At 36.3% G+C, this 72,089-nt stretch overlaps 1 pseudogene; it reads left to right on the top strand.

Moving 5' to 3' along the window:
• Positions 1-26,381: 26,381 nt before the first annotated feature.
• On the top strand, positions 26,382-58,839 carry LOC131831104 (programmed cell death protein 6-like; annotated as a pseudogene).
• The last annotated feature ends 13,250 nt before the right edge of the window (positions 58,840-72,089 follow it).

The raw sequence follows: 72,089 nt of genomic DNA, 5'->3' as shown, positions 1-72,089 counted from the left end.
TTTGAATGTGAAAAATATTTCCACCTCAGAAGTTAATTTTCCACCCCAGAAAAATATTTCAAGTTCAGGTATCTTGAAATTTATGGATAAAATGCTTTTAGTTTGGAACTGTATGTTTGGTGAATGGAGTTTTACAAAGAGAAAATGAACATCAAAACTTCAGCTTAATCTTCAGTAGTCTTTGTACAAATCCTCCCCTTGTACCCTAACTTGACTTTGAATTTAGTTCTATCTAAGGGAAGACTAGTTAACAACATGTATCATTTTGCCTTTGCATTCTTGGTTTCAAACACTCTCTTGATTTTTTGTTTCTCTGGATTTGAAGACCAATCTGTCTGCACTTTTTACCAAAAAAGGGAAGGAAAAAAGGGAGGGAAGGCAGGAGGAGTGGAAAAGAGGAAGGAAGGAAATCTCTCAAGTTGTATTTTTCATTGTCGTTTGTAGTTTTCCTAAAGACGGTTATGGAGGAGGGGTTAGATTTTGAGCTTGGAGCATTTTCTATCTTCCAGTTCATTCCTTCTTCATTTTCCTGGAGTTGTCAGTAAGTTTTTCCTCTTGTCATACCTAAAGCACATCTATTTCTATTCAGGTGCTGGAAGCATAGCTTCTGCTTGGCGATGGGATTTTAAAATCTTGTCTTCAATACAGGTAGCCCTCTTCTTGCATGTGAATTTTCTATCATCTGCCAAGAAAATTGAAGTTTCTTGATATCCCTAGACTTAAGGATTCCTTAGCTTCTTTTGAAAATCCTTAGAAGTAACCTGGACACCCAACCTTATAAACTTACATTAAAGTAAAAGACACTTGGCCCTTGGTTCCATGAGATATCTTGTGTCCATGTATACCTTCAACATCTGAAGATGAATCATCATAAATATGGCCCTTTGTGGCAGACAAAAAATATGTTGGGAAACTTAGTAACTTTGAGAATGTTGCTTTGTATTTAAAGTATTGTGTATTATTACCATAGCAGTTTACATTTATTAAACCTTTACTTAAGCTATGTACTGGTTTATCTCCATTCCCTACAAAGATCCTGTAAGGTCATTGTATTTGTTTTCTGTTGTAGCAAATTACCACAAACTGGGTGGCTTAAAACTCACCTATACTCTCATGGTTTTAGAGAACAAATAATAGAAACCAAGAGATCTGTAGGACTGTGCTCTCTTCAAAGGCTCTAAGCAGAATATCTTTCCTTGCCTCTTTCAGCTTCCTGTGACTCAAGCATTTCTTGGCTTGTGGAATAATTCTGATCTCTGCCTTCATCTTCACATGGCCTTCTCTTCTTCCTTTGTGTGTCTCCTCTGTGTGTCTCTTATGAGGACACTTGTTATTCGACTCAGAAAATCCTGAATCATGTGTCAAGATCTTTAACTTAATTATGTCTGCAAAGACACCTTTTCCTAAATAAGGTCACATTCACAGGTTCTGGGGATTAGAACATGGACATATGGGGAAAACCATCAACCCACTGCTTTTATTGAAGCTTTTTTTAATAGATGAAGAAACCAAAGTTCAGAAAATTCACATAACTTGGTCAAGATTAGATAAGCAAAATTTAATCTGAATTAATCTCTCACCAAAATCTGTGCTATTTTTTTTTATCACACTGTCTCTTATGTGAAGCTCTGGATCACATGTATATTTGGAGTAGAGTTTAAAATTTATAAATGTGGTGAATCTCATTCTCTTTTCATACTAGGCATGCTATTATCATCTTTGTGCCCCTCTAAGTAAACCCATCTTTATGAGGAGGCATGCCAGTGCAACTCCTTTTGAGAATATGCCTGAAGCATACTTTTCCCAATTATCCCAAGTTAAAACACAAATAAAAACCATCAACTTGTCAGCAAACCAATCACTGCTCTAAGTGGCTTTTATATCATTCTCTTTCATTTCAGCAGAAGAAGCAGATGGCTTAAGTCATACATTTGGGCTATCATGAGAACACAATTTTCTACAAATGAATGTAAACAGCAGTTCTAAAAACATAATTTTTATGGTACTGCCAGGAGTGGCCAGCAATCCCTGTACTGATGGATGAAAGATTAATCCAAAATTTGCTATGAAAAAGAGGAGAAGACAAGAGGGTCAATGCTCAGAGATGAAGACCCCTTGCCCTTCTTTGCTCCTGTCTAATTGGTCCTTCAGGATAATCATAAATTTTTATCACTGTTTCTCAAGCATGTGATCTGTGACAAGGGGTCTTACTTGAACTAGGAGGATCTGTTTAAGGGAAAGATAGGATATACTAATCTGCTGCTAATCTGCCTATTCTACAAATTCTGCTAAACATAGCCTAAGGAACAATGCATGCATCTCTTAGATCACAGGGCAGTTGTTTGGGCTAAGAAAGCTTTGGGAAAGGCAAATCCCAGCAGAGTTCCTACTCCCTAGGGCAGAGTGGTCACTTAGGTCACAGCATTCCAAAGGCCTGCGCCCTTCTCTGAAACCTTCCTTTGCCTCCAGCAGCCTCCATGTTACATTTTAGCAAGCCAGGTACTGTGGATGATTTCATGCTCTACATTCACCCCATCATGCCGTATCTTAACCTTACTGGTTCTTTATCACCAACATTCAGAAGATACCCTTAACTTGGTAATGTGACATGTTACCCAGACCCAGATATTCTGAGCTCACAACCTTTTTGAAGATTTTTATTTTAGCCTCAGCTGCCATTTTGTTCTGACCTCTCAAACTGAGTTATTTCAAAATAGCAGATATTTTGTTTCATTCTTTGATGCTAGAATGGCAAATTTTTATCATTTTTTTCCATGTTATAAGTTTATTATTTTCTAATTCATTTCAGCTCTTTCCCTCAGCACCATTTCATTTTCACAGAGAGATTCATGGTCCTTTTTTTAATGAATTAATTCAGTTTTATATGCTTTTTTTTTTTTTTTAATTTTTAAAAAAATTTTTTTTTTTAAAGATTTTATTTATTTATTTGACAGAGAGAGATCACAAGTAGGCAGAGAGGCAGGCAGAGAGAGAGAGAGAGAGAGAGAGAGAGAGGGAAGCAGGCTCCCTGCTGAGCAGAGAACCCAATGCGGGACTCGATCCCAGGACCCTGAGATCATGACCTGAGCCGAAAGCAGTGGCTTAACCCACTGAGCCACCCAGGCGCCCCTGGTTTTATATGCTTTTGATTGTTACAACTTTAGTCCTATTTTATGGCTGGGGAAGTTGGTTCAGAGACAAATGACTTTTCATAAATTATAAGGCAAGTTCTCATCAGAGACTTGCTGGCTGTTGCACTTAGGACTATGGCTGACTTTTGTCAAATGTAAACCATGTAAAAATAGACTCTGATTTTATAACTTATAGTTGTTCCTGTCCTTGCAGTTTTTACTTTCCTCAGCATCTGCTTAGCCCTTCAGGAGTTCCCCTGCAGTATGTTAATTTTACAATTACTTGTTTCATGATTTTATGTCTTTTTTTTTTTTATTTTTTATAAACATATAATATATTTTTATCCCCAGGGGTACAGATCTGTGAATCGCCAGGTTTATACACTTCACAGCACTCACTAAAGCACATACCCTCCCCAATGTCCATAACCCCACCCCCCTTCTCCCAACACCCCTCCCCCCAGCAACCCTCAGTTTGTTTTGTGAGATTAAGAGTCACTTATGGTTTGTCTCCCTCCCAATCCCATCTTGTTTCATTTATTCTTCTCCTACCCCCTTAAGCCCCCATGTTGCATCACCACTGATTTTATGTCTTTTTGAGATTCTTTATCTAGATTGTAGGCTGAGAATCTTTTCTGCTTTGACTCCCTTTCCTTATCCCCCAAGATGCCTGGGTTATTATTCTATTCCCACAAGAAATCCAGAATGTTTGCTGATATTAGTGTCTAGAAAGGGAAGCACATCCTTTCCAGGCACATGAAGTGAAGATTGCTCATTTCTACTGCTTTAGTCTAGGCTTCTTTACCATGGCATTGTATGTATTAAATATCATGGACCCTGGAGTCAGGCAATCTAAGTTCAACTCCAGCTCTACTATGTACCTTGGTTAAATTACTTATCCTCTGTGTCCTTTGGTTTTCCAATCTATAAAATGGAGATAACAATGATACTTACATGACAAGATTTTTAATGATCAAGTGAGTTAATACTAAAATGAGAATGATGCCTAGAATGTAATAAGCACTGAATATATGTTTATTAAATAAGTAATTTTTCCCCAAGATTTGTACTATTACCATATGTTGTGTTTCTGCCCCTAATCATGTTCCCCACCAATTCACTTGTGACCCTTCTAAAATACAAATAAGATACTCTACTTCTGTGTTTAAATATCTAAATAAAGTCTGTCAGCTTTCAGCTGTCTCGGAGTTAATACTTCTTGCCGTAAACATCTCTAGAACTAGAAAAAAACATGTCAGGCAACTGCTTTTTAGGCAATGCAAAACAGCCAATTTAAGTCTGTGATCCTTGAGGAAGGAAACTCACAAAGTGAGCCTCACAATTGACCAATTCTGAATTACTGAAGCAGTAAGCATGTGGTGGGTGGGTCATCACAGAGAAGGGAGCTGTCCCAGAAATCTGTGTAATGGTCCTGATGTCCGTGACTGAGGGTGAGCTGTATGTATAAGTTCAGGACAAATCACCAAGACTTAATAGCTACCAGCTGCATTAAGTTTGAAAGCTGAGTAGAGATCATGGAGATGAAGCAATACCTGTAGACATTGAAGTTCCAGCCTCGCTAGATTAGGGAGACTCTTCTCTGAAACCTCTTTAACACCGCTGGCACCCAACTGAGACACCAGAAAGGTATTTCGGAGTAAGCACCATACCCTAGAAGAAATAGAATAAATAATATATCTCCTAGGGCATACTATAGAATTGCCCTAAGAAATTCTAATACCAAGCTCTAACAAGATCCATAAAGCAAATGAGTTTGGAGATCGAGTCCCACTAAGTTAGAGGGTTTGGCAAAATACCTGGGCTTTCCACAGTCCCTCACTAAGAAGCCATAAAATCAAGCCCATACAAATTCTGAGGGATTAGCCAGTAATTGAACATGTTGCAAAATACAAAGTGAGGAAGATAGTAGAATCCTAATTCTCTAAAATGAATTATCCAAAATAGTATTCAATCAAAAAAGAAACAGAAATGTAACATACAGTCAAAAAAAAAAGTTAGTAGAAACAGAAAAATTGATTTTCTACAAAGTAATTCAATGGGAAATTCAACTCTTACCTCACACCATACACAAAATTAACTCAAAATGAATTGTATACCTAAATGCAAAGATTAGTGTATCTTGTAGAAGCAAACATAGGAAAACAGAAAGACCAGTAACCATAAAAGGAGATATTGATAAATTGAATTTCCTCAAAAATTCAAATCAATTGCTTTTCAAAGGAGAAACTCAAGAAAGTGAAATGGCAAGGTACCTACTAAAAGAAAGTACTCATAACACATATGACTGATAAAGCACTTGACTATAAAGAACTCTTAAAACTTAATGACAAAACAATAAACATATTTTTTTTAAGACTGGTGGGCTATTTTTTTTAAGATTTTATTTATTTATTTGACAGACAGAGATCACAAGTAGGCAGAGAGGCAGGCAGGGGTGGGGGGGTGCGGAAGCAGTCTCCCTGCTGAGCAGAGAGCCCGATGCAGGACTCGATTCCAGGACCCTGAGATCATGACCTGAGCTGAAGGCAGCAGCTTAACCCACTGAGCCACCCAGGCTCCCAAACACAATTTTTTTCATTTTATTTTATTTTTCAGTGTTCCAGCATTCGTTGTTTATGAACAATTTTTAAAAAGACTTATTTATTATTTTAGAGAGAGAGCCTGCACATGCACGCATGTAAGCACAAGCAGGAGTAGGTGCAGAGGGAGAGGAAAAGAATCTCAAGCAGACTCCCCACTGAGTGAGGAGGAACCCACCCGGGGCTTGATCCCACAACCCTGAGATCATGACCTGAGTGGAAATCAAGAGTGAGAGACTTAACCGATTGAGCCACCCACACACCCCAATCAACCCAATTTTTTTTTAAATGGCAAGTGAAGTAAACAAATTTTATAAAAGACAAAACACAAATGGCCAATAATCGTATAAAAATATATTCAACATTACTGGTCATTGCTGGAAATACAAATTAAAATCATAGTGAAATACCACATCTTCACTATAAAATGACTAAAATTAAAAGAACTGGTAATACAAAATATTGGCAAGCATGGAAAAACAAGAATTTTTGCACATTTATGGTGACATATAAAATGGTATGACCACTTTTAAGAACAATTTGTCAGTTTCTCTGAAGTTGAGCATACTTATAATATGACCTAGCAAAACTTTTCTTAGGTATTTCTGCAAAATAAATGAAAACTTGTATCAAAAAAGACTGGTACATAAATGTTCATAGCCACTTTATTTACAGTGGCCAAACAACCCCCAAAATAATGAATTCTAGTAAATGAGTGGATAAAGAAATTATAATACATCATAAAATCAAATACTATTCAGCAAAAAAAAAAAAAAAGGAGACTATTGTACATACAACATGGAGAAATTTCACAGTTATATGCTGATTAAAAGAAACAGAATTCATATGAAAAATTTTATTTATATGAAATTATAGAGTAAGTAAAATTAAACCATAAAAGTGATTAAAAGCAGAGCAATTTTTACTAGAGTCAGAAGGTGGGGGATCAAGAGAAGAGATAACTACAAAGGGGCACTAGCAAACTTTCCCAGGAGTATAAAAAATGTTCTATATCTTGATTGGAGTATAGGTTGCACATGTATACATTTGTTGGAATTCTTTTGACCTTAAATGTATGCATTTTATTGAATGTAAATTCAATTCATTCATTTCATTAAAAAAAATGGATCTTTTATATCCTGAATTCCACATCCCAGTGGAGCTTAATATCTGTTTCATCTTGAACTTTAAGTTTTCTCCATTTGGAGTACTTCTTGCCTTCAAGTTTCTGCATAAACTGTCCCCATTACTTGATAATCTTTCCACTTCTTCACCTTGAGGAAAGTGTTTCCTTCTAACCTCAGACTGGCTAAGTGCTCTTCCCATCTGTTTCCAAAGCCCTCTAATATAATGCTCAATAGACAATATATTCTCTACCTGTTATTACACGTTATTGTTTTTGCTTAATTGTCTGTCTCCTGTTAAAGTGTAACATCCCTGAATATTAGAATTGTGTCTGCTTTGTTTGCTACCGTACTTATCACAGCCTTGGCTTATAGTTGGCACTTAATATGTATTTGTTGAATGAGTAAGTGAATGAACCAATAAATGAACAAATGAGCTTACATAAACCCCCTGAAATATTTAGGTAGCTTATCAGTGATTTCAAAGTTCTGTTCTCTAAGTAAAATTAATTGAGGGCTTCCCCTTCTAAATCAGTGTTATTTTTGGTATGGCACTACACATTTTATTATAGGTATTTTCTTCTAAATTGTATTTCTCAGAAGCCACCGTTTTTGTAGGAGCAGTGAGTCACAAAAATGCAATTCTTGGCTCTGCTTTTCCCACCATCCCGTCCCCCCAGCTAGCCAGACCAAACATTCCATATTAACCATGTTTTTGATTGTCTACAGGATTTCTGTCTGATTTAGATTGTCTATCAAGATATTTTGTAGTCTTCTTCCACTCTGAAAAGTATAACATATTTTTCCCTTCTTATAATGTTCTCTACCTTTTTACAAATGCTTTTAAAAAATATGTGCACCACATTGCTCTCCTAAAAATAGGGAGGGAAGAAAATTAAGGAGTCAAGAATTAACCACAGTTTTCCAGCTAGGTAAACTGGGTAGCAGGTGGTAGAATTCATGTTCTGAGACCAGGTATGAAGTTATGTGGACAAGCTTGGAGAACATGATATGTGGAGATATTTGAAAATTAGTGTTTGCTGATGTTGAGATAGTGATGCCTGTAGGCCATTAAGTTCAGCTACTGCACGGAATGGAAATGAGACTTTGCAGCACAAGGTATGAGCTTGGGTTGGAGATGAAATTGTGAACACATTAGTACCTATATAGTGGTTGAAACTTTGGGTACATATTGAAGCACCAGGAGGAGTATGCAGACTGAGAAGGGGCTTAAATGTCCATCTTTGATTTATTGGTCTTTAGATTTATCTTGTATATCTTACATAAAAATCTCTGCATGTATCAGGGCTTAATTAAACTTGAACTCATTCATTGAATAAATATTGATAAAATTACTGAGTATCAGGTTTGTGTTCAATAGTGGGTTATGTTCTATAAGGAATAGAAAGAAAGAAGATAAAATTTCCTCTTTCTAGAATCCTGCAGTCTGGCTGACAAGTCAGAGTGCATTATATACCAACTACTAGAAGTCATAATGTACAATCTGGAGTGTGGACAGGACCAGCATGTTTTATGTTTGTAGATATGTTTCAGGGAACCCTTGGGCATCTCATAATAAATCATCATAAAATATCCAAAAGTTGTGATATAAACATCATTGATATAAGCCCCTCCCAGTTTACTACTTCTCTTTCTGCTCTTCTCTTTGGAAGCTATTCATTACTTAACAAATAATCAAACCTCATTTCTTGAACATTTTATTCTTTAAGCCCATTTCTTTAATGCTAAAGAATGCAAGTGGATCTCAGGAAGGCTTAGAATTAGAAACCTGTAGGGAGAGCCAGGGATGACCTCACTCCATTTCCCATCCCTGCTTTTCACTGCAGGTCTGGTTCATCTTCTCTCTGCAGACGCTCTTTCTGCTCCTAAAGCTGCCTGAAAAAAATATGACCACCTAGAGTAGAATATGATTACTAAGCATTTTCTTAGCCTTGAGTTCCTCTTGGTTTTCCTTTCTCAACACTATGCATGTATTATTTTTAATCCTTACAACAATCCTTCAAGACCGAAATTATTCTTTTTACATTATAGATGAGGAGACTGAAGCTGAGAAAGACTGTGGCCTGCCAAGTCAGTCAGCTGCTGGGGATGCAGAAATGCAAATGTAAGGCCTCTGCCTTCATGGACTTCATAGTCCAATGGTGAAGCAGATATTTATCATTACAGGTAGAGACATCAATTAATTATTACAAAATGCTTTGAAAAGTACTGTAATAGATGTGTAAACACTGAATTTTAGTAACACAAAGCATGGTGCCTGGAGGAGCAGAGAGAGCACTGTAGAAATGACATTTGAACCAAACTTGGAAGAATGTGCAGCTCTCCAGATACAAAAAGGCGGGTGACATTTCAGGTTTCAGAGGCACATAGTATTAATTATAAATAGGAAAAGCAGTGATGCCATGTTTCTCTTTGAAACCATGGCTCACCTTCTGAGCTGACAGCCCAGCCTCAGGTGTGCTATATGTGAGGTTGGCTACAGGCTCTGCTGAAATGTTTCAAAGTAAACTGATTTCCAGTAAGCCAGAGAAGGAAACACTTTAGACCGGTATTTGTTATAAAAATTCAGTCTCTCTCTTACTTCTTTAGTTTTCTCTCTCTCTTTTTCTCTTCCCTGTACCCTACCCCAATCACAATATAAATCAGCACAGACAGCAATGTGGGATTCGGCAGTAATTGCTATTAGTTTTGAATGAATACATACCAAGTCTTGGGCATTACAAAAGCTGTTGTGCTGTACATTACACTTTTTTAAGGATATCCTCAGGTATATTTGTGTTTTCTCTGTCTTACAGCCTATATCATACTGCTCTGCATAGAACTTTTGGAATATCCCACCAATAAGAATACTCTGGATCCTGTACACACTTACTTGGCAAGGTATGGGTTATAGTCTTGCATATGTCTCTTCATAAATAAGGGTGAAATGTAGGTGCTGTTTACACACAAAACAGCTGAAGACTATCTCTAACTTGCTATAAGTGATTAAAAGTACTGACAATTTTCCCTACTGATGTGGCATTTTTCTCATAGGTAAGTATACCCTCAGAGATGTTTGAGTACAAAGTTTATCCTTAAGCCATAAGAAATCTTAATAAGCAAAAAAAGGTTTATTACATAAAACATTATATTTAAGTTTCAGTAGAATTGTACCTGAACCTTTATAAACTCATTCTACTCCTTAAGCTCTGAAGAAGATGGATGGGTATTTCTATTGAATGCTCTTTCAGCTTAATATTTGTTGTAGGACAGTTCAACTTAAATGTTTTTTTCCACATGGCATTATTATCAGAAATAGCCCTATCTTTTTTGAACCCCAGGTCTTGCTGGTTCAGGACATAAAAAATATTTCATGTACTAAACCACGTCATTTTATCTATTGTAACTGAAAATCGACTAGTCCGGAGGGATCAGGTGAAAGCGAGCACAAATGTTTTTAAGCATGTCGCCCCACTAGCCTTCAGCGCTAGTGGAGACAGTATACAATGATGGCATATAAATTTTTTAAACCTGGGCGCCTGGGTGGCTCAGTGGGTTAAGCCGCTGCCTTCGGCTCAGGTCATGATCTCAGGGTCCTGGGATCTAGGCCCGCATCGGGCTCTCTGCTCAGCAGGGAGCCTGCTTCCTCCTCTCTCTCTGCCTGCCTCTCTGCCTGCTTGTGATCTCTCTCTGTCAAATAAATAAATAAAATCTTTAATAAATAAATAAATAAATAAATAAATAAAATTTTTTAAACCTTTTTTTATCCAGGTAATTTTATGTATATGTAATTAAACAATGAAAAAATATAAAATATATAGGGTAAGTGAGACAAAGCCTTCTTCCCATTACTCCCAGCCATATAGCATCATCTCCAGAGGCAATACCTTATCCAAATTTTCTCTATCCTACCAGAGCTATTATGCACCTATGTGATTGTATGTACATGCTTTAATTTGACACAAGTGGTGGCAAATAATACACACTCTTTGGCACCCTGCTTTTTCATTTACTGTATCTTGGAGTTGTTGCGTATGAGCTCATGTAGATCTGCCTCATTCCATTTAATTGCTGCTTAGGATCCCATTATTTCACTGGGAATGGGAGTGAAGGCATTTTTGAGCAAAATCTCAGAAATGATCAGATATTTTGTTCCTTAGCTTAGCTCTATGTCTCTCTTTCATAGTTCTGTCTCTTTTCTAGGGATTCCTTCGCTTACACTATACTGCATCTCATTCTACTTTATTTCTAGTACCCTGAATTCTTTTGTCTTTTTATTCGGTCTGTTCCATTAACCATCAAATCTGGATCAACTGAAACATCTGCCTTCTTCACTACTACACCTAGACTACTAACTGTTTGGGTGAGATGCATGTAATTTGGCTATTACGAACTTAGGTTTTCTAAGATCATTTAGAGACTCCATTATACTCAAAAATCATTTTATTTATACCCATCTAATTGTCTGCCTACTTCTAATATTGGCCATTTCACTAGCTGACTATATTTATAATCTTCTCTTTTTTAGCCTCTTAATTTTATTTTTTTTATGTTCCAAGAGTCGTTTATGCACCACACCCAGTGCTCCATGCAATATGTGCCCTCCATAATACCCACCATGAGGCTCACCCATCCCTCCATCTCCCTAGCCTCCAAAACCCTCAGTTTGTTTCTCAGAATCCAGTCTCTCATCTTTTGTCTCCCCCCCCACACAATTTACTCCAATTCACTCTTCCTTTCCTTCTCCTAATGTCCTACATGTTATTCCTTATGCTCCACAAGTAAGTGAAACCATATGATAATTGACTCTCTCTGCTTGACTTATTTCACTCAGCATAATCTCCTCCAGTCCAGTCCATGTTGATACAAAAATTCGGTATTCATCCTTTCTGATGGAGACATAATACTACATTTTATATATGGACCATATCTTCTTTATCCATTCATCTGTTGAAGGACATCTTGGCTCTTTTCCACAGTTTGGTGACCGTGGCCATTGCTGCTATGAACATTTGGATACATATGGCCCTTCTTTTCACTACATCTGTATCTTTGGGGTAAATACACAGTAGTAAAATTGCGGGGTCATAGGGAAGCTCTATTTTTAATTTTTTAAGGAATGTCCACACTGTTTTTCCAAAGTGGCTGAACCAACTTAGATTCTCACCAACAGTGTAAGAGGGTTCCCCTTTCTCCACATCCTCTCCAACACTTATTGTTTCCTGTCCTGTTGATTTTGGCCATTCTAACTGGTGTAAGGTGGTATCTCAATGTGCTTTGATTTAAATTTCCCTGATGACTGGTGATGATGAACACTTTTTCATGTGTTCGTCTTACTTGTACTACCACATGGAAATGGCTTGGTCTCCCACTTCTTAGAGAAACACAGCTCACTAGCTAAGAACCCTCTTACTTCCTCTTTTAACCCTCAAAATTTCTACTTGAAATTCTCATATGATCTCAAAACAAGAGTTTCCCTTTCATTATCCAGTGCTAATCTTACAATATATTCTTTATTCCCTCTCTACAATTTTTAACTCTCTGGTATAAATAAATTCTTAAAAATGAAAATCCACTCTCTCCCCTTTATTCTCCTCCAGTGGTCATATCCCATTTCTTCCCAAATAGCATCCTTAAGAGAACAGGCCAAAGAACCACTATGTGATTTCCAGCCTGCTTGCCCATTCACTAAAGAATAGGTCCTGCCTCTACCACAACACTACTCCTGCTACTCCTGCTTTGATCTCCAGAGAATGTCAAATTTCTAAGACTTTTGAACAGTCTTGGGCATCATCATACTTAAATTTTCTTCCACATTTGACCCTTGATTTGTCCTGAACCCCAACCCCTTCCAATAAAATTTCTGTTATTTTCACTATAATTTTTCTTCTTGTTTTCCTTTCCTTTTAAAAAGTAAACTATTCTGATTTCTTTCTGACATTAGGTCTTTAGGTCTACATTCCCCTAGGATTAAGTTCTCATCAAGCTTTTCTTTTCACTTTTTTCTGTTTTCTCTTATTATGGCATGAAGTCTAAATTCTTTACTTTTTTAATTGAAGTGTACTTGACACACAACGTTACTTAGGTTCAGGTGTACATCAAAGAGGTTTCACGGCTCTATACATTATGCTGTACTCACAAGTATAGCTACCATCTGTCACTGTACAATGCTACAACATTATAATATCATTGACTATATTCCCTATGCTGTACCTTTCATCCCCAAGACTTATTCATTCCATAACTGGAAGCCTGTACCTCCTACTCTCCTCTGCCCATTTTGCCTATCCCTCCAGCTACTCTCATTTGGCAACCATCAGTTTGTTCTCTGTATTAATGGGTCTGTTTCTGATTTTTTAATTTGCTTTGTCTTTTTTTAATCTTTTATTTATTTATTCATTAGAGAGAGAGAGTCTGCACAGGTATAAGCAAGGCAGGGAGAGCAGAAGGAGAAGCAGACTCCCCATTGAGCAGGGACCCCAATACGGGGCTCCATCCCAGGACCCTAAGATCATGACCTGAGTTAAAGGCAGACACTTAACTAACTGAGCCACCTAGGTGTCCCTGCTTTGTCTTTTAGAATTCACATATAAGTGAAATCATATAATACTTGTTTTTCTTTGATTTATTTTACTTAGCATAATGCCCTCTTAAGTTTATCAGTGTTGTCACAAATGAAAATATCTAATTTCTTTTTTATGGGTGAGTAGTATTCCATTGTGTGTGTGTGTGTGTGTGTGTGTGTGTGTGTGTGTAGAATAAAGAAGATGTGGTGTATATATCTTCTTTATTCATTCATCTATGGATGGACACTTCGGTTGCTTCCATATTTTGACTATTGTAAACAATGCTGTGGTAAACATAGGGATGCATACATATTTTCAAATGAGTATTTTCATTCTCTTTGGGTAAATACCAGCGGTGATCCTTTATTTTAAAAACCTTGTTGCTTACCTTTTAGCTTCCTGACTCAATCATCTTCCTCTGCATCAAGCCAATGGCTAAGATGATGATGTGAAGTGAAGTGAAGGAGGAAGAAGATTTAACCTGAGGAATAGCATATTTCAAGGTACAGAGGTTCTTCTTTTCTTTTGTGGATGTTGTCATGAAGAATGTGAATTTTGGAAACACTGAATATATTCGTTAAGTAAAGATAGAGGGAAGTTGTTGCTTCTGTATCCCAAAGTATGAAAGGAACATATGGTCATCAGATGTAACAAGGAGGACTCCAGGTTCTTAGTGTTTTCAACTTTTGAACCTGTCTTTTGTCCCAAACCATCAGGTCCCTTTTGCGTATTACCCACTCCCAGAATACACCCACACCACTTCCAAGACCATGTTTTTAGACTCATAGCTGTATCTTCTTTTTTTTTTTTTTCAGTCTAGTCATTTGAAATAGAACTCCAATTTACAAAAGTTGTGAAGTATTTGGGGGTAATAATAGTGTCTGTTATTATTTGTCTATTCAGCTTTCTCAAACTTGAAGAAAATAAGCAATTTTATAAAAATATGTATTATCTTTACCAGCTACTGCTTGACTTTCCTCTTTAGTCATTCTGGAGCTCCAGACCCAGTTCAAGCTCCTTTCCTGCTGGGCCTGTGTGTATCCCCAGCTTTGGTCTCACATGCTGTAGACCATGTGCCCAGTTCCACTATTCCCTTTGCCAGATGTAGCCAGTTTTACAAATGAAATTATATACTTGAACCATATGAGTTTGGCTTGGTGATTGGCCCTGTGCATAGTCTACAATTTGGGTCAGACTTATGAACAGTTTGGTGAATTTGGCATCATCTTTGAGGAAGTGCGGATTGTCTTAAAACTCCAGAGAGAAAGCTTTAGGATCTCAGACATTCCATCTTTTGTGGGCTTCCAGAAAAGGCCACCCTCTGCTGGCATGGGAAAAAGGGCTTATTTTCAAAATATTCAAGTCATGTTGTGACTAGAAGTTGAAGTCTGGTGCAAAACTATGAAAACTTAAAAGATAATTTGCACAGATCTTGGAATAAGCAGCTTCACTCTACTGTACAGTGACTCTGGGATGTAGCAAGATACTTCTAGTACCACCGAACCATAATTTTATGAGAGAGTTTACTTAAGTTATTTGTATTCCTTAGAATAAATGTCATTTCTCAAATGTGAGAAAAGGGGCACCTGGGTGGCTCAGTGGTTTAAGCCTCTGCCTTCAGTTCAGTTCATGATCTCAGGGTCCTGGGATCAAGCCCGCATCGGGCTCTCTGCTCAGTGGGGAGCCTGCTTCCCCCACTCTCTCTGCCTGCCTCTGCCTACTTGTGATCTCTCTCTCTCTGTCAAATAAATAAATAAATAATCTAATAATAATAATAAAATAAAATAAAAAGTGAGAAAAAATAAGTCCAAGTTAGTTAGTTGAGGGAAGACAATGACCTGGTCCCTTTTATCAGTTGAAAGAGATTTGTAGGTTCCAAGGTATGTGATACCTCTGTGCTGCTGCTTCTTGTTGGCTTCGGGAGGAATGAGACTTCCATTAGGATCTGAGTGCTAAGGCCTGAGAATTTTTTCCATCCCAGATTTTTAAAGAATCATAAAGCAGCTTGAAAGAAAGCCTCACTCACTTACCCTGAACCCTCCACTGAAAAATAAATAATTGAAACCATAACTGAGCATGATTAATGAAGATACATTATAATAATTTATTATACTGTTTTTGGAGGGCTGTTTTTCCTCCATTTTTTCTCATCTGTCTCCTATATTACCTGGAGACTAGGCAAAATGCAGATGTTAAGAACATAAAGATATCAAAAAGTTAGTTTTGGCTGAGTTAGCAGTGACCACATTACAGATCTCAGATTTTCCCTCCTTTCATGTGGCTTTTGGTAGGTTGGACAATAAATTTACTGGTATGAAGTTACTTCATATATGACCTAAACATGCTGCACTGGATAAAAGGGAGTAACTGTGGATAGGTCTGCAGGGAACTTCAAGATCAGACTCAAGTATGATGGAGGGAACTTCAAATTTAGATGATATTTTTCAAATCAGACAAATGCTTTGCTAAAGACATTAGTAAAATTCTTTTTTTTTTTTTTTAAAGATTTTATTTATTTGTCAGAGAGAGGGAAAGAGAGTGAGCACAGGCAGACAGAATGGCAGGCAGAGGCAGAGGGAGAAGCAGGCTCCCTGCCGAGCAAGGAGCCCGATGTGGGACTCGATCCCAGGACGCTGGGATCATGACCTGAGCCGAAGGCAGCTGCTTAACCAACTGAGCCACCCAGGCGTCCCAACATTAGTAAAATTCTTAAAACTAATAAGAGAAAGCCATCCTTGTGCCTAATTAGCACATACATTTTCATACTGAAGTCTTATAAAGCAATTATGTTTCATTAATGCTGGTTCTCTTCACCTGACTATATCTCTACATCTTGGTTGTGATACTGCCTTTTTAACATTAAAGAACCTTCTAACTGCATAACCTACTCCTTGTACTTATAAAGCCTAAAGCCTTAGTGTTTCAAAGTATTTAATTTCATACAGATGATCTAAATTCATCCTAAAACTGTGCTAAAATGGTGTTTCTTATTTAAAATGTTAAATTTCTTGTCTAACAAACAAGAGCTTTTGTAGTTTTATCTCAAAAGAGTGTATTTAGGGGCACTTGGGTGGCTCAGTGGGTTAAAGCCTGACCTCAGCTCAGGTCATAATCCCAGGGTCCTGGGATGGAGCCCCGCATCAGTCTCTCTGCTCAGTAGGGAGCCTGTTTCCTCCTCTCTCTCTCTGCCTGCCTCTCTGCCTACTTGTGATCTCTGTCAAATAAATAAATAAAACCTCTTTAAAAAAAAGAGAGAGAGAGTGTGTTTAGAGCAATGACTCTCAACCTTGGCTTCACATTAGAATCACCTGAGGAGCTTTAAAATATTTTGATGCCCAGGCTGTAGCCCAGACGACTTAAATCAGAATTTTAGGACATGGTACCTGTACTTTCCCTAGATGATTTCAATGTGTAGAAATCATCCTTAGATGATTTTAAGGTTGAGGCTACTGATTAGAAAGGTAGAACACTGTGATGAAAAGAAATCAGCCAGTTCCTTGGTTGGCATTCCATTTCCAGCACTAAATTAATTCATTTGAAAATATTTAAATATCTAGGGGCACCTGGGTGGCTCAGTGGGTTAAGCCTCTGCCTTCAACTCAGGTCATGATCTCGGGGTCCTGGAATTGAGCCCCACATCGCGTTCTCTGCTCAGCAGGGAGCCTGCTTCCCCCTCTCTCTGCCTGCCTCTCTGCCTACTTGTGATCTCTGTCTGTCAAATAATAAATAAAATCTTTAAAAAAAAATTTTGAATATCTAGTGAAAAACCAAAATGCCTAATATACACTGGCACATTCAATATATGGGTGGAATTATTATAGGAATGATAATATCTATTAATAAAAATATTTTATGAGCGGCCTTATACACATGTAGAAAACAGATGTGTTCGTTTAATAAGATTGTGTTTTAAGTGCCTTGCTATGCTTCACAGTTAAATTATGTATGCTGCATTCATAAGGATGATAAAGTCAAATAGACATACCTCTCCCACCTTTGAGTACTTTTAACACCTTGTACTTCCCTTAAACTGACTAATTTTACTTTGGATTATATACAAATTATCTTTAGCAATGCAGGGGAAAATTTCTTCTTTGGTACATACTAAACTCTAAGCTTCTTGAAAACAAAAATGTTTTCTTACTCATGCTGGCATCCTCTTAGCATGGTGCATCACTCTCCATAATGTTAGCAGGTGACCTGTTTTCTGAAACCAAGGTTATAAATAGGTTGTGTTATATTAGTTTGGCAATACTTAGGAGGTGATTAAAGATAGGATATTGGATGAATTATAAATTGCACATCCATTTGGGTGTGTGTGTGTATTTGGAAAGAAAGATTTGCTATTAAAGGAAACTGTGTTTAGCTTAGATTGTTCCTTGGCTCATGGTCTCTTGCAGTAGGCATTTTCCTGAGGGTTGTCAGAAGACTGATCTTGTGGGTGGTCTGCCATACTGAATTTGGGAACTAAGATCTCAGATCCAAGGCCCTCATCCCCCATAATGCCAGCAGACGGTACAGTCCATCAACGCCTAATTACTTCCGAATAGTTTGAACCCACAATCTTTTTTGGTTTGGTACCAGAATCAACTTCAGAAGATGTTGAAGAAAGAATGTCTGGAATTGGAAGCCTAAATATGTAGACTTTCCTTTGGGAGGTGATTGATCAGAAGAACATTTGTTATCCACAGTACTTGCAAATGACAACTTTGAAGATGAAAGGCTTTCTGACTTCAATGCAACCATTGTTGTCCACTAAAATTTCTGCCCTGAGTGCTTTCTGCCTTACCAACTATTTTTAATAAGAATTTGAGATGGAAATCAGTTAATTAAAAAGATATAGTTGTTTTAACTATCAATTGGCTGTACATCTAACCACACTGCCTCAGACTGCACTTGTAGCTAATGCCTCCACAGAACTGAATCTATGACATGTTCTAAAGTAACTTGGAGAAAACCTAAAACAAGGGTAGGAATTGTTTCTGAAAATCGTCTTTTAAAACAGAGAAAATATTTTTTTAAAGAGTTATAAAATACAAGAACATCCATAGGTTTTGCTTTTCTCTAATAAATTTATAGTCATGCAGAACATGATATAAAAATACTAGAAACTATAAATGGCTAAATTATTTTATTCTGCTATTAAAGGGAAATCACTCTCAACAAATTTTACATCCTAATTAATACCACAAACCCCATAACACCCATAAAGGCAAAAGCTATGTAAATCTATTTAGGAGGCAGAAGCAGAAAAATAGTGATAGGTAGATGGCAACTTCCACCTTCTCTCAGTGCCCCTAAGGAAACATATTGGTTTCCTAAAGAGGGACTGACTAAATTTCTTCTAATATGTATTAATTATTTTATTAAAGTTCTACTTAACAGAGTAATATGACTGTGTATAAAATTGCACTGAAATATTTCATCATTGCCAGAGGTGATCTCGGTCCTAATCAGTATCTACCCTAAGTATATATGAGCATTTTCTAATAAAACTATTGGGCTGGCAGAAAGGGCTACTAAAGATGGCGAAAGTTCCCGCCACAAGACCTGAGCTCCGACAGGAGAACAAAGGCCCAAGCAGGAATCTGAGACCCCCGCCCCGGGCTCCTGTGGACCAATGGGATCCCAACGAGCAGGCGGGATATCCAAATAAGGGAAACTTGCCAAAAGACCCCTGAGCTTTCCCCAAGACGCCTTAAAAGCCCCCTCCTCCCTGCCTTGGGCGCGACTTCCGCCACTCTGCTTTCCAGAGTCGCGGAACCTCGTCCGAGGGTGCCCACCTCCTCCTGGCACAACTTTCCCTGCTCCCCCTCTCCTAAGCCCTGAAACTTCGCTGGAGAGTGTTTTTAATAAATCTTGCCTTGCACCCACTTTGCCTGGTGTTGTGTTTATCTCGCTGGAAAAACTTTACAAAAACTAAGTTAATTTTGAAAGGAAAAAGGTGGATTTAATTCTGTTTCTTAAAGTTAATTTAGAGAATAAAAATCCTTTATGTCTGAAAAGTAATACTGATTGTCCTCAAATATTGTTAGTTTGGAGGTGTTACATGGAATAGGAGATACTGAAAAAGGAAGAAGGGAATCTGAAGTTTCCATACCACAAATATCAATCAATATTTAGAATTTGAATGTATCAAAATTCCAAAATAATCCTTCAATCAATATTTTCTGGTATATGTATCTCATATAAAGACAAGAGCCTGTTGAAAGAAGAAAAACTTAATGGTACTTTCTCCCATCCCCACCCAAATACCTCTGTGAAGACCTATCCGTTCTTCACAGTGGTAATCAGACATCTCTTATGTACAAAGACTTTTGCATTCACATAACAAATTTCTCCTGGTTTTCCCCACTATTAATCAGCTACTCCTGATTTGCTGCTGTCAATCAAATATTGCATCATTAATCCATTTACAATTAAAGTGTGATACATTTTGTAGTAAAATTTTGTTAAATCCAAAAGATCCTGTTTATCCCTGTGTGATGGGAAAACACCTGCTATTTAGAGGATCATTCTAACTAAGACTAAGAACACCCCCACTTGATATTGTAATGCAAATATTTTTTGAAAACCATAGTTTGAAAAACAAAACCTAATTAATGCTGTAACTGAGGAGTCACAAAGCAAAATGCAAGCTAATGCAAGCCACATTTTTTTTCTAAAAGAGTTGGAAAATTCAATTAGAAGAATATTTTAAGTGGTGTTTTAAGCTGTTTTAAGATCAGCCTTGGGTCTTCCTCTAGACTTTATAATATATATTTTGTAAACTATTTCATCTTTTCACCCTCAACTTTCCTCACATTTGGCACTGATTTAGACTATTTAGAATGGAATGGTTTCCCTTTCTTTAAACAGATCTTTCTCTTAGGGAAGTTCTACTGACCTCCCTTCCTAATTGGTAATAGATACTATGTAATTCTCAGTATTCTTCACCAAGAACTTTACTAGCATGATTGATCTTTTTAGTATTAATCTTCCCTTTACTCTGCTTTGTGATCTAGCTTATGATGGGGCAGTGCCTGAGAGAGCCATAGCACCGGTTTCTACAATAAAAATTTTCTCTTATAGGGAAGTTTTCAAGTTCAACTTCTTACTGTTTTTATGAAGACAAAATATAGCTGACCCAAAGGTATTCTAATAGCACATCATGGGAAGACCAACTAGCCAAAAACATCATCTGATGTTCATTTGTTCCTTAGTTTAAGGAGAGAAAAGCAAATCACACCTTGTATGTAATGCCATAAATGTGCTTTCTTTGGTCGATTATGAAGAGTGGCACTGGATTTTAACACGTTGATCTTTGACTTTTGGGGGTGAGATTTTATAATTGTCTAATCATCTGATTTTCTTCCAGTGTAATCATTTAATTAAGGTATAAAAACATAATGAAGGCAACATGGAAAGTACTAATATTAATATATAACATTTATTGAATGTCAACATTACGCTAAGAATTATACAAAGCACAAAATCAAAGTGCCTGCTAGTTACCTTAGCATACATCTGCCAAATTTGTTAAGCAATTACAAAATTTCTTAAGACCTAGAAAGTGTCTTTATAACCAAAAAGATTTGGCTAATCCTTTCACCAAAATCTTTATCATTGATCTATTTTAATAGTAACTGCTTAGAAATACTACTTCCATTGTCTTAATACATGTGTCAGAGTGAACTGGAATAACTAAATCTTCCTGTCAAATTAACAAGGTAGTGAGTGGTGGGGGTGGATAAAAAACCCTCACAAAAATTAATTTTAGGGGCTTCTTCGTGGCTCAGTAAGTTGTCTGTCTTCATCTAGGTCATTATCCCAGGGTCCTGGAATCAAGTCCCACATCAAGCTCCCTGCTCAGTGGGGACCCTGCTTCTCTCTCTCCCATTCCCCCTGCTTGTACTCTCTCTCTCTGACAAATAAATAGATAAATCTTAAAAAAAAAAACTAATTTTGATCTTAAAGGAGAGATTTTTGTCTCATCCTAATAAAAGTCACTGTATGCTGATGATGAGGGAGCAGGAAGCTGGCTGAGGACAAAGCAAAAGCTGGCACCTTGCACCCCCTCTCCACCTGCTCCCTCCCTTTGGCTTGGAATGTGTGACATTCCTCAGGCACCCCTGACTGCCATAAGAGAGAAACAAATAGTTAACTTGCAGAGATCACAATCCTGCAAGACAGAGTCTCCCTTGGTTTACAAATGTCCTAGAGATCTGCAGACAAAGATGTTACCTTATCTATAGCACAATTTCCAGAGGCAAATAACTCAGTTCCTCAAGCCCTAAATAAAGTTAAATTTCTTCTAAACCCAAATCTCACTAACAAAGACGCTTGATAGCAGAAATGTGAATGGCTCAATGTGAATGGCTCGGCCAAAAGAACACTGATCAAGTCGCAAGGCCTCCAGTACCCCGGCACCTTGTAGGCCCTCTTTAGCATATGAAAACCCCGTTGATACCTTCCTTCCCCTCACCTTCCACCAACCACAGGGTACATAACCTGCCATCCCTCACAACCCAGGGCAGCATCTCTTCCTGCCCAGGGGTTCTGTCCCCGTGCTTTAATAAATCACCATTTTGCACCAAAGATGTCTCAAGAATTCCTTCTTGGTCATCGGCTCCGGACCTCAGCCCACTGAACCTCACCTACATTCTAGAACTTCATCACTACCATATATTCCCTAGCTGAAACAGACTGTGAGCATTGTGCTGATTTTGAATTCTGTGGTGATTTCACTGGCCACATATTCACAAAAAGGGAAAGCCAATAGCTATTCTTACAAATAATTTATGAGCTTTTAAAGTACAGAAGTCCTATCTCCCTTTTTCCCTTTATGACTAAATTGATCCCCTCCCCCAAAAGAAAAAGAAGGGTGGGGTAGTGGAAGTGGGGAAAGAGACAGAGAAGTCAGTATGCATATGATACCTACTTTTCTTCACCATTCATTCTTCTTACTTCCCAACTTGACATCCACACTTACAGGGAAAACTCAAAAATCTCTTGTAACCTCCAATTACCGAATCAAAAGGCTTTTACATAGTCTTTACTTTCTTACTTTTACTTAGTCCTTGTTTTCAAGGAGAATATGAAACAGTTGACACTGTTGATACTGTTGAACAGCCTCTTTTACTAGTTTTTCTTTCCAAGGCTTTGTGACACTGCTTTCTCCTCAGGTCCCATTGTCATCTTCTTTTAACATCCTTTACTACGTCTTTGACTTTTTCCACCCTCTAAATGGAGGCATTTCTATGACTTCCATTATTGATATCTTAATTACTTTGTCTTCAGTGACTCCTTTTATTCTTGTATTCACCATATGAATTTAATTGTGAGGTCTAGTCCACACCTCTGTGATCTCTCTCTTGTCCCTCTGCTCCAACCACACTGGACTTTTTGGCATATCTTGTATTTGTCAACCCAGCTCTCACCCCAGAGGTTTTGTATTTGATGCTCTCTTTACTGGGACTGTTCTTCCCCCAAGTATCTGAAATCTCCTTCAGCTCTCTGCTGAAATGTTGCCTTATAGGTGAGGCTATCCTATATCATCCCATGAAAATACTAATTCCTACTCTCCACACTCACTTTCCTATTTTATGTTTCTCTATGCTATTCAACACTCCAGACATATACATTTTTTTGTTTGCTTATCAACTGTCTCCACATCCTGTAATATTTACATCATAAAGGCTGGTATTTTGTGTGTTTTGTTCACTGCTATATTCTCAGTGCTTAGAACGGTGCCTGACACACAATGGGCTTCAGTCAATATTTATTGCATGAATGAATGAGTTAGCAGACTTATAAGAAAGTCAAAACTCTTCATAGCTGATGCCATAGGGATGATGGCAGTGGGGCAACTTCGTGGGTCACATTTCAAAGTGTGGTATGAAGATTTGTGTGGAAGTGATTTATGAAGGCACTTCTCTAGAGATAGTCCTGGAGAAGACAGAAATAATTAGCAGGAGATAGCCCTGAAACTGACTCCAGTGCTTTTTCCTGGAAAGCCCCTTACTGGTGAGATAAATTAGTCAAACATCAGTTTTATAACAGTCTTGAGTTCAGCTGAATTAATTACTTTGTATAATCAACAATTTGAATTGTATTAATATGGCCAAACACCGTTTATTGAGAAAATCAGTGATGTATGGAAACCAAGTAAGATTGAAATTTCATGGTCTTGGCAGGTCATTTTTACCAAAAACCAAATGATATTCCACTAAAAATCACAAAGGTTCTTATTTTGAATTTTTACTATATTCATATTGGACCCTTCTAAGACCAGCATTTGGTCTCCCCATTATTTTTTATGTCCATGGGCCCATAAATCCCATTAAACAAAAAAAAAAGTCTTCATAAAAATATTCTGTCAAAAGGCTTTCTGTTAACAAAACTAAGTTTTTTTACACTCCTGAAAATTTGTCGTAAAATTCAGAACTCTCTGAAGTCTAGTTAATTCACAGAACATTAGCTTGCTTTCAAGAAAGCAAATATCAAAGTGAGTTCAAAGTAAAATGTTCGGGCACAAGAGTATATAGCCATGTCAGAAAAGGCTTTATTTTAAAATACTTCCTTTGAGGAACATTTGTCTAGACATGTCTTCTTGCCTCATGTGAAATTAATAGCTTAAAAAGAACTCTGTGAATGGTTCCAAATGCAAACTTTAAAATTGTTGAATAACTTAATAAGGATGCATTTCATTCCTGGTTTACCAAATACGGTTTTGACAATGCTTCCAACAGTCAAGATGGTTTCTAAAATGGAAAATGCCACATTATTTAATAATAATGGCACCCTAAAAGGAGGACTGTAAATGTTCTTTAAGAGATTACCTGCATAGACCATCTATTTGGTATTGAAAAAAAATAAGTTGATTAGAGTGTCCTTTGAGATCATTAAGGAAGTAGAAAAAGGTCTTCTAAATTAGAAAAAGTCCTAAGTCAAAGAGAAAGTCTGAGCCTCTCTTCTATTAGCAAACAGAACCGTGCATCTATGCAAGAATTGGGTAAAATAGCATTGGTCTTTATGAAGTGGGCATCCACTTTGATGGAGAAAGTAGACTCTCTGAGATACTACACACAGTACTTGTGTCTCAGATACTCTTGCATATCCTGTCTTATTCAGTCCTCAAAAACAACCTTGTCAGATAGAGATAATTATGTGTATATTACTGATTTAAAAAAAAAAAAAAACTTACAAGTGATTCAGAGACTTGTGGCCAAACTGGAATATGAACCTAGGTCTTATGACTCCGTAGCCAGTATTCTTCCCCTAAATCACACTATCCCATGAGTCTATCCAGTTACCTGAGGCAGAAACGGTATTCACGATCTCTTGGTCAAAAAGTATCATGAGCACTGTCACAGATTTCAGTACTCCACCCACATTCCTTCAGAAACATCTCACAGAGATGTTTATATTCTCTCTGTCTATTCCAGATCCTATGGCTGTGTAACAAATTACCCCACAGTTAGGTGGCAGGAGACCAGCTACTTATTATGCTCATGGATTCTGCAATTCAAGAGTTTGAACCAAGCATGGCAAGGACAGAATGGCCTCTGCCGATGATGTCTGGGGCATCAGCCAGAGGGCTGAGGGATGGAATCATTAGAAATCCACCTTATTCACATGTCTGTGGTTGGTGCTGGCTACAGGTTTAGATCTTAGATGGAGCTGTCAACCAGACCTCTCCATGTGGCCTGGGCTTCCTTATTACATGGTACATCAGTTCTGAGGGCAAGACTAGCCCAAGAGGAGTCAGAATCAGCCGGGTATAACACCTTTTTAGAGCTAGCCTTGGAATCCATACAGTGTTAGTTCTGATGCATTTTGTTCATTGGAAGTGAGTCATTAGGGCAAGCACACATTTAAAAGAAGAAGAATTTGACTCTCTTTTGTGGGAAGAATGTTGGAGACTTTGTGAAGATTTAAATATTTTAAATTACCACAGTGCTCTTCCACCTGGCTTTGGAGTGCTTTTGCTTGCAAGAGCCTGCCCTGTGACTCTCCCCTGGAAGACTGCCCTCAGGTTCGAGTCACTTTGTTCGCATGCCAGAAGGAACTGAAAGTTGACATGAGGAAACTCTATTTCACAGGGTGGAACATAACTCGCATTCTGATCCTGCAGATTCAAAAGAAGCTACCCTCCACAGAGCTTTGTTTAAAAACACACCCTTGTTTGGTTTCTTTTTTTTTTTCCCCCTTAATACATTTTTGTAAATAAATTTTCAACTCATGGTCCTTTCCCTGGGAACTCAACGTATGACAGGGATGACTAACATATCTGCAAAATGATCCTGACTTTGAAAGGCAAATTCTAATGGTTACCATTTTTGCTGTTCCTATCTGCCCCCAGCATGTAGTACATAGTCATTTATTCTAAAGAGTTTTGCCAAGATTTATTAATTCACGGATTCTGACCATCAGAAAATATTTGGAAATGCTTTATATTTTAAAATCTGAGCCTCTTTTGATTGCTGAGAGGTTATCATTACTTTTATTAAACTTTCTTCTCTAGCTAATTTCTTAAAGACATATTCCCTTTGTAGTAGAGCTTTAGATTTCTCTGAGCAATTAATTGGACATTTTCCCAGTAATTGCTTTTGCATACAATATTTGTGCATTAAAGAAGAGAAAAAACGTGTTCAATAGAATTTCCTTTGAAAGGCAGTCGATATGACATTACATTGTAGATACCATCACTAAAGGCAGAGATGCAGTCATATGTAGTGAATAAATATTTGTGGAAGAAACAGCACAAAGAAGGGTGAGAGAGCAGAAGGAAAAGGGGGAGTGAAAGAGCAAGGAGAGAAAATGGAGGAGAGAGTGAGGAGAGACAAGAAGGAAAAGTGGTAGCAAAGAAAAGGCGGCAGTATATTTTTCAGTGATTTCTTCATGGTGATCTCAGAATTTTTCATGAAATCTACAAATCATAATGTGGTTTATGTGTTTGGGTTTCCTGCAGAAGCAGGAATGGAGAAAAATTTTGTGTTAAGTCTGTGCAAGATGCTGAATCTAATTGATGTTGGAATGAAAACCCAAGATCCACTAGATGTTTGTCAGATACTTGCAGAGGTCACTTGGAGGCCACTGGACATTCCAGGTTCTGAAACTGGGGGTTTGGCACACTCTGTAAGGGTCAGAGCAGTCCCAAGTGGCATCTGGGTTACATTTGTTTTTTTCCCAGTGAAAGGATAAGAGCAAAATGCCTTGTCATCACTGGGAACCATAGAGTAGCCTGGCATACTGGTAGACTTTTTAATCTACTTTATGAAGGTGGTTCAATATGGATGTCTCTCAGGATTGTTGCCTTCAAATTTTTAATTTAATGAAAACCTATGGCAACTCACAATTTCTACTTAAACTAGCACTTGTGATGACTGAGAAGTTTTCCCAAACTAAATTTTCTAGAATCTTCATTATTAAGTGGCAGTTTTTATAGAATAGATTGAGAATATTCCCTATTTTGGGTGCTTTCAGAAATATCTAGAAGGCAGGTTAGATCATGTTGCTTTGCACATTTTTAATGAAATCTAAGTTTTACTTGCCAGTGACTCCAAAACAAACCCCTGAACTACCAATACTTCATATTTCCAACAGCAATGTAGAAGCAGTGTGGAATTAGAAGTGAAATTCAGAGACATTTCATTTTGGTGATATCAGGTCTACCAGTCAGAGTTCCAAAGGAAACAAATGACATGGTCAAAGGGGTTGAATTGAATAAATTAAATAAATTTTGGGAAAGATTATTTGCAGAGGTGTAAGCAGGGCCAGGGCAACCAGAAAGGTGTGATTGAAATACATGGGGACTATTAACAACAAGAAACCATGTCACTATGAGGCCTAAAGAGTCAACAACAGACAGCAGTTCTACCAACAGAGGCTGATGAGAACTGAAACTGTGGGAAAAGGCTACCTGAGAGAAACTGTGGCCTTAGGGGCTCAACAACTACCAGAACTATAGTACAATATGGAGAGTACAAGAGGAATGAATATCCTCTTGTTGAATGAATATGAATATCCTCTTGTTGAATGAGTATCCCAACTTTTCTCCAGTCTTAACACTGGTGCTGCTCATTGGCAAAACCTGAAAGAAAGCCAGAGAATAAAGGATCGTGGTTAACTACTCCATAGAGGTCAACATCCCAAGTACAAAATAAGGCAGAAGAGCTGAGAAATTAGGGTAGGGAGACATTTGCTGGAAAATGGAAAATAACCAACATATCCAGTTTCAAATATCATTAGAATTGCCTGTGTTGCTTTTTTCCAATACAGGAGGAAACTCTCATTTCTTTTAAAGTTACCAACTACTTTTAACCCACCTGAACTTTGCCAGGTTGAAATAAACATGAAACTACAGAACAAAATTGGAGAGAAATATATTGTTAGGGGGAAAAATCCGAAAATAACTTACAGACTTTGAAGCTCCTAACTGACTTGAAGCTTTAGAAGTGGAAATAACATGCAAACAGAAATTGAATGCAGGGTAAAGTTCTAACTCTATCTAGAACCCAAAACCTAAGCCTCCAGTCAGATTTGGGAGGGTCCTCAGAATACATCATCCATCTCCCTTGTTCTCCATGAGACAGAGTGATCTGAGTATGTCACACAACTAGAGCTATTGAATTTTAACAGCTCTTGTGTCAAGCTTAGTAAAGGAATACTCTCACCTCAAAATGCAGACATGGATAAGTTTAAAATTCCTACATGAAGTACTTCGGGCACCTTATACAATAAAATACTGAGATATGTTATTTTAAGAAAATGGACACATTTTTGTTATCAGAAGAATCTCGTTTTTTGTTTTTTTGTGTTTTTTTTTTTTTCAGAAGAATGGTTACATTAGGGGAGAGTTATAAACATTTTTCTCTTTTTTTTAAGCATAATATTTTTAAATTTACTGCTGGTTTCCAAACTTCTTTCTTTTTTGAAAGCCCAAAAACAATCACCCTACCACCTCACTCCCATGTAGTTAAATTATATTGATCATTACTAGAGTGACTATATAAATTTATCTCCTAAGCCAGGACATGCTTGAAAGTAAGAGAGGTTGCTAATATTATTAAGATTCTATAATTTTTGAGATTTTTGTTGACTGAAAAATAAATTTTATACAATTGGTAGAACTACAAAGTGGTTCTAGTCCCAAACTATTTCCAAAATCAAAGTTCTAGTTTCAAAAGGTGAAAATAATATATCCATGCATGTTAAAGCAAAAATTTTTTAGAAACTTTCTATTGTTTGTCAAACATCAAAAATTACATCAACAGAATAATTATACTCAATTCAGTCAATATACTGTTTCTCTATTATTGTGTCTCTGACTTTTTTTGAAGTGTTTGTTTTAATATGGCCTTAATTTTTTTAAGAAAAAAAAAAAGCTCTTTTATAAAATTGTTTGGTCATATCTTCAAAACTACATTGAATTTGAAATTGTTAAACTCATAAATTGACATTTGTCTGTGTAAGAAGCTTACTTAAATGCCAGTATTAATAATAATGCTTCAATAAGAAATTAGAAATCTAAAATGCTAAACCAGAAGTGATGCTGGAACTAAAGGTATAAACTAAGACTTACAGACACCCTGTATTTGCTGGAAGGTATAATTCATCGAACTTAAGATTATCAAAATGACAAATACACAGATATTCCTTGCTCTTTTGACCATATCTACACATTAAATCCATGTGCAAATGGGAGTCCTTTTATTGTTATTATAATGATGATCATTAATATTTGATCAGATATGTTTGAAAAAAATAGAACAGCTCTAAATAGTATGTCATCAGGGAAATACACACTAAAATGATGATGAGATACCACTACATGCCTATTAGAATGGCCAAAATCTGAAACACTGACAAAACTAAATACTAGCGAGGATGTGGAGCAACAGGAACTCTCATACTTTGCTGGTGGGAATGTAAAATGGTATAGCCATTTTCAAAAACAGTTTGGTGGGGTTTTTTTTGTTGTTGTTTTTGTTTTTTACAAAATTTAAAAATCCTTACTATACGATGCAGCAAATGTACTTCTTAGTATTTACCTAAAGGAACTGAAAACTTATATCCACACGAAAACCTACACACAGATGTTTATAGCAGTTTTGTTCATAATTATGAAAGCTTGGAAACAAATAAGATGCTTTTTAGTGGAGGAATGGGTAAACTGTAGTACATCCAGACAAAGAAATATTATTTAGCATTAAAAATAAATGAGCTATCAATCCATGGAAAGACAAAAGGAAACCTTAAATGCACATTACTAAGTGAAATAAACCAATCTGAAAAGGCTATATACTAAATTACATTCTGGAAAAGGCTAAACTATTGAGATAGTAAAAAGATCACTGGTTGCCAGAGCACAGAGGATTTTTGGAGCAGTGAAAATACTCTGTACAATATTATAATGATGCATATATTTCATTATACATTTGTTTAAATCCATAGAATGTACAACATCAAGAGTGAATCCTAATTATGGACTTAAGGTGATTATGAGATGTCTATGTAGAGTCATTCTTGGGGAAAGAAAAGTGCCGTTCTGATGAGTGATAATGGGGAAGCCTATGCATGTGTGTGAGCAGCAAGTATATGAGAAATCTCAGTACCTCCCTTTGAATTGTTGCAAACCTAAAACTGTTCTAAAAAAATTAAGTCTTTTGGGCTCCTGAGTGGCTCAGTCAGTTGAGTGACTGCCTTCAGCTCAGGTCATGATCTTGGAATCCTAGGATCCTATGCCATATTGGGCTCCCTGCTCAGCAGGGAGTCTGCTTCTCCCTCTGACCCTTCCCCCTCTCATGCTCTCTCTCTCATTCTTTCTCCTTCAAATAAATAAATAAAATTAAAAAAAAAAACTTTCATGGAGCTTGAGTATATATTCCCTGCTGAATTCGGTGTCTGAAGGCTCTGTATTCCTAGTCAATAGAACTCTTTGACCTTATATAATTAGGAACTCAGGGGTCAATCACTAACCAGACTGCCACAGACTAATGTACTCTACATTTCTGGTATCTTGTTCAGTAATAATTAAAGATTGTATTTGTCCATATCAGTATTTTCAGAATATAAAATTTCTCAGGTAATCAAAGAAAGAGGTAAGCTGAAAATCAATTAGATATGAAACATGAAAAGTTGGATAGGGAAGATTTGATTTCTGTTGATCTCATGGCTTCTTTAAGCTTTGCCAGTATATAAACCTACCCTCACATGGCTCCCACTACAATAGGAATATTCTCTACAGATGTTTTAGATTTTCTAAGAGCAAGAAAGAGAAAGACATTGCAAGGAAGAGAAAGATGTTAAAAAGTGGAGATGAGAAGGTTTCAAAGATGAAGTAGTCTACCTTCTAAATTTTTCTCAAGGACTCATTGTTGAGCTCTGATGTTATGAACTGCTCATCGTAGTATTAATCCAAACTGGGAAAATAAACCCTCCAGAGACTGACTTGACCTATTTTAGGTGTATTGTTTCAACTTCACATTTTCATACTCTGAGTTTCTGGTGTAGTTGTTTCTGTAGGGAAGCCCATAAGAGATTTTAGCATCTGAACTTTTAGCATCAAAGTTCATATAAATACCTTTTTATGTAAAACAAACAAACAAACAAAAACAAACAGACAAAAAAACTCATATAAATGGTTACATGCTCCAAGATGGAATTCTTAGTATTTCTAAAATATTCTCCTTTAATGATATGATAGTTATGATAGTTACCTTTTTTTTTTTTTTTTTAAGAGGTGGAGAGGCGCAGAGGGAGAGGGGAAAGAGAGAATCCCAAGCAAACTCCACACCCAGCTCAGAGCCTGACATAGGGCTCGGTCTCACAACCCTGAGATCTTGACCTGAGCTGAAATCAAGAGTCAAATGATTAACTGATTGATCCACCCAGGCGCCCCTATAATATTCATCTTTTACTGAGGTACAAATGAGGAAAAATCATTCTCATTGCCTTACCTGTTCCCATTCTCCTAAGTAGTTGTTTTTCTGCTGAAATGAATGGAATTCTACAAATTCCCGAGTCTTTCAAAATAATACATTTGTTTTTTTTTTTAAGTCAACTAGCCAACACATAGTACATCATTAGTTTTTGATGGAGTGTTCAGTGATTAATTAGTTGCATATAACACCCATTTATATGACAGACACATCCTTTCCTTAAACTGACCAAGCATTTTCACTTACTCAATGGGAAAATATAAATATAAGTGTGTAGGGAAATATTACTTGCTTCCAGATTAGGAACATTAGGAATTGCTCAAAACAATTTTAGATCCTCTTGAATTGATTTTATTGTCCTTTCATCTGCCTCACACTTTAGTGGAAATATTTTCTCTAAGAGCCTTACTGACTATGCTGATTCCTCCGAAAAAGCTTTTTCCAAATATCTTTTCATTATTGATTTCTAATTTAATTTTCTTATTGTTGGAGACTATGCTTGGTTTGATCTCAGTCTTTTAAAATTTGTTGAGACTTGTTTTATGGCCCAGAATATGGGCCATAAGAACATAAAATTATTCTTCTTCTATAGAATGTCTAAGTATGAAATAGGTCAATATGGTTGATAGTGTTGTTCACATCTTTATAATCTCACTCATTTCATGTATGTATGTTTGAGTAATTGTTGAGAAAAGAGAGTTGAAACCTGCAACTAACACTGTAGATTTGTCTAATTTCTACTTTCAGGTTTGTCATTTTTTTACTTCATGAATTTTGAAGCTCTGTTATGCGGGATATACACATTTAGAATTACTACCTTTCCTGGCCCATTTTTAATTGACCTATTTATCATTGTGAAAGATATCTCTTATCTCTGATAACATACATTATTAGAAATTTATATTGTCTAATGTTAAAATAGTCATTCCAGCTTTCTTTCTACTAGTTGCTCATGGCATCTATATATCCATCATCTTACTTTAAATTTCTCTGTGACCTTATGTTAGAAGTGGTTTACTTATAGACAGACGTGGCAGAATCTTGCTGTTTTATCCATAATGACAACCACTGCCCTTTACTTGGAGTAGTTAGGCCATATCATGGCAAGTTTGGGGCCCTTATTTTTTAAAATATTTTTTTAGCTCACTTTCCCCCTCCTTTCATAACACATTCTTCAATTATGATAGACCCTTTACGTTATTCCTCAAGACACTGAGGCTCTATTTATCTTATATTTATATATATTTTTATATTTATATTTTTAGTCTTTTTCTCTGTTAGGTATTTTTAATTTTTGTTTATTTCATCATGAATAAAAATAAACACTTTTTTAAATGGTTAAGGATTTTTTATTATAGAGTCTCTGTTTGTATTCTTTATTATTTAATTAAATTGCTTGTCTTTCCTTGTACATTTAAGAAATTAGTCCATTCATTTACATTGAAAATATTTATATTCATTCCTTATTTATTTCACTTGTAGAATATGTATGTATATATCCATACAGAAGTTACAAATTTTTTAACATATGTATTCAAATTGATTATTTTCCTTTATGAATTTTTTGTTTTGCATTCTACCTAGAAAGGCCTATTTCATTTATAAGAAATAAAACAGTCTCATTTACTTTCTCAGATTTGGTTTTTTTTTTTAATTTTGAAGCTTAAAATTTTGATTTATCTGGAATTTAGATTTGAAAAGTGAAGTAGCAAGACTTTTTCCTATATACATAGTGCTTACTGGATTTCTAATACTGCTTACTGGATAATCCATCTTTCTACCCACTGATCACACTTATCACCTGAATCAGGATTAGGTTCACCTGTGAGTTAGATACTAAAAATAAAAGTGACATACACAAGAAAAAGTGTTCTTGTACTTTACAGTGGAGGCCGATAGCTTGGTGTTTATATAGTGGCTCTACTCCATTAAATCCTCAGAGGCACATGCTATCTCATTGACCTCTAAAATATGGGGCTTTAGGGTCCAAATCAAATGTGAGTCTAAATGTGGTGCTGTTTGCTTCACATCGGTTTCATTTGTATGCTGAGCAACAGGATGAAGGATATGATGAAGAAGAAAACAAGGAAAAGCTGTAGAAATAAATTATTTTTAAGTCAGTTTCCCGAAAGCTGTTAGATAACACTTCAGCTTAAATATTGTTGGCCAAAAATTATTCTTAGCTACACATATTGCAAAAGATGCTGGAAAAAGTATTCTTCATTTTGAGCATGGATTTGCCCACCTAAAAATGATAGAACTATGGGAAAAGTCAACAAAAGACTATTAGGGACAAACTGGTAGTCTCTGCCAAACTCCCCATTATGGTTCCATCAGTCCCAATAGATCCTTCATATCTAGATTCTTGCATTTTACTGCCCTCACTATGAGTTTTCCCTGTGCCAGTGCTATTCTGTTCTAATTAACACACACTTACTGCCTTTGTATCAGTTAAGAGTAGGCCCTCTCCCCCCTCCAACCAATTTTTTGGATTTGTATTGAACAATCCATAGTAATTGAAATTTTTATATACAGATTTTTTATTTTAAAAATATTCAGTGCTTTGAAGGAAAATACCTTAATAAATTTCCTAAGAGTTACCCAAGTCACTGCTAAACATCAGAAAAGAAGGTTACCACTGCTTAACAAGAAGATTGTGGACTTTGGAAGGGAAAATTCAATCTGAGAGGGACTGAATAGAAAGGATTTACATTGATGGGATGTAAATCCTTCTTTTGCATGCTGTTCTACTGATTTTAGTTTAAGTCTGCTGAATATACTAATTCTTCAAGAGACAGATTTCAGTTGTGAAAACTAAAGAGGAGCTGAGTATCAAAGTGAGATCAGTGTGCTGTAGGAAAAAAACAAAAACAAAAACAAAAAACAAAAAACCTGCTCAAAGATATAGAGACCCAAAACAAAAACTTCATGGGATATAGATCCCAGAAATTTACAGAAATCTTAGGAAAGGTTTATGACTTTAGATTATGCAATTAACGGGTTGAGGCAATCCTAAAAATATCTCACAGGTTGAGGAAACTCCAACTGATATCTGGGTTTTGAATCATTTTGTCAAATCCCCCCACCCCATGTACTAAATACAATAAAATCCTGAGTCATTTAGTAGTATTTTACTCAGCAGCTATTAAATTTATAATTTATGTCTTAACACCTTCTCAATATCTAGACCTTTCTTAAACAAGACTCATATTTTTACTAATTGAAGAAGAAAACTTAAGCATTTTAATTTTCTTTTTTAAAGATTTATTTATTTTAGAGAAAGCAAAAGCCTACATGAGAGTGGGAGAAGGGACAGAGACTCCATATAAGGACGGAGCCCAACATGGAGCTCAGTCTCATGACCTGAACCAAAATGAAGAATGGGATGCTTAACCAACTGAGCCACCTAGACACCCAATGAAGCATTTTAATTTTCTTCTTACAGAAGAAATTTATTACTGAGTATTTTCCCTCTATAGTTGCAATTTTGAAAGGCATATTTCCATTATATTTTTGTAATGTTTAAATATAGAAGAACTATTGACTTTTAGATCAATTTTACAAATAAAAACTTTTCCTCAATTACAGTTATTAGCTAAATTTTGCCACAGAACAACAAATGGGTTCAAGAATTTCAACTGTATATGATTTGTGAGATACTATTGCAAAGTTAATGGGGCAGGTCTGTATAGGTAGCCAGTTGGGAGTTCTAATGTCCACTTAATGAAATCCAAATTCATTCCAAGTCCTGATGGCAGTTTCTCACTTAAATATCAATGAAGAAAATTCTGAATCTCTTAGCTGGCTGGAATTCACAGCATAGCCAGCAGTGATTCCAAATTTCTTAGTTATTTAGTACCTCTTTTGTTAGCCAGATCTGGGAATATTGGCCCACAAGAATTATGAAAACATAGGAACTCACATTGTGCTTCTCTGTGTCTTTAGACACACAGGGTTTCCTGCCATATACCTACCCGTGCCTCCACTCTATGCCCCACATCCCCACCATAAGATGAGAACTACCCCATGTAAGAGTGAAAATTAGAACCAATTGCCAACCATATGATATCTGAATTTGGGTGATTCTGGGTTAGCTAATGACAGTTTTCTTTGCTGCAATTGGAGCCATTATCTGATTAAATTTATGGTAATTATAAGTTGTCTGTCTTCTTGGAGAATTTACCCCTTGCTTATTTTGTCTCTTGACACTGATGTTTTGTTTTGTTTTTCTTGTCTAGCATAACTTGTGATTTTTGTTGTTGAAAGCTAGATATGATGCATTTCATGTGATATAAACTGAGGTAAATATGTCATTAGTGTGAGGTTTTATACTAATCTGGTTGGGAATTGGGTTGTGTCTAATTTTTGTTCTAGGTGTAGATGCTAGAGCCTTGGATTTCCTCTAGTGTCCTTGCTTTTGTTTCTCCTGTTATCTTTGCATTTCCCTAAGAATCCCTTTTATAGATGGAGTTTGCTATTTGTAGCTCTTTCATCTATAATCCACTGTTAGCATACTGGAGACCTGTCACTGTAGCAATAATCTGGGGGTAAAGTTCTATAATATTGTGATTAAATCTGGCTTTTTGTAGGTTTATATCCCTGGGTTGTGACCTTCACAAGTGTTGCTTGATTTTCTTCCCCTCTTAGGTGAGTCTAGAAGTGCAGAGGGGGCTGAAATTGAGTAATTGCTCTTCCCCCAAATGGAATAAGTCTATGATAATTTTTTTTTGTTATGGAGAATGCTCTGAGTATGTTTCAAAATGGTTACTTTTTACCTCCCAATTGCCAGAAACATGAAGGGACTTTTTATTGTTTTTCACCTGTGAGTTGGTGGGGTTCCTGGAGGTGAAAGCCATGAAAGACAGGTTCTCCCTTAGACTGTGACCTCCAAAGAATTTTTCTTTATTTTTTAATTGTGTTATGTTAGTCACCATGGAGTACATCATTAGTTTTTGATGTAGTGTTCCATTATTCATTGTTTGCATATAACATCCAGTGCTCCTTGCAATCTGTGCCTGCCTTAATACCCATCACCAGGCTCACCTAACCTTCCATTTGTTTCCCAGTGTCCACAGTCTCTCATGGTTTATCTCCCACTCCAATTTCTCTCCCTTCATTTCTCCCTTCCCCTAGTGTCCTCCATGCTATTCTTATGTTCCACAAGTAAACGAAACCATGTGAAAATTGGCTTTCTCTGTTTGACTTATTTCACTTAGCATAATCTCCTCCAGTCCCATTCATGATGATGCAAAAGTTGGGTTTTCATCCCTTCTGATGGCTGAGTAATATTCCATTGTGTATATGGACCACATCTTCTTTAAAACCACATCAGTAGGAACACTTAACTAGAGCTAGTAGTTCATCATACTTACCACTTAAGTGTTCCTACTAAAGTGGTTTTAAGTATAGTTGAGGTTTGGTGGGGTGAGGTCCAGAGCTCACAACCAAGAAAGAATTCTTGAGGGTGCCTGGGTGGCTCAGTGGGTTAAGCCGCTGCCTTCAGCTCAGGTCATGATCTCAGGGTCCTGGGATCGAGTCCCGCATCGGGCTCTCTGCTCGGCAGGGAGCCTGCTTCCTCCTCTCTCTCTGCATGCCTCTCTGCCTACTTGTAATCTCTCTCAGTCAAATAAATAAATAAAATCTTTAAAAAAAAGAGAAAAGAAAGAAAGAATTCTTGAGACATCTTTAGTGCGAAATGGTGGTGTTTTTGTTTTTAAAGATTTTATTTATTTGACAGAGAGAGATCACAAGTAGAGAGAGAGAGGAAGGAGCAGGCTCCTTGCTTAGCAGAGAGCCCGATGTGGGACTCGATCCCAGGACCCTGAGATCATGACCTGAGCTGAAGGCAGAGGCTTAACCCACTGAGCCTCCCAGGCAGCCCCGAAATGGTGGTTTTGTTAAAGCACGGGGACAGGACCCATAGGCAGCAAGAGCTGCTGCCCACAGGTTGTGAGAGGTGGCTGATTATATACTTGGGAGTTGGTGGAGTTGAGGAAAAAGGAAGTTTCAAAAGGATTTTCATATGTTCAGGACTCACAGGATACTGGAGGCCTTGCCATTGTCGAGTTAGGGTTGTTTCTCCCTCTAACAAGGCATTAACCTTAAGATAATTAGAAGTTTCCTAGAGGAATATCATGCATCTCCCACCCAGCTTGTACTTTGTCCTTAGCTAGCCTCCTGTTTCCTCACTACTACCAGTTGTAACATTAACAGTCTCTGTTCCAGGTAAACTGATCTCAGCTGTGGTCCTCTGTATTTGCCTATAACCATAGAGGGCATGGTTAATACTTTGCTCTGTATCTTCCTTCTCTAATAGGCCCAAGGAGAGTCACTGATCTGCAGTTTGCTTAACCTTTTCTTGTAAGGACTTTAAGCTCTCTACTTGTGGAGCTAAAACTAGAAGTTGAATTCTTTCTGTTTAATACTTTAAGTCCAATCTTTTCAGTAGAATATGCCTCAGTAGTGATCATTTTCTGTGAAATTATCCTAGAACAGTATATTGCACTTGCAAATGGCAAATTCAGTTCTTTCATCTTATCTTTGATTTTTTTCCCTATTCCATTATTTCTGTATATTTCAAGGACACAAATTTATCTATATATGATTGTTCTCTATTGTCTATCACCATTATTCCTCTTTGCTTCCTTTTATCATTTTGTCTATTTAAACTGCATTCTGTAACATTTTCTAGAGCTCTTTATCAGCTTTGGTCTTTTGCTGTTCTCATTAATTGCTGTTCATAAATATTTAATTGGTTTTAACATAATTTTGCCTCCAGTTCATTCTCCAGTCTCATTTTTACCTTATTTTTCATCATTATTTCACTATAGGTTTCTTCTTTCAAAATTTTCATCTTTTCTGAAAAAATTTTAAAAAAAATTTTTTTCATCTTTAATTTTATTAATTCATAAAGATTTTCTTGATTACTGGTGTCCATCAAGAATGAATTATTTATCTGGGTTGAATATATGTGCTTACATTTTATTTATTTATTTATTTTTAAATTTTGTTTTGTTCTCCTGTTTTGTTTTGGTATAATGGCTCTTTTATTTTTTCCATCTCTTTTCCCAAATACATGGATTGTTTCTCCTTGACAACTTTCTACGTTATCTGGTTTTTATTTTTTTTTTTTTTGCAATTTCCCTCACCTTTGACTCAATTCTATATTTGCCTCCTCATTTACTTAGAGGAGGAGAGTGGTAGAATGGAGGTGAGAGAGGAGAGTAGGAGGTGTGCCCTGCTTCCATTCACGTACTTTCTCTTTAATCTCTTTCTTTGGAAGTTTGTTAACATCTTTTGCCAGATTTTACCCTTGTTTCTTTTGGGGGGCACCTCCAGATCCATGATGGTATTGGACTATTACCCCATTATTAGAGTGAATCCTTCAGTTAGCTTTATTAAGTCTTTGGCTGTCTGAAAACACCACTATTTAACTCACCATTCTCTAGCCATCTTTTGCTCCCTGACCACAGTTGTGGTTATGTTAGGGAAAAACTCAAAATCCAGAAATTTTTCCAACAATCAGTGTGATGCTTTTTATCTACAATGAAAAAGTATTCAGTGGTTTGAGGAGTGGTATTCTCCTTTTATTCTCATCTTCTATTTTGCCAAACTTGTGTTTATCATAGAGAACTAGTTCTGGATAATTCTTCCTGAAGTATTTCTCTCATGTTGCTCCAAGCCAGAAAAAACAAAACTCTGACTTTTTTTGTTATTTCAGCTTCTCATTCACCTACCTTTCAGTCCTCTCCTCTGAGCCTTCAAAAGGCTTTTTAGGAATTTGTCTGTTCACTTTCTTCCCCATGATACAGCTCTGCTTGTTCTCTCTCTTTCTCTGTGTCATATTTGGAGGGAGAGGTAGTAGATAGGGAAATCTTGCATTCTTTTCAAAATCCACATTATGCAAAGATACTCCATAAAATTTAGAATTCATGTTAGAGTACTGTTCTTGTTGGAGGGCTGTTTTTCTTGTTAAAGTACTTTTTCTGTTTTTTTTTGTTCATGTTGCTTATACTCATTAATGGTTTGTGTGGAAGCTTCTGTAATCTTACATTTACTCTGTTGTCTTTCTAATAAGTCCTTTAATATAATTCATCACCACATACTGATCAAGCAACCTGAGTTTCTTCGAGAAGAACTGCTACGAAGATGAGCATAATGAACACATACCTTTATGTAAATTGTGTTCCAGTGCGGTAATTGAATAATTACAGAAAAAAAAAAAAAAGGCTGAGTAATTGAAATCTGCTCCTGTACTGAGGGTACTAAATGGATTTTAGTCATTATTATCAATTTTTTCCATGACTAAATTTCTAGTGGTCTCATTGATTGTGCTGAATTAATTATAAAGACACAAATGAGGATCCTATATGGAATAAAGGGAGGACTGTGTAATTCATGCATCTGATAGGCACCACTCTCCTATTCCCATGTCCAGATAGACAAAAGCTTACCTGGGTCTTTGAAATGACAACTTACCCAAAAAGACATTTCATCTTGGAGATGAGGAATCTTTAAAACAGATGTAGTGATGCTGAATCCAGGAAAAACTATGAGATAGGTGATGTTTGTTGTCTGAGTCTCATAATCCTTTGTTTCCTGGATCACAGGCTTCTCAAAATCCTTATATCATACCACTATTCCTTTGACAAAACCTGTCTCAAATTCTTTTTTTACTCTGAGGAATAAATAACTGGTGAGGGACCTCACCCAGGGAATAGTTACCTTTAAATGGGATTAAATCCTTAAGTAAAAGAGAGATTGTGGAATATAGGACTTCAGGAATCAGCAAGCTTATAGAATGGATTTCTGTTTGTGTTGAGGCCTCTTTTAGGTGTAGAGTTAGGTTGTGTACTCTTGAGCCCATGAAATTATATTATTTGGCTAATGCCTAATTCTATTCTTTGCCTATAGAAAACCCCCAATCATAATTAATTTCTTTCCAGGTTTACCATTCTGCTGAAATTGAACAAAACTTTTTGTATTTATTCAACAAATATCAGCTTATTGATATCTCTTTAACACAGTAGTGGAGAAGTCAGAAGTATTTTTCAACAACTTCATCATTTTATAGGTTTTGGTCTCCGGGTTATGTGAGGCCTTATATACTCTACTATTTTTTAACATCTTATACATTAAAATATTTAAAGTGAGGCTGAGAAGTATAGCCTGGGACTGAACATTTGTCAAGACTAGATAGAACATACTGAATCCTCCGTGGCTTCTGCTATGAAGCCTCTTTCCTTTACTCACAGTTCTTAAACCCTAATCTGTGACAAAAGCTCAGATTTCAGCAAATCGTAGTACATTGTTTGTTCTTGGGATAAGCTCTGGCCCTGAGTGATTTCAGATAATCTAACTGCTAATATTTTTATGAAAGAGGCTTCTCTTTGGTTCTCCCAGCTTCCAGGGAGATCTCTACAATGCCTGTAACTCATTTCTACAGAAAGGGCTCAAATGTTGTCTTGATTTCAAATTTAAACTACTTGTAACTAGGCTACTCCGAATATATTTAAAAACTCTCTGATTCAAATTAGGGATATTTAGATATCTCTGCGCCAAGTACTATCAAGTGATAGCATGATAGATCTTTTATTATAGTGGGGATGGTGGTATAAGCAGAAGAAGACTCAGCTAAATATAAAATGTGTCAGATGGTCATAAGTGCTATGCAGAAAAGTGAAATAGAGAAGTGCGTTGAGAACTCTGGGGTGGGGGGAATTGCATTTTAATATAGGGTCAGGGAAGGCCTTATAATAAGGTGACTTTTGAAAAAAATTTGAAAATTTGGACTGAGCTGTGGAGATATTTGGAGGAAGAGTATACAGGATAAGTAAATACCAAATACAAACACTGTTTAGAAGTGAAAGTGCACCCAGTTTGTTTTAGGCATGGTACAGAGTTGGTGTTAGCAGAATGAATAAAAGAGGAGGAGGTGGGAGGAAATGATACCAGAGAATTAAGAGAGTGGATGGGCAGATCTTGTAAGCCATTTTAAGAATTTTACTTTCTCTAGTTTGAATGAAATAGGAAGCTATTAGACATTCTGAGTAGAAACCCAATATGGTCTAATTTATGTTTTTCCAATGTTCACTTTTGCTTCTGTGTAGAAACTAAAGAGAGTAAGGATGGAAACAGCAAACCCAGGGTCATATTCCAGGCAAATGATGGTTAGGACTCAGACTGTGGTGGTAAAATTAAAACAATGAGAAGTGGTCGGATTCCAGATAGATGCTGAAGGAGGGTCTTAAGATTTGCTGAAGGTCAGAATGCTGGTCATGAAAAGAAGGGAGTTAGGGATATCTCCAAGATTTTTTAACTGCAGCTGGTAGGAAACAAATAGCAGCTGAGATGGAGGAACAGAAATGGTGGCGGGGGGGGGGGGGTGCTCAGGTACTCAGGAGATATCTAGTAAAAACTTGAAATTCAGTTCATTAAGCTTAAAATCTTAAAAATCCAAATAAAAACCTGGCAATCATCAGCATATAAATAGTATATAAAGAGAAGAGATCCAAGCACTCCAGATAGCATCACCCATGCTTCTTGTTGGTTTTACCAATGGGAGTCACTTGCAGGAGATCAGAGATGAAAAAAGCAAGGTCATGGGTTTTGGGAGGTCCCCCAGCTCATGTCCATGTCAGGCATCCCCTCTGCTATCCTAAAAGGTTTCACCAGGCTCTGGTCACTGCTCCTTCCCTGGCCCTCTAGGCCTAGGAATGATGGTCTGACAACTGCTTCTCACTATTACCAGTCCTAAGTGCTTTACCATCTCTCATTGGTTCCCTTGATCCTATCCACTCCGTTTAACTTCCTTCTACTACTGTTTCAGAGTATGCCATCTGTTTTCTGCCAGGACCCTAAAGATATAATGGTAGCTCTAGTAAAAATAGATTGGAGTAATAGCACTTAAACCCTGTGGTCTAATCTATTGCCAATTAGTGATTATTGATAATTATAATTTCTACATAGTCCTTAAAATTATTTTTATCATAATTTTATTTGCTCTATTTTATTCCATCTTGCAATCAAATGGATTAGAAGCATATTACAAAGAAAAAAAAAAACAGCTTTGACTTGTCCTTAGAAAAGTCATGTTACTTTATTCTAAACTTCAGTTTCTAGATGAGTTAAGTAGACATGGTAACTACTGCCTCTGCTTCCCGAAGTCCTTAAATGAGTTTGTACCTCTTTCAGGGTCATGGAATAAAGCAGTTAGAGGAGAACAAAGGTTGGTTGCTTCTTGCTAAATAATTCTACTGGTACGTAAAACTCAGAAATGCTAGCTAGAATTAGAAGAGATGGATAGGGATGGGGGAAAGCTCTCAGTACCTGCAAGGACAAAACGCATGTCATTTCAAGATGTGTTCAGTAACATTTTGTTTATCAGAATAGATTCTTTTGGTAAAGCCATGTGACTAAGAAAGAAAACAATCTAAAGACTTCGGAATGATAGTCTAAATATTGATGGTTACCAGCATGCTTCCTCTAGGTCTCCTTGCTGAAAGCTGCATCCAGGAATGACACACAGTCACGCAGCCCTGGAGTTTGGCTGCCGAGCACCTCTGCATCTCTAGCCTTCAGCACCAGAGTGTAGTTCTTAAATCTACAAACTGTCTCGTGCAGCATTTTCCCCCTCCTCCTCAAATAATATCCAATTACTGAGTGCTGTGCTGGGAGAACCTGGGGAAATGCTAGAAGGAAGCACAGCTGAGAGCCACTGTGGTTTGACAACTCTCCAGCTACTTTGAAAATATTTTGGCAAAAACAAGATTTTAAGTAAAACTGTTTCCTTTGGTAACATAACCAAAACTGCAGGTTTTACATTTTCAGTACTATGATTTGAGCCAAAAGAAAAAGAAAAAAGGGGGGGAAAGAGAGAACACTTTGCATAAGATGCAGGAATGAGGGTGAGGAGGAAACATATGGAGACATATTTAACATTCTCTCTTTATTTCTTTTCTCTACTAAGGAATTTCCCCCTGTCAAAACACAGTGTTCTCTTTTGCCCTCAGATGACCTAGAAGGGATTCTCTGGGGATGACCAGGCTAGGATTTGTGTTACTGCTTATTTTAGGGTGATGGATAGTCAGTTGGGGAAGATAAAACCACATGTGGCCATCCCACATTACAGCAGATACGGGAGGGGATGAAATGGAATGATTTTCATCTGCACCCACTAGTTGGTTTTTAGAAGATAAGGTCACTCTTCTTGCTTCATTTTCTCCCTGGTCACAACCATACATGAAATCCCTCACTACCTGGAAATTCAGGGTCTCTCCTATCTCACAGCTTTTGTAAATGCTATTTTCTCTACCTAGAATGCTCTACCCCCAGTCTCCAGCACTCTTTTTCAGAGAATATTCCCTTCACTCTCCAGATGATGTTAGCTTCTGGTGTTCTCTTTGTGGCTGTGTGTTTACATACTCTGCAATCATCTGTACATTCTATGAGGGCTTGTCCATCGTCATATCCCCAGGCTAGCATACTGTGGATATTTAATTTAATATCCACATATTAATGTAGATGGGTTCAGACAACCAGTTGATACTGGTTGTCTGAACCCATCTACATTACCTCTATTTCTTACTGTACTCATTTCTTAATAACCTATTCTTCCTCTGTGTTTATTTCCCCTTTTATTTCTCCTTCTTTTTTTTCCCCTAATATGCTTTTTCCCCCTCCATAGTTTAGGGCCCAGTATGAAGCATGGAAAGGATAAAATATACCCTAAACTGTAAAATATTAATGTTAGAAGGTGCTTCACATATTATTTAACTCAGTGCCTCCAGTTGTATGATTGTTCTCAGTTGTTCAGGGTCACACAACTTGTTGGGAACAGACTTTTGATTAGCATCTTGTCATCTTGACTATATTTATTCTTCCTTTCATTATTGCCATGCTCTATGAAGTATGAGAGGGGATGCAGGACCCCAGAAATACCAGTCATTTCTCTACAACATCAGTTTCTGATCATCCAACCAGTAAGTCTTATTGGAGAGAGAAAAAAAATGCTTCCTAGATCTTCTTAAATATTTGCTATTCTAAGAATAAAACTGAGGGTCCAACTCTGTCCTCAACTATCCTCAAATTCAACAAGATCCATCAGTCTTGAACACAAAGGTCTAAGATACTCAGAAAGAGACAGAGAGAGAGAGAGAGAGAGAGAGAGATGGTGGTCCTCATCAATAATAAGGACAACAACAGCTAACTGATATTTATTACTCCAACTGGCACTGTTCTAGGAACATCTCCTAAATGGCATGTATTTATTCATTTATTCCCCCAACAATACTGTGAGTTAAGTACTATTATCTCCATTTTATAGATGAGGAATCTTTGGCCTAAAAATGTAGAATAGCATATTAACCAGCTTTAGTTAGTAAATGGAAAGCCGAGATTTGTACCTGAACAGCATACCACAAAGCTAACAGCCTGTGGAACAGAGATAAAGCTTCCAGCCCAAACACAAAGAGTTAAGATTATATTCTGCAGACCAAATTTTAACAACCTCTTTGAAAGATCTCACACAACATAACTGAATTCTACAGGTCCTGAGATAATTTAGAGTCAAAACTTGGGGAATGATGAGTCCTTTCACAATTGTGCGTCTAATTTGCTGGTGTGTTCCTTTGCTAATCCTAAGAATTTTGTTTTGTCTGTCTTTCTTCTTCCAGTAACTTTCACTTATTGCCAGTTCAGTTAGTTCAAACAATAATACTTGAGTTGTACGTTTTCTCACAAGCAGAAGAACGAATCAAGGACATGGTCTTCACAGAAGTGAAGGGAGGAGGCTCCTCAGAAAGGGTTTTGTTTCTGCTTCACGGTGGCATTTAGAATAAAATCTGTGCTATGTAGCCTTGGACAATCAGGACCCCGCCCATTGCCATGGTCTCCAACCATTCTCTCTGTTGCTTTCTGTGCTCCAGCCACTGAAATTCTTCAGCCCCTTGAACTCACCAACTTCGTCCTACTCCAGGGCTGTGTTCTCTCATTCCCTCTCTTATTTAACACACCTTTCCCACATATCTTCCCATGGCTGGATTCCTGCTGCCATTCAGGTCTCGGTTCGCCCATCACTGCTCAGCAAACTATTACCTCTCTACCCACTCTTCGTTCCATTCATCATGACCGTAACGATTTTAAGCTTGAAAAAAGTATTAAAGCATGAGTAATCCCTAAGCAGCAATAACAACAGCAACATCAAAGAAAAGAACATTCGATAGATCCCCCACACGACTTGCTTCAGTAATATTATTTCCTAGTATACCTGACAATGTAAATTATTTATTGATTAAAAGTGGACAAATAAGATTATAGAACATCGGCCCCCAAAAAATTGGGTGATAGTATAGCTAATGTAGGGAATTCTATCTGATGTATTTGATTAATAGGACCAGCTCTTTATTTAGACCACCCATTGTGTCAGATAATAAAATCAAAAAATAAAATAACCTGAAAGATGTATTTTTTTTCCCTATTCCCTGAATGCTAAGGTCTGAATGCCTGTGTGCCCCCCAAACTCACATGTTGGAATCCTAACTCCTAAAGATGATGATATTAGGAGGTTAGGATTCGGAAGATGCTTACTTAGATCATGAGTGTGGAGCCCTCATGAATAAGATTAGTGCATTAGAAAAGAAGTTCTAGGGCCATCTCTTGCCCCTCCACCATGTTAGGACATAGCACAAAGATGCCAACTATGAACCAGGAAGACGACCTTCACCCAACCATTCCAGTACCTTGATCTTGGACTTTCCAGTCCCCAGAACTGTGGAAAATAAATGTCTATTGTTTACGATTAGGTGGTTTTGGTTATAATAACTCAAACAGGTTAAAAAACTGAAGAAGGAGAAATGTATCTGGCTCTTTAAGATAAATATCAGATAACTGAAAAACAAGGTAAAAAAGAGGAGTAGGAGTAGGGATGAAGAGTGGTGATGAGGAAGAGCATCTCCTTTTTAACCTAGCACAGAGCTGAACCTGGAGATCGTTTCTATAAATATTGACTGCTATGGGACCATTACAGTCTAAGCATAAGTGTTAAGGAATATACATCCATCTTGGGCCAATTACCAATTTCTGACCATGCAGTTAAAAGCCACACATGATGTAGAATGTGGTTGCATTTTCCTTGACGTAGTGAAATTTTAGATGGTGATATTTCATGAGATAGCTTTACTTAATATTCTACCTATTGTTCATGTAAACCTTGTTCTGAAAAACTCAGAATTGCTGTTTGTCAAGCAAGTTTTGTTACAAATTTCAGAAAGTAAATTAATACAGCTATAATTTCTAGGCACAAAAAGGTAAACTATTAAGTATGTCCACTTTTAAATATGAAATAAAATATGTATTAGATTTATTCAAAGAGCACCTTGCTAATAGTTAATAAATTTAGCAAGATTTGAAACATATTTCAGGACAGTCATTAATCAAGCTGGAGACTATATTCTGCCTTAAACCCTGTATTCAGATTGACTTTTCACATTAGTTGCACAGTGTGAGACTTTTCTAAGATCTAATCACAAAGCAGCCTGGGATATTTAAAAACCAGCTTAGGTGATCTTGGTTTACGGCAGGGCTTCTCAACCTCAGAACTACTACATTTGAGACTGGTAATTCCTTGTTGTGGGGAACTCTCTGGTGCATTGTTGAATGTTTAACATCTCTGGCCTCTACCCACTAGACATCTGTGGCACCCATTTTCCCAGTTGTGACAAACAAAAAGTTTTCCAGACATTGCCAAATGGTCTCTAGGGGAAAATTTACCCCCTAGAGTAGGTTTATAGAGTAGGTAAAGAAGCTTTCCACATATCCAGGATTTAGGACCACAACCTTGTTCACTAGATCCAAACCTCAGAAAACTGTACCTACAAACCTGGCCTCTTTACTGCTTCCAAAAACAGACTCATGTCCACTGACATGGCTTATTGAAGCTCAGCCGTGATAAGCATATAATATACATATACCATATAGAGTTTAATTTGTATCAAGTCTTTGGTGAGCTTATAACTCCTGATTTTGGCTCTATTAGGTGCTTTGTTATCTCTGTTTATTTCATTCTAAATTTCTTGTCAAAGCGTTTCTAGAAGGTTGAGAACTCGGGTTTACTATCAAATTTTGCAGTTAAAACTACATTAAAGTTATTTGTAATTCTATGACATTAGAGATCTCACTATCAAATTACCTAAAGTATATTAAGTCTCAACAAAGTTGGAAGTCCTTTAGCCAGTCTTACCATTTTCAGTGTTTCAACCCTCCAATCCAATTGTGTGTTCAGAACATACAAGGACAAAAATAGTTAAATGATCATTTTCTAAGCAATTCACATTACCCAGTATTTATTCATTTTAAAAATGGTTAGAAGCACAATAAGGTTAATCTCAAAATACAGTGATAATCTCAGAATAAATTTTTGACTTATCATGCTCATTTATGTGTGTCAAAAATTTCTTCTTTACATTTATAGATTTATCTTTGAAAGTATGTTCCATAGGGTATCAATCCTTTCATTCCTTAGGGATTCCAGACATGGCCCCATCAGACCCATCTGCCAATCTCTGTCACCACAAATAATTAACCCCACCATGAAGTATTTAAAATATGTAAAGGTTAAAAGATCATAAAAATGAGACCATATGTCCAAACTTACCACGTGTGCTTTGGCATGGGAAATGTATGTGTTAAGACAAATCTTAACAAGCCTGCCAGGGAACTAGATCAAAACCAGGACAAAAAGATTCTTTTCATATAAGCTAGGTATTTCCCTAGCACTTACTCTGAGGTTAGCCAAGATGAAGAAAACCACTGTACCCACATATCTGCCTGGCAAATCTATCTTCCTTAGTGGTTGAGAAGATAAAAGGCCTAGAACCCTATGTTTGAGGAAATGAACTGCCCTGGCCCAAATCCTGGCTCCACAATTAATTCTGTCAACATCTTACGATGTTGGTAAAATACTTAACATCTCTGAGCCTCAATTTCCTCATCTATAAAATAAAAATGATTATATCTTTCTTCTGGAATGTTTCAAGGATTAAACAATATAAACTGAAAGTGTTTGGACTTTTTCCTGTCATATAATGAAGGTTGCTGTTCTTTATTAAAAAAACAAATGCACACCTAGTCTTTTCAGGACTGCTAACATTTTGGTGTTCACTCTTAGTTATTTTAGATAATTCTCCAAGGAAACACTGGATCTGTAAAGATACATCTATTTTGTGGACACCTGGGTGGCTCAGTTAGTGAAGCATCCCAACTCTTGATTTCAGCTCAGATCCTGATCTTGAGGTTGTGAGATCAAGCCCCAAGTCAGGCTCATGCACAAGGCGTGGATCCTGCTTGGGATTCTCTCTCTCGCTCCCTCTGCCCCTCCCCAATTTTCTCTCTAAAAAGACAACAACAACAAAAAAATCCAGTTTTGCTAGGTGGCTCTACTACCAAGCCAGATTGAGGGAGCGTATATATTGTCAGAATCTAGTAGCGCACAAGTCTCTGTCCCAGAGTGGGCCATCTGCACTGGTATGGGGTTTATTTCACTGATGGCAAATAGCCAAAGGAGCCTTCTTGAAGATCACTAGAAAGACAGTAAAAAATGAGAATGTTAGATCGATTTCAACCCATGCATTATACATATTCAGTTAGTTAGAATAGCTTGTACCCTGTTTATGCTGGTTGAATGAGCAGACTGTGAAACTGTCAAAACCTAGGAAGAAATTACTTTCAGATAGCCAGTAGTTGGGCTTTTCCATATCATACTCGCCATCCTTTAGAACTGATTATTTAGTGTTGGCTACATCACTATGTGTCAAATTGTTAAATTAAAAATTGTTAAAATAAATTGTAAATTGTTAATTAAAAATTCATTCATTAGATAGCTAAGTAAATGAGAATTAGTGCATACAATCCCTCAAAGTTTCCCATGTTTTTAAGGCCTTTTAGAACTTAAAGAAAATAACGAAATATTCTATACATACAAAAATGTATGAAGAAGAATAAAGCAAATTTTACTGGGGTTCTAGGGCTTCAGGAGCCCCAGCATGAATCTAAAGTCTCGGTTCTTACTTGCTAGATCTCCTCCCCACGTTTAATACCCAAGCCTATGGGCATAGAGATTGCCAAATGGCTAGAGCCCCTAAAGATTTGGTTGTCAGTTTCCCACTCTACTTTCTCTGTGAGCTTCAAAAAGCTATAAATATAAAGAGACATGTAAAGTATTTCATTCAGCATTCTACATGTTTTTAGTGGGAATTTTATTTCAGGATCTCTAACCCTTCATTATTTTTTATCAGAATGTTTTCACCACTATGAGTTTGAAATTTTCATTTTATTTATATATTTGTGTTTGTAAGACATGAATTGTTAAGATTATTAAGGTTTTTTTTAAGATATGAATAATAGTAAAGACAAAATGACCATGAACAGAATTAGTACGCTATAAAAATTGTTGTAAGGACATGGTTTTCCATGGTAGAGAGCAATTTTTGTATTTGAATTTCTTTTCAGTAGTTCCAAAAGAATAACTAAAAGAAAATCAGTCATTTTGTTGTTGTTCAGTAAATGTAAACTCTAAACCCAAACTATCCTATCCCTTTGCAAAGGTCTTCTAGAATATTTTCCCAACTTATAAATTCCCTGTTGTGTAAATTGTCCTTAGAGAATGGAATGTGAGTACTAGCAAGTCTACCTGTCTCCCCCTCACCTAAAATCTGTTGAGTTAATGAAAAAATTCAATCTCTCTCTGTCTTTCTCTTTCTTTCTCTGTGTGTATGTGTTATCAAACCTCAGAATTCCAATACTTTTCTTACCCCAGTGAAATGATTGCGCAGTAAACAAGTGCTGAATTGGTAGTTTTAACTACCCAGGGTTCTGATAAGCCCAGGAATATATCAGGTGATAAATCTTGCATCGGTAACTATTTTCCATAAGAACACTGACTAACATTCCTTTGAGTGTGCTTCCGGCCAACTAAAGCCTGATACTTCCTGCTAGATTTCTCTCTGGAGGACCTAAACCCCAGTTCTAATACCATTGGTGGTCCCATTTAGACCTGTCTTGGCCCCTCTGTGTGGGAAAGGGAGGAAGGAAGGTATTCCTTCCATTTTTAAGATGAGGAAACCGAGCCTCATAGAGGTTTTTATGAATTTAAATAATAAAGAGTGGAACCAAACTGACTCTAGAGCTCATAATATTTCACTATACTGCATTGCAAGTATAAAAATACAGTTTTGTAAGAAGCTGGCAGCCAGTAGTGCCAGTAGTGCAGTAACTGATTTTAGGGATCTTTTAAGTGGTTGGGGTTATGCTGGCTGCTTGTGGGAAGCCTAATTTGTTTGGAACAGGGCCTGGCCCATAGTAACTCTTATATAAGTGTTTGCCATTTGCCGCTGCCACAAGCATGGACTCTGACCAGCTTAGATGTCATAAGTACGTCATAGCTATCATGTATACACTGCTATTTCCTGGATCAAAACTGAAGGGAACAATTCCCTTAAAATAAAAGCAATTTAAAGCCAGTGAAAATTTCCACAAACTGGAATAGTGTTTCTATGATGCTCAGTAAAGTCACAATAATGTCAAAAAGGAAACTTCGTAAACCTAGCTGTATAAAGCAAGATTAGATCTTTGTAGAGCTCATTAACTTTGTTGTTGATCTTCTAGCCCTTGACACAGGCTTCTTTTTCTCTTCATACATAAAGATACCAAGGTATGAGAAGTTTGTGAATTCAGACTAAGACCTATTGATTGAATCTACATCATTTGAATAAAGGCTTGACAAAAGTGACCCTCTAGAATGTCTCATAAGAAGGAATCTTCTTAGGAAAAAAATAATATAAATAGTGTTAAAGGAAAATTACTTAAATTATCCAAGGTAACCCACATTTTTAAATATCTTAAACTTTTCCAGTAACAACACAACGATCATATATAATCGTGAGATCTGTTTCTTAAACCAGATGCACAATAATTTCTACTGGGAAATTCCTCCTATTAACCTGACAAGCTTCTTCCAATTTTTATGTTATTAAGATCCCAGAGACACTAACTTCTCAATATTTTTTCAACCCAACCTAAGATTTTTTTAATAGAATTTAAATTCTCTCTCTTACTAAGCCACAGGTCAGGCCATGTTCTTAAATCTAAACTAGTAATAAAGATGACTTTTGATCAAAAAAATTTTTAAGAAATAAACTCTCTCAAAAAAAAAAAAAGAAAGAAACTCTCTCTCTTACTATCTCTACTTTTCTTTCTCTTTCTGATGTAATGATTTTACAATGATCATTACTGATCTTTAAATATTTTAAGACCCACAATCCCAGAATGTGTCATAGAAACTTATATTTTTAAAATTTTAGTTACAGCTTTTATAAAATTGGTGACTAAATTAATAATTATCTATTTTGATTCTACAATGTACTTATAAATTACTTCTGTTTAGGAAATTCATTTATTAAAGTCTTAGAAAATTAGATGGCTATTTTCTTAGCTGTGCTGAATTTGAATGTTTGCAAATAAATCAATTTCAAATTTCCCTGTTTAAATTTCAAATGTTCCTGTTTAAAAAAAAATATATATATATAAAATACACATATACATATACATATATAATAACATATATATGTATATATATATATATGCACACATAGAGTTTATAAATCACCTGGCAGGTATTGTGATTATAGAAACTGTTATTTCAAAAATCAGTATTCAAAGAAGGTATGATAGAGTTGAGAATGAGAAATCTGGCCCAGCTAGAACAAATAGATGGGATACTGATCCAAAGTAATCCTCTTGAAGAAATTTAGACTGTCTGAGGGTGCTGAAAAAAACCTTAGAATCTTCAATTACTCAAGTTTTATTTTACTTTCATCATCCCTGGTGTATTGTAGCACCCTTGCACCCAACAAATTATATCACACTTAGGGTCTTGAAAGTGACATAAATTTATTATATGCAGGCCTAGAAGAAGTCTAAAATGGGTCAGCAGGACTGTGTTCCTTCTGGAGGTTCTGGGGAAGAATCTGTTTCCTTACCTTTTCCAGTTTGTCTGTCTGTTCGTTCATTTATTTTCTTTCTTTCTTTCTTTCTTTCTTTCTTTCTTGGCCTTTTCTTTGCCTAGAGGCTGCCCACATTCTTTGTCTCATGGCTTCAGTATTATTCCAGTTCTGCTTCCATCATTACGTCTTTTCCTCTGACTGTGACTCTCCAGTTTCCCTCTTATAAGGACCCTTATGGTTATATTGGGTCCACCTATAGTACAACATAATCTCCCACCTTAAAACCCTAAGTGTAATCACATCTGCAAAATCCCCTTTGCCATGTAAGATAGCATAACTGGTTCTAGGCTTCTTTGGGAGGTGTAGGCATCTTTGGGAGGACATTATTAGCCTACCATACCTGATACTGCTTCTTGCAAAAGAGTGCCGAACTATAGAAGTCAGTGCTGCTCAGGAATCAGTGACTTGATATATTATCTCAGACTTGTCTGGAGAAGTCAGTGGCCCTAAAAGGGACACTGTCAGTCTCAATATGGGATTCTTGCGGGGCAGAACTTAGGACATGGTGTACGCAACACATTTTTTGCCTGAGTTGGCTTTGAGCAGATGAGCATTTTAGAAATCCGACAAATGCTGAGAAGATGTCACTGGTGATTGCAGAAGTTTCTCTCCAGGCAGCACGAACAGATCCAACTCAGGAAGCTAGTTGCCAATGCAAGCCTGAAAACAACAACAACAACAAATGGGGAAAAAAAAAAACCCAAAACAAAACAAAAACCACTTGCCATTATACCCACGCTCTTCTACCTCTCCCCAATACAGAATGAGCAGGAAAAGGGCAAGCAAGATTCAACACAATAGCCAACTAAATTTGAGAAATAATTGAGCTAAGCAATAAACAATTGATTTCTGAACTATAGGATTTTTCCGTACGCACTATGATTTTTCACAGAAAGGATATAGTATATAGTTGAAATGGACTCTTTAATGCCATGTTCTGTGCATACATGGTCTTAATCTCTCTATTCAAGGACTATCCTTTGAGAAACTGCATCTTCAGCTATACTAACCCAGGAAAGTAAGACTGATCCTGTGGAAATTGCTCTGAGTTGGCTACAAGAGTAAATTGTCTCTTAATAGACACCATACACTCTCTTTTTGAAAGAAGCAGTGAAGTCCAAGTATAAAAAGAGATAAGAAAATCCCAGTGGCTTTTTCTCTGCTTCCCATAAAGGCCATATTAGAATTTTTTTTTTTTTTTTTACTAATAATTCTTACATCCAAGACCCTGGCAGTCTGGGCTTTGAAGACTCAAACTAGAAACTGAACAGTCAAGAAAAATGAACCCTTTTCCAGGGCACCATTTGGGGGAAATCTAGCTTCTTATGGTCCCTTTACATTTATTTTCAGCTAATATGATCCAGGATGTTTTGCCAAGACTGGTCCACCTGCCAGAAATTCAGCAGGCTGGTAAAGGCCAGACATTCTCAAGTAGTAGAAGAGGTAATGAAAATAAAAGGGCATGCAAAACCTGATGTTTTCCTGCATGCTTCTCTTACCATAGACACTTAGAAAAACAAAAACAAAAATAAAAAGTAATTACTGAAAGCTATCACAACATGATTTGCTGAGTCACTGAATTAAGTTTTTTTAATAGACCTGTTTATTTCTAGAGAACTGTTGATTTTTAATAGAGATGTTGCTATTTGAATCCAAGTGAGGATTTTTGTTCACTATACATCCAAAACTAAGGCTGTGTCAAATAGCAGTTACTATATGTCAGACACAAAGAAATTAGAAGAAGAAAGACACAGTTTAAGGGATCTCTGAGCTTTATCAGAGCTGCTTAGTTAAAGAATCCACGTGTTAAAAATATTACAAGAGTTTTAAACTTGGAATCAAGAGAGATTTCATCCTGGTCCCCCATGAATTAGCTGTGTGATCTGGACAGGTCACTGATTGTTTCTGAAATTCAATTCTCTCATCTCAGAATTAAAGGTGAAAATGCATGCCCTATATTCCTTGGCTCATCATTGGGAGACAAAATGAGATCAGGTCTAGGATAAAATTTCTAATTATCAACTACTTTCCTTAAAAGAGGATGGTCAAAGAAAGATGCACCCTTTCTCTGGAATTATTCCAGTGGCCTTAACATGCTAAGATACATAAAAAATTAAATCAGCCTTCTTCCCTGACCTCAGAGACTTAAGCTTTCTACAAGCAACTCAAAATGAGTGCTTCACTGTAAATGAAATCTGATTTAAGGAATATCAGCACTGAGACATCCCTTGGAGGCCATGGATGTTTTCTCTTTCACAATATTGTGAACAATAATCACGTGGTTTTAGAAATTACTCCAATATGTCACATCTCTAGACTGTAGGTTTTTTCTTCTGATTATCCTAGAAATTTACCTTGACCACATCCCTGCTATGAATATTCTCTTCTGCCTAAGCCACAGTCTTGATAGTAACCAGTTGCTATTCCTTCACATATAATCCTCTAAGCCCTCAGAGTACCAGCATTTCATTAAACAGATCTCCTCTGGTCTTGGAAACATGACAGTGGGTCACACCACAAAGATGGAATTTTTCACATCTGAATCATGTAATAACATCAGAATTAACTTCAGAAATCATCTTCTGTAATGGTTTATGAGATTTTTTTTTAGTAGCACAAAACTTTTATAAAATTAAATCTTGGGTAGAATGCCATATATAAAATAAATTTGACCCAAACTGCCTTGAATAAAGGGGGGACAAAAAAAAGGCAGAGCTCTAACATATTACTCAGTTTCTTTGTTTCACTGAAGATTCTAAGGTTCCATTAAATGATTTGAAAACCATTCTATATAGTCCAATCTCCCCTTCCCTCCAGAGCTTTAGTCTCTTCTACAATAAACACCAGCAGGTTGTTCAACCTTTCAACATTTCCAGTGATGTCCGTCCTACCAAGGAAGGCCATCCTATTTTTAGACAGTTTTGTTTATTTAGAAATAGAATGTTCATTCTTATGTTTTGTTGGTTTCCTTATAATTTATATTTGTTGAAACTGGAACAAAGCTAGATTGTGTTATATTCCATGTATCTGAGTCAATGATCATATTTCTCTGAAACATTTTTTTACAAACTAAACATCCTTTTTCAACTTTCTCATAATGTGAGACTATGTGGTCCTAATTTCTGTTCAAATTACTTTCCTCTGGGTTTCCTTTAGTTTGTCAATGTCAGTTTTAATTTGTGTGCCCAGAAGTATGCACAGTAATTGCAACCGTCAACTCTCTCATTTTAAATATTTTACTTCTGTTAATAGGGCTTACATTTGATTTGGAGAAGACTCATGGAGCTTAGTCAACTAAATCCCTGATATCATTCTTGAATATGCTACTGCAAAACAGTATTTCTCGTATCTTAAACTTGTAAACATGTTTTCATGGCTTCATGTGGTCGTTTTTCTTTGCTGTAGCTTATGAAGCCAACTACACTGTGCTGTTAGAAAAATTCCCAAGTTCTTATCATTTATAGGAGCTATCATTTGTAGGATCTGGTAAATTAGCAACTGTCTATTGTTCACAATTTATTCTGCAATTGCAGAGACAGCATCTTCTTAATTTTCTGTAGATCTTTATTGACATAAATTCTGTTTCAAAACAAGTTGGTCATTATTTTAGATCCAAACTATGTACTCATGGCTACCCATTTGTATATGACTGAAAGAAGTTTTTTGCTATAGAATTTTTGAGGCTTGAAGACTGTTGACCGTAAGCCTGAAAGGCTATGAAACCTGCTAAGTTGATTATGTTATTCTCCAATGGTCCTGAGTCTGTAGCTTCAACAATCTACCCCTGAACCAAGGGTTTTAGATGAATTTTTAAGCAGCAGAAGATCAGTCTGAATTTTCATTTTTCCCTAGGAATTTTTTCAACTTTGTGGGTTCCAGCCAGATACTTTGCCTTCCTTGAACGTATTTTCATGTGGTTTTATAATATTTATTCAACATTATTTTCCATTAGTTCTCTATTTTTAATTGTTGGTAACCATTTCAGTGTGTAGCTATTACATGGTGGAGAACTGATTTATCCACATTAATGTCTGAGGAGACCATGACCCATTTTATTTGCTGCGTGGTCAGCCCCAGTATTCATGGCAGGTTTTCTGAATATATCTGATGAAGTCTTTAAGCACATGTAATTCTGAAAACACATTCCCATTTAGTAAGACTTATACAGGATGGTAAGCCCAACATGGCAAAATGTTTCTAAAAAATTCCATAAACATTAAGCATATTTATGTCATAGCATTAAGTTTGGTCAATTTGAAACTTACTGTATTGTAGTATAAGAGGCATTTTGTTTGCTTGTGTTTACTTTCCCAGGAGTAAATGCGTTTGGGTTAACCACAATGGCAAACTTAGTCAAGACATTTATGTCAACAAATCCTACTGCTTAACAAAGTCACATTCTTAGTTTCTAGGACAGCAGACTGGATTCTAAGTAATAAGGTGTTTATAAGGCATGCTGTAAATCTGGGACTATAAACATGTCTACTTTTCTGTTAAACCTGTTGCTGTACATGAGGTACAATAAGCTCTCTTTTTAGTTTTATGGTGGCCAGTATGTTGGCTTGCCAATCCTGATTGCTGTTGATTCTACTGTTCCCAAAGCCTCCTGCCAAGCTCTTGACCCAAGTCACGCTCCCTGGTGATGTCATAATGCTGCTAAGAATTTGCTCATTCACTGTACCTGCAGGGATGCCCCAAGAGTCACATACTTTCTCTATTAGTCACACACTAATTGGAGAATAACATCATAAAACAAGCAGGGCCTCTCCTTCCCCTGATTGCAAAGGTATCACATTTTTAGGTCTTTCATAATAAGCCTATAGATGATATAATAAAATGACTATTACCTTTATAGAAATTATTAACATGGCTTTTTCTTCAGTTAACTACTACTTTTGTTGTTTTGACAAGAAACAAGATTTTCTCTGCATTTATAAGCAAAATTTATTTCAATTCAACACATATTCATGAAACACAAGTGCCTGGTATTTGAGATTATCATCACAGTTACTGATGCTAAATACCTGTAGGAAAAGAGGACAAACTGGTAGTAGATCTTGGTATTTAAATTACATGATGTCAGATATATCTGTTTGGAAAAATATGATCAATTAAGGCCTTTTCACCCAAATGTTATTATATAGATAAACCGTGCATCTTGCCTTACTTTACACTTGATTCCCTCACCCAAAGTGCTCATAGAATAATGTTTCAAAGATCATGTCAGACCAAATATTAAAAACAAAAACAATCCCTCAACAAAAAAATTCTTAAAATCCTCTGGTTTTGAGTTCAGTCCCAAACAAATAGCTCTTGTATTTTTACACTTTTTGTTTCAGTGTTTTAATCAGGCATGACCAATGACCCAAATACAAATGACTAAAACCACAAGTTAAGTTCTCATGGACTATGAGACTTGGAGCTTATCCTCTACCTTTGATGTGTCAGAATGTTTCCTTTGACACTTCATTTAATAAAAGAATTTTTTAGTGGATTTTCTTCTGCTACCTTCAGGAAGAAATTCCATTAATAACTGAACTCTTAAAGAGTTAGAGGCTATTTCTAGAAAGTTCCTTGAGTTACTTCATCCACTATTATACCTATGTATTTGACATTCAATTTGACAATGAACATGAATTAGGCAAAAATCATTTTCTTAAACAGTTTTTCAAATTTCAGTGATAAATAGATATTTTGCACAAGAGAAAAGCTCTTGTGGATCCATTAAATTATTTTTACCATGATGTTAATCAGATCTGTCAATTTTACAGAGTAAAACCTAAACGCCGCTCATGTTCCCCCAGTGCCTCAGCCCAGCTGTGCAACTGAGCCCATGGCACCTACCCTACTGCCTAGGCCTTGGGCCCCCCTGCCAGAGGTGCAGCACTATCAGACCAGAGCTCCTTGTGGCATGTTTTCCAAAGGGTTGATAAAGATAGGAGTGGGGTGATATTGGACAACAAGCTTCAGCAAGCACTATCCAATGGGATATGGACTCCATTTAATCAGTTGACTGTCAGGCCATTTTGTCTGTGTTTGAAAGAAAAAAGCAAGTTCACTGGCATCTGTAAGTACATCACAGACTAGCAGAACATCTTCCACTCTTATCACAGGGACAACTCTAGGATTATTGAGAAGAATAAGCTCAGGCAAGTACTCTCAGGGTAACAGTTCTCTGACCAGTTTCAGGACATCCTCCTTCGCAAGTCTGACAGATGTGGACAGGGACAAATCATTTGATGACTTCATCCAAGGCTGTGTCTTCTTGCAGAATGCATGATCAGTGAAAGTGAAGTTTCTGTGGCCTCCTAAGTGCAACATTCCATGATTTCCTTACCAGCATTGACAGATACATTCAGGCATTATCATACCAATCAGGATGGCTGGATTCAGGTGTCAGATGAACAGTATTTGTCCATGGTCTTTAGCATCTTATGACACTAGCCTTTGCAAATAGCAAGTGACTTACGGAAGGAAGACTAAAAATGCCATCTCCCTACATGCCATTCTTCCTTTAGATTTTATATAATTAACATTTGAGGATCTGACTGTACATATGTGGATAAGCTAATTAAGGCTTCTGCAAGTGTAACTGTAGTTATAATTATTCACATATAAACATTTGATTTGACACTGTTCAATTGTCCCATGAGTTAAGATATAATAATGTTTCAGGTATCCTGCATTCAAAAAATTTATCATGTGAATTTCCAGATAGCTCTAGTTCAAATACTTTTATTAGACAATAGGAATTTTAAAATAATAAGGAAGTTCTGGAGGATTTTATGTGCCTTATATTTTTAAAACAGGGTTTATTGTATTTGTTTAAATATACAAATAAACAATAAAGCAAATGTGCCTCCTATGCCACCCCCCCCAAAATCTAAACAAGTGTAAAAGCAAAAATAAACTCATGACATCCTAAAATTCAATATTAATTTAATATGTTATAATTTGCTTTAATTATATAAGTTTACTACTTGAACCATGAATATGATGAACTCTTCTTATCACTACACTATATGCTTCTTGTAGACTGACCCACATCTGGTTTATCTCACCATTTTGAAATCTTAGAAAACCTTTGGAGAGAAAATGAGTAAATGATCCTTGTTAATATAGACAGCCTTTAAAATACTGAGCAGAACAAAAATGTACAACACTTTTACACTGAAAACTATAAAACATTAGTGAGAGAAGTTGAAAGATGCTAAAAAAATGGAGGATATGGACAAAAAGAACAAATATGTTCATGGACAAAAAGAACAAATATTAAAAATGTCACTTTAACACAAACCAATCTATCAATTCAATGTGTAAACGACTTAAAATCCCAGCAGGTAATTTTTGCAGAAATTGATGATTCTGAAATTCCTAAGGAAATACAAAGGCTTATGAATAGACAAGGAAGTCTTTAAGAACAGTAAATTTAAAAACTGAAGGCCTTACTACCATATATCAAAACTCACTATACTGTACTATACTAATTATACTATACTATACTATATACTATAATGTGTGTGTGTGTATACACACACTATACTAATTAGAAAAAGTGTGGCATTTAGGAAGCCTGAAAATGGAACAGAACTGAGTTTATAAACAAAGTAATGTATGTAAAGTCACCTGATTTATGACAAAGGTGACACTCCAGTGAAGTGCAGAAAATATGATCTTTTCAGTAAGTAGCAATGGGTCAATTGCATATCCATACATACACACACACACACAAAAAAAATCTTCTTGACCTCTACTTTACACCATATACAAAAATAAATTCCAGGCTGATTGCACATCTAAATGCAAGAGGTAAAACAAATGAAGCTCTAAAGTGAGAACAAAGAGAATATTTTGATACCTCAGAATATTCAATGGTTGCTTATACAGGCCATTAAAAGCATTAACCATTAAGAAATGATAATCTATAAATCTATAATAAAATAAAAACAACATAATGAAAACATAATGACATTCTGTAATAGATTGAATAATAGAAACGAGATTTACTCTCTCATCTGAAATAACAACAGCAAAAACAGACAACAAACAAATATGAAACTACCATTCTCAAAACACAATAGATCAGAGAACAAAGGGTTGTGATACCTGGGAGATGGAGAACAAATGAAGTGGGCTCTACTATTGCCCTAGCTTTCTCCCTTGAGAGAGATGAGAATGTACAGTGCAAGGTGGGGGGAACCAAATAGAGCCCAGCAGATTCCCTGAGTTAAGCAGACAAGGCTAAGTGCCCAGAGAGACCAAGGAGGCTAGAGTTCACAGGACAGAGACAGGAATTGCACAGAGAAATAATTCTGGAGATAAGTACTTAACTGAGTACTATCTGGTGTATATATATGAGGAAACCACTTGAGGCAAAGAAAAGAATGATGAGAGAATATTAGAGGGAGCAGTGCCTGGCCTTTACACAAGGTCAGAATAATGCCTTTTTTGCACTAGCCAGACTGGTAAACCTGATGATTTACAAGGCATGGGAAATAACAAAATGGAAGTGCATTAGTAAAGAGAAAGAAATTTAAAATTAGTCCTAGACTAAATATTCCTCAGATGCCACCTAACAGCTCTTAAAAGCAAACTCAAAAGAAGCTGTTTCCAACTAATTGAACTGCAACATTTAGGGCTATTCATAGGAAGGGTGCCTGTGTAGCTCAGTCAGTTAAGTGTCTGACTCTTGATTTCAGCTCAGGTCATGATCTCAGGGTCCTGATATTGACCCCTGCATCAGGCTCCCCACTCAGTGGGGAGTCTGCTTGAGATTCTCCCTCTCCCTCTGTCCTTCCTTCCCCACAAATAAAAATAAATACATCTTTTTTAAAAAAGAATATTCATAGGAATACAAAAATATCTAGAACCCAAATATTTAAAGTCACAAAGCCGATTTAATTGGCATTTAATTAAAGATTACCAAACATACAAAGAAGCAAGGAAAATACATCCCATAATGAGAATGAATATAAATCAGCTGAAACCAACTCAGACTGACACAGATGTTAAAATTAGCAGACAGGAAACGGGCATTACAAAGCAGTTACTCTAACTGTATTACAAATGTTCAAAAGTTATGTACAAACATAGAAGCTATAAAAAAGAATCCTAATCAGATACACAGAGGTGAAAATAATAATGTCTGCAATGAAAACTACATTGTTTAGGATTGGTAGCAGACCAGGCATTTTAGTAAAATGATCAGTAAACTTGAAAAAAAAGTAATGGAAACTATCTAAATAAAAACAAAGAAATTTCTTAATTTTTAAAAAGCATCAGTGCGATATGGGATACATTCAAGCAGCCTCATATATGTATAACTGGAGTTTACAAAGGAAAGGGAATGAGATACAAAAAATAGTTGGAGAAATATTATCTCAAATATTTCAAATACAATGAAAAACTATAAACCCATAGAAGTTCCATAAAAGTTTTATAGAAGTTCCATAAACCCTACACACAAACACAAAGAAACACAAAGAAAACTTCACCGAGTTATATTATAATCCAATTGCTTAAAACCAGTGAGGAAAAAAAGTAAAAAAGAGAAAATCCCTTATAGTTTTAGTATATTTACATAATAAACAGCATATTATGTACAGAGAAGCCCAGATAAGAATGACAACAGATTTCTCATTAGAAACAATGTGAAAGACAGTTGAGTTACATCTTGAAAATATTTAAAGAAAAAACAACTGTCAAGCTACAATTCTATCTCCCCAAAATTATTTTTTAAAATAAATATTCATCACTAGCCAATCTTCAGGTAATAGAAGAATGATGATGGATAGAAATCTAGATTTATATAAAGAAATGAAAATCATCATAGTAATTACATGATAAACTACATGGTAAATATAGAGTAGCTAAATGGTAAATATGTAAGATTTTTCTTGTTATTTAAATATTTTATTAAATACAATGATAAAGTTTTTTGTTTTGTTTTTGTTTTTGTGAGATGTATTTGTATAAATAAAGTACATTGCATTAAATAGCATTAAAATCGGGAGTAAAGAGATGGAAGTATACTATACAACAATTCTTATAATATATGTGAAGTGTTATAATATCCCTTAAAAGCAGACTGTGATGGGTTAAAGTTGGCTGCTATAAACTCTAAAACAACTGCTGATGTGATGAAACAAAAAGTTACAGCTAAAAAGCTAACAGAAGAAGTAAAATGAAATCACTAAAATATACTCAATAAAATATGATTAATTAAAAGGCAAAGAATTTCTTTTTTCTTTTTTTTATTTATTTGACAGACAGAGATCACAAGTAGGCAGAGAGGCAGGCAGAGAGAGAGAGAGGAGGAAGCAGGCTTCCCCTTGAGCAGAGAGCCCGATGCAGAGCTCAATCCCAGGACCCTGAGATCATGACCTGAGCTGAAGGCAGAGGCTTTAACCCACTGAGCCACCCAGGCACCCCAAAGGCAAAGAATTTCATAAGGGTTTTTTTTAAAAAAGCAATCCTCAGCTACATACTACTTATAAAAAATTCACTTTAAAAATAAAGACACAAATAGCTAAAAGTTAAAGGGTGAAAAATAATATTGCAACTAATACTAGTCAAAAGAAATCTAGAATGGCTATAGTTGTACCAGAGAAAGTAGATTTCAGAGCAAAGAATATTTCCAGGGATAAAGAAGGTCATCATAATGTTAAAGCAGTCAAATCATTAAGAGGGTATAAATATACTAAATAATGTATTTGCCTAATAAAGAGCTGCAAAATACATATAGAAATAGACAACTTCACAAATAGGGAGTTCAATATCCTTCACTCAATAATTGATAGAACAAGTAGCTAGTCAACAAAGATATGGAAGATTTTAACATTTACAACCAGCTTGATTCAAGTGATGTTTTCAAAGACTCCACTCAACAATGGCAGAATACACACTGTTTTTAAGTCCACCCAGAATATTTACCAGATAGACCATATTCCAGGCCATAAAACAAGGTCTCAGTAAATTCAGAAACAAAAGATAAAGAAATCAAAGAATAACACTAAAGAAAGCATCAAACCACAAAGGAAGAGAGAAAGGAACAAAGAAAAGCTACAAAATCAACTAGAAACCAGTTAACAAAATAGCAATTAGTATATATTCATCAATAATTAAATGTAAATGGACTGAATACTCCAATCACAAGTCATTGGGTGACTAAATGGATAAAAAAAAAAAAAAAAAAAAAAGACCCATCTATATGCTGCCTACAGGAGACTCACTTCAGACCTAAGGACACAAACAGGCTGAAAGTAAAGTGATTAAAAAAGGTGTTCCATGCAATGGAAGTGAAAAAACGCTGGGGTAGCAATACTTATGTCAGGTAAAATAGGCTTTAAAATAAAGACTGGTTCAAGAGACAAAGAAGGACGTTGCAAAATGATATCAAAAGGTATCAATCCAAAAAGAAGATATAACAACAGCAAATATCTATCCTACCAATGTAGGAGTAGCTAAATATATAAAGCAAATAGTAACAGACATAAAGGAAGAAACTTAGAGTAATACAATAGTAGTATAGGAGTTTAACACCCAGTTACATCAATGCATAGATCATCCACACAAAAAATTAACAAGGATAACAATGGCTTTGAATAACACATTAGACCAGATGAACCAAACAGATGTATACAGAACATTTCATCCAAATACAATAGAATACACATTCTTTTCAAGTGTACATAGAACACTATACAGGATGGGTCACATGTTAACCCATAGGACAAATCTCTGTAAATTTAAGATTGAAATCATATCAGGTACCTTTTCAGACTGCAATGGTATAAAACTAGAAATCAATTATAAGAAAAAAGCTGGAAAAAATACAATGCATGAGGCTAAAAAACATTCTGCTAAGGAACCAATGGATCAACAAAGAAATCAAAAATGAAATTAAAAAATACATGGAGACAAATGAAAATGAAAACATGATGGTGCAAAGCCTTTGAGACAGAGCAAAAGCAGTTCTAAGAGGGAAGTTTATAGTGATAACTGGCCTATCTCAAGACACAAGACAACTCAACTAAACAATATAACCTTCCTCCTAAAGGACCTAGAAAAAGAAAAAAAAGTCCAAATTTAGTAGAAGGAAAGAAATAATAAATACTAGAGCAGAAATAAATAAAATAGAGACTAAAAAACAATATAAGATGAAGGAAAACAAGTGTTGTTTCTTTAAAAGAAAACAAAAACAAAATTGATAAACCTTTAGTCAGACTCATCAAGAAAAGAGAGAGGACTCAAGTAAAAGCAGAAATTAAGTAAGAGAAATAACAACCACAGAAATACAAAGAATTGTAAGAGAATACTATGAAAAAAACTACGTATCAACAAACTCAACAACCTAGAAGAAATGGATAAATTCCTAGAAACATACAATCTTCTATTGCTGAATCAAGAAAAAATATGAAACTTGAACAGAATGATTGCTAGTTAACAAAATTGAATTGGTAATCAAAAAATTCCCCAACAAAAAAAGTCCATGTGGCTTAATGAGTGAATTACCAACATTTAAAGAAGAGGTAATACCTATTCTCAAACTATTCCAAAACATAGACGAGGAAGGAAAACTTCCAAATTCATTTTATGAGGCCAGCATTACTCTGAAACCAAACCAAAGACCCTACAAAAAACAAACAAACAAAAAAAAAAAACCCAGAAAACTGTAAGATAATATCCCTGATGAGCATAGATGGAAAACTCAACAAAATATTAGCAAACTGAATTTAACAATACATTTAAGGGATCATTTACCACAACCAAGTGGGTCTTAGTCACATCGCAGGGATGCAAGGGTGGTTCAATCAATGTGATACATCACATTAACAAGAGGAAGAATTTTAAAAAAATGATTATCTCAAAAGATACAGAAAAAACATTTGACAAAATACAGCATCTATTCATGATAAAAACTGTGAGCAAACTAGGTTTAAAGTAACATATGAAAAATCCTCAACTAACATACTCAATGATAAAAAAACTGAAAGAATTTTCATCTCTAAGATTGGGAAGAAGACAAGGATTGTCCACTGTCACCACTGTTATTCAACATAGTACTGGAGGTCCTAGCTGTAGAAATCAGATAAGAGAAAGAAATTAAAAGCATCCAAATTGGTAAGGAGGAAGTAAAACTGAGTATTTGCACATGACATGATACCATACGTAGAAAATCCTGAAGAATTCACCAAAAAACTATTAGAATTAATAAATGAATTTAGTAAATTATAATTGTACCAAAAGGAATAAAATAACCAGGAATAAATATAATGAAGGAAGTGAAAGACATATACTCAGGAAACCACCCAACACTGATGAAAGAAATTGAAGATGATACAAACAAATGGAAAGATATTTTGTACTCATATTTAGAATCTCCAATTACCCAAAGCAATGTACAGATTCAGTGCAATCCCTCTCAAAATACCAATAGCATTTTTCACAGAACTAGGGCAAAAAAATCCTAAAATTTGAATGGAAACACAAAAGACCCCAAATAGCCAAAATAATCTTAAAAAAAATTTTTTTAATTTATTTATTATAAGAATTCTCTATACCCAACGTGGGATTCAAACTCAAGAATCAAGACCAAGAGTCATATGCTCTTCCAACTGAGCCAGCCAGGTGCCTTGCCAAAGCAATCTTTTTTTTTTCTTACAGATTTATTTGTTTATTTAAGAGAGAGACAGAAAGAGTGCAAACTTCGGGGAAGGACAGAGGGAGAGGGAGAGAGAAGCCTAAGTAGACTCTGCACTGAATGTGGAGCCTGGCACAGGGCTCAGTCTCATAACCCTGAGATTACAACCTGAGCCCAGCCCAAGAGTCGATGCTTAACTTGCTGTGCTACCCAGGTGCCCCCTGCCAAAGCAATCTTGAGAGAAAAGAACAAGGCTATTGTTATCACAATCTCAGATTTCAAGATATATTACAAACTACAGTAAATCAAAACAATATGGTACTGGCACGAAAATAGACACATAGATCAACAGAACAAGATAGAGAGCCCAGAAACAAACCCATGCTTATATGGTCAATTAATTTATGACAAAAGAGACATGAATATACAGTGGGTGAAAGACTGTCTCTTCAATAAATGATGCTGGGAAAAGTGGACAGCTACATACAAAAGAATGAAACTGGACCACTTTCTTTACACACAAAAATAAACACACAATGGATTAAAGTCCTAAATGTGAAACCTGAAATCATAAAACTCCTACAAGAAAACATCTCCAGTTAGGCATGAAAATTGGCCTTAGCCTCATATTAATGGATATATTTCTTCAGGCAAGGGAAATAAAAGCAAAAATAAACTACTGGGACCACAGCAAAATAAGTCTTTTGCACAGCAAAGGAAACCAGCAATAAAACAAAAGGCAACCTACTGAATGGGAGAAGATATTTGCAAATGATATATCAGATAAGGAGTTAATATCCAAAATACGTAAAGAACTTATTCAGCTCAACATAAAAAAAAAAAAAAATCCAATTAAAAAATGGGCAGATGACCTGAATGGACATCCCCCACCTCCCCAAAAATAAAAACACACAATCAAGTGGGATTTACTCCTTTGATAAAAGAGTGATTCAGCATTTGCAAATCAATAAACATTAATAACAGAAAGGATAAGAACCATGTGGTCATTTCAATAGATGCAGAAACATCATTTGACAAAGTACAATATTCATTCATAATAAAAAACCCTCAGCAAAGTAGTACTTCAATATAGTAAAGCTATATATGAAAAACCACAGCTCATATCATTCTCATTGGGGAAAAGCTAAGAGTTTTCCTCTATGGTCTCTTCCCTTCTTTTCAGGTACTTGTTAACAGTAGCTAGAGAGGGGGCACCTGGGTGGCTCAGTAGGTTAAGCGGCTATCTTCTGCTCAGGTCATGATCCCAGGATCCTGGGTTTGAGCCCCGTATCAGTCTCCTTGATCAGCAGAGAGCCTGCTTCTCCTTCTGCCTCTGCCTGACACTCTGCCTGCTTGTACTCTCTCTCTCTCTCTCTGTCAAATAAATAAATAAAATCTTTTTTAAAAATGGAGAGAGGAAAGATGACTGAAAAATGAGTTGCTATTATAATAGAATTAGTAAGAAAGCAGGATATGGAGAACTACTAGCCCCAGCACTAGCTATGGGGAAGTGTCATAGGCCTTCATGAATGTATGAGTAGACTCCCTTTATAACCTCTCTTGGTAATACCTATGAAATACGTATTGGAAGCCACACTAAAAAGCCCTGTAGGCTTGCTGCTATCCTCTTAGTCCCAACAGAATGGACAGATTTCATTCTTCTTTTTTGTTTTTAAGATTTTATTTATTTATTTGACAGATATCACAAGTAGACAAAGAGGCAGGCAGAGAGAGAGGAGGAAGCAGGCTCCCCGCTGAGCAGAGAGCCTGATGCAAGGCTCGATGCCAGGACCCTGAGACCATGACCTGAGCCGAAGGCAGAGGCTTTAACCCACTGAGCCACCCAGGCACCCTGGGATTTCATTCTTCTTAAGTGTTACATTGCCTAGAATGCCTGTTGAATTGCAAACATCTCTGGAAATGACATCACATTTAGCTAATCAGTTGTCAATACCTAACTACAAAGTAGTTTCTCTGATTAGGCACCATACAAAGCCCTGAGGGGACACAAGGCTGGTAAATTCTGAGAAGGGGAGGTGTGCTTGACAGTCAGTATGAGGGTCCTGGTACCTGGACATGGAAGGATGAAGAGGGAGAAATCCAACAAGGAAGAGCGGAAAGGAAAGCATTGTGCAGCTTCACTTCCCTCACGGTTTTGCCAGAGACAGCTCACGCTTATTTTATGATCCCTTTCTAAAGTTATATGGGAAAAAAGTCATATACAGTCCTTATAAGCCTTATTAGGAAACAAAAACTTCTCCCTCCTCAGCATTTTCCTGAGTTTTTACAAGTTTGTTAAACTCATCCAAACATAGCTTCAAACCAAAATTACCTCAAAACATAGATTCCCTAAGGGAGCAGAGTACTATTTTGAAAGGGTGCTGAGGTAAAGCAGTTCTTCATATATTATATATGAAGTATATTTTTATACTTGTTTAAATAAATAGAAAAAATTGCTTTGCAGAGACTGACCAGATACTCAACAAATCTGTTTATTCTTCCTCGGCACCTGGCTAAATTACATTTACCAGACCCTTAGCATTCTAGACTATGTAACTAATTCTTACTCATGGAATGAATATAAATGAAAAAACTTAGAATGTAGCTTTTTCATATTTGTTTTTTCTTATTTCCATCTGTTGTCTGGATGACACTAAGGCAACCTGAAGAAGCCACAGGTTGAAGGTAATATGACCACAGCATAGGGATAGCAGAGCCCTATTACTGACCCTCAATGGGTTATAAGTGAGAAATAAACCTTTGTTGGGTCAAATATTAAACATCTGGAGTTTATTTTAGGAACTGGTATTATTTAATCCTGATTCACAAAGCTGTTTAAAAAATAGAAAACATGCATCATATTTGGGTAAAATATAGGACTCCCCTCATTCTTGGATACTTGGGCTAAAATCACATGTGATGGGCCTATTTAGTCGGCCCTAAATTCTCAGCTTTCAGGATTCATGCTCTCGAACAGAACTCCAGGGGTCCAAGGAAGAGGCTAAGATTCACACTATACAATAAAAGACTTATTGTATACTGTGGATAACACAGAAATAAGATTAGTCCTAAGAATAAGGCTTCAAGTGGAGACTCATACAACTTGAATTGTGGTCATCCCACTTATTAATTATGTCATCCTGGGCATGTTGTGTAGCATCTCTGTGCCTTGATTTTCTCATTTGTAAAATGGGATAAAAATGGTACTGATGGTACTAGTGGTATCACTAACCAATCTTGGATAAGGAAGGTTAACTGAGTGATATATGCTAAGTGCTTAGAATACAGCATGGCACAGAGAAAATACTATGTGAATGTTTGCTATTAGTATTAATTAGCTGAATGGCCCTGAGAACTTACATATTTCTGAACCTTCATTTTTGTATCTGAAAAAGAAAGCTAGTAAAATCTCTTTGTAATTGATAAAGGGGGAGGTAATACTATAGTATTTTGGTAAATTGTTAATTCCTGACCCCTAATGAATTATACTTTCGCTATCTACATCCTGATGTAGTTGCCTCCATTGACTCTAGGTTTGTCCATGTGACTTACTTTTGTCAATGAGATATCAGCAGATGTGACACCAGCAAATGCTTAAGAAGCATTTGTATATCATGGAGTGATCTATAGATTCCACACAACCCTAATCAAAATTCCAGCAAATTATTTTGTGGCTATCAATAAACTGATTTCTAAAGTTTATATGAAGAGGCAAATGACCCAGAATAGCAAAAAACAATATTGAAGGAGAAGGACAAAGTCAGAAGACTGAATCCACTCAATTTCAAGACTTGCTATAAAGCTATGGCAATCAAGACAATGTGGTATTGGTGAAAGAATAGACAAATGGGTCAATAGAACATAACAGAGAGCCAAGAAAGAGACCCACATAATATAGTCAACTGCCCTTTGACAAAGGAGCAAAAGCAATGCAATGGAACAGAAATAAATCTTCAAATGATGCTAGAACAACTGGACAACCATATGCCAAAAAAAAAAAAAAAAAAAAAGAATCTAGACACAGATCTTAACACCTTTCACAAAAATTAATTCAAAATGGATCATGGGCCTAAATGTAAAAGGAATAATTATAAAACTCCTAGAAGATAACATAGGAGAAAACCTAGGAGACCTTGTGTATTGCAATGACTTTTTAGAAAGAACATCAGGAGTATGATCCATGAAATGAATAATTAAAACTGGACTTTATTAAAATTAAAGGCTTCTACTCTGTGAAAGATACTATAAGAGAATGGAAAAACGAGCCACAGACTGAGAGAAAATATTTGCAAAACAAATACCTGAAAAAGGATTGGTATGCAAAATCTACAAAGAACTCTTGAAGTTCAACAAGAAATGGGCAAAGGTCAGGACACCTCACCAAAGAAGATACGCAGACGCCAAATAGGCATATAAGATGCTCAACATTGTATTTCATTAGAGAATTGAAAATTAAAATAGTAAACTACCACTACACACCAAAATTCAAAACACTAACAATACCAAATGATGGCTAAGATGTGGAAAAATAGGAACTCTCATTATTTTGTAGTAGAAATACAAAATGGGACAGCCACTCTGGAAGAAAATTTGACAGTTTTTGTAAAACTAAACATACTCTTACCTTGGGATCCAACAGTTCTGCTTGTTATTTACCTATATGAGCTGAAAATCTATATCCATACAAAAATCTGTACATGTATGTTTAGAGGAGCTTCATTCATAATTGCCAAAAACTTGGAAGCAACCAAGTTTTATTCCTTTAGTAGGTGAATAGATAAGCAGTATCATTTGGTGCTGAAAAGAAATGAGCTATTAAGCCATGAAAAGACACTGAAGAAATTAAGTAGATATTGATACATAAAAGAAATCAATGTGAAAAGACTATAATTGTATGATACCAACCCTATGACATTCTGGAAAAGACTAAACTATGGAGACAGTGAAAGGATAGGTGATTGCCAAGGTTTAGCAGTGAAACTCCTCTGTATGATACCATAATGGTGGATACATATCGTTATACATTTGTCCACACCCATAGAAAGTATAACACCAGGGCTCCTGGATGGCTCAGTGGGTTAAGGCCTCTACCTTCAGCTCAGGTCATGATCCCTGGGCCTGGGATGGAGCCCCACATCAGGCTCTCTGCTCAGCAGGGAGTCTGCTTCTCCCTCTCCCCCCTGTCTGCCTCTCTGCTTACTGGTGATCTCTGTCAAATAAATAAATAAAAATCATTAAAAATTATTTTAAAAACGAAAGTATAACACCAAGAGTGAACTCTAATGTACACTGTGGACATTGGGTGATAATAATATCTCAATGTAGATCTATCAGCTATAATAAATTTACCAGATTGATGTAGGGTTTTGATAGTGAGGGAAATTGCATCTGTGGGGGTAAGATGTATATGGAAATCTCTGTACCCTCTGCTCAATTTTGCTGTGAACCCAAAAATGATCTAAAAACTAGTCTATTAAAAAATGCCAAGGACAATTAAAAAAACATCTTATGTTGCTCAATATAAGAGGTATTCTTGCCTCTAGTATGTGGAAAGAATTGTAGCAGACTGAAAGGAAGGAAGGGAGTTACAGATGCAAAATGAAATATGCAGTTAACATCCTAAGTATTCATACTCTAGTTAGAAAGACAAGACACAATAAAAATGAATCAAGTAGCTAGCCCGGCTGCACCTCTCTTCCCAATACCCATGAAGACATTTCTCTGGATATGTAACATCTATTTGCAACATACAACTTAGGATTTTATTTAATAATCTACAAAACACAGAAAATTACTTAGAGGAATACAACCAAGATCCTACTCAATAGGGAGAAAACTCAAAAGACTGCAGGGGCCAGTTTCAGGAATAAACCAAGACCATATATAATATAGTAGAGACTTGCTGTTAGGTGAACCATGGTCAAACTGGAGCATGCTTGCCCGCCTGAAAGAATTCACATTCATATTGAAAGCAAAATCAAACTAAAACAAAGAAAATTTTAAAATAAAAAAGCTCATCCTTCACTGCACAATTAATTATGGACTT

The sequence above is a fragment of the Mustela lutreola genome, chromosome 5 (genome assembly GCF_030435805.1).
Source record: "Mustela lutreola isolate mMusLut2 chromosome 5, mMusLut2.pri, whole genome shotgun sequence".
NCBI classification, from domain to species: domain Eukaryota; kingdom Metazoa; phylum Chordata; class Mammalia; order Carnivora; family Mustelidae; genus Mustela; species Mustela lutreola.
Note: the sequence above shows the minus strand (reverse complement) of the source record. Positions and strands in the feature narration are given on the sequence as shown.